Source organism: Passer domesticus, unplaced genomic scaffold (assembly GCF_036417665.1).
Source record: "Passer domesticus isolate bPasDom1 unplaced genomic scaffold, bPasDom1.hap1 HAP1_SCAFFOLD_182, whole genome shotgun sequence".
Classification (NCBI taxonomy): domain Eukaryota; kingdom Metazoa; phylum Chordata; class Aves; order Passeriformes; family Passeridae; genus Passer; species Passer domesticus.
This window is the reverse complement of record NW_026989964.1, coordinates 12,480-79,064: the sequence shown is the minus strand read 5'-3', so window position 1 is coordinate 79,064 and position 66,585 is coordinate 12,480. Positions and strand designations below refer to the sequence as shown.

The 66,585-nt window shown below is 46.4% G+C and overlaps 2 protein-coding genes across 2 annotated transcripts in view; both read left to right on the top strand.

The window, feature by feature from the left end:
- Nucleotides 1–8,188: 8,188 nt before the first annotated feature.
- Nucleotides 8,189–29,989, top strand: LOC135292028 (zinc finger TRAF-type-containing protein 1-A-like). Its single transcript, XM_064406276.1, is given in 5 exon segments — nt 8,189–8,275; nt 8,278–8,333; nt 11,085–11,179; nt 15,270–15,481; nt 25,597–29,989. Coding segments are annotated over 5 exon segments (822 nt in total). The 5' UTR covers nt 8,189–8,208; the 3' UTR covers nt 25,989–29,989.
- A 22,292-nt stretch (nt 29,990–52,281) lies between these two features.
- Nucleotides 52,282–66,585, top strand: part of LOC135292029 (collagen alpha-1(X) chain-like) — a 23,301-nt gene continuing 8,997 nt past the window's right edge. Inside the window, exons 1-2 of the mRNA XM_064406277.1 lie at nt 52,282–52,348; nt 58,208–58,303. Of these exons, the coding sequence (XP_064262347.1) occupies nt 52,306–52,348; nt 58,208–58,303 (139 nt within the window). The 5' untranslated portion in view covers nt 52,282–52,305. The remainder of the gene's footprint in view (nt 52,349–58,207; nt 58,304–66,585) is intronic.

The window sequence follows — 66,585 nt, the reverse complement described above, 5'->3', positions numbered from 1 at the left end:
AGAAATTAAGGAAAATTGAATAAAAATGTGAAAAAGTGAGAATTAAGGGAACTTGGAATTAAATGGGGAAAATTGGAATTAAAAATGGGGGAAAAATGAGAAATAAAGGGAAACTTGAATTAAAAATGGGGGAAAATTGAATTAAAAATGGTGTGAAAAATGAGAAATTAAAGGGAAAATTGGAATTAAAAATGGGGGAAAATAGGAATTAAAAAGAGTGGAAAAAATGAGAAATTAAAGGGAAAATTGGAATTAAAATGGGGGAAAATTGGATTAAAAGGTGGAAAAAATGAGAAATTAAAGGGAAAAATTGAATTAAAAATGGGGGAAAAATGAGAATTTAAATGGAAAATTAAGAATAAAAAATGGGGAAAATTGGAATTAAAAATGTGGAAAAATGAGATTTTAAATGGGATAATAACAATAAAAAATAGGGAAAAATTGTAATTAAAAAGGTGGGAAAATTGAGATTTGAAATGGAAAAATAAGAATAAAAACCGGGAAAAATTGAATTAAAAATGTTTAAAAATGGGAAATTAATAGGAAAAATTGGAATTAAAAATGGGGGAAAATGAGATTTTAAATGGAAAAATTGGAATAGAAAATGGGGAAAAATTGGAATTAAAAAGGTGAAAAAAGAGAAATTAAATGGAAAAATAGCAATAAAAATTGGAAAAATTTGGAATTAAGAGGTGAAAAATGAGAAATTAAATGGAAAAATAAGAATAAAAAATGGGGAAATTTGGAATTTAAAATGTGGAAAAAATGAAAATTTAAATGGAAAAAATAAGAATTAAAAAGGGGGAAAAATTGGAATTAAAGAGGTGAAAAATTGAGATTTTAATGGAAAAATAAGAATTAAAAATGTGGAAAAATTGACATAAAAAGGTGGAAAAATAAGAATAAAAATGGGGAAAATTGTAATTAAAAATGTGGGGAAAATGAGATTTTAAATGGAAAATTAAAAATAAAATGGGGGAAAAATTTGAATTAAAAATGTTTAAAAATGGGAAATTAAAGGGAAAAATAGGAATAAAAAATGGGGAAAAATTGGAATTAAAAGGTGAAAAAATGAGAAATTAAATGGAAAAATAAGAATAAAAAATGGGAAAAAATTGAAAATAAAAAGGTGGAAAAATGAGGATTTAAATGGAAAAATGAGAATTAAAAAGGAGGAAAAATTGGAATTAAAATGTTTAAAAAGGAGAAATTAAATGGAAAAATAAGAGATGAAAAATGGGGAAAAATTGGAATTAAAAATGGGGAAAATTGGAGATTTTAAATGGAAAATTCAGAATAGAAAATGGGGGAAAATGGGAATATTTGGGATGAATAATGGGGAAAATAGAGAGAAATAAGGGAGAAAAATGAAGAAAAATGGGAATATTTAGATAAAAAATAGGAGAAAATATTGAGAAATAAATGGAAAAAAGGTGGAAAAATGGGAATAAATACAGAGGGAAAAATCCCCAAAATTAGGAAAAACTTCACATAAAAACCAGTAAAAAATATTAACAAATAAAAGGAGAAAAATGCGGAAAAATTGGAATATTTTGGGTAAATAATGGGAGAAAATATTGAGAAATAAATGGGGAAAAAAGTGGAAAAATGAGAATAAATAAGAGGAAAAATTGGGAAAAATTGGGATTGTTTTAGATAAAAAATAGGAGAAAATATTAATAAATAAAAGGAGAAAATGAGGGAAAAATAGGAATATTTGGGATAAATAATAGGAGAAAATATTGAGAAATAAAGGGGAAAAATGAGGAAAAATTGGGAATATTTTGGGTAAATAATAGGGGAAAATATTGAGAAATAAAGACGAAAAATGAGGGAAAAATTGGGAATATTTTGGGTAAATAATGGGAGAAAATATTGAGAAATAAAGGGGATAATGGGGAAAAAGGGTGAAAAATGAGGAAAAATCCCAGAAATTTGAAAATACTTTATATAAAAAACAAGCAGAAAATATTAACAAATAAAGGAAGAAAATGAGGGAAATTGGGAATATTTGTGATAAATAATATGAGAAAAGATGAGAAATAAAGGGGAAAATGAGGGAAAATGAGGAAAAATTTGGAATATTTGGGAAAAATAATAGGGGAAAATATGAGAACTAAGGGAGAAAAAAGGTGGAAAAATGGGAATAAATAAGGGAAGAAAATGAGAAAAAAATTGGAATATGTGGGATAAATAATAGGAGAAAATATTGATAAATAAAGGGAAAAATGAGGAAAATTGGGAATATTTTGGGGAAATAATGGGAGAAAATATAGAGAAATAAATGGGAAAAAAAGGTGGAAAATGGGGAATAAATAGGAGGAAAAATGAGGAAAAATTGGGAAAAAATTTGATTGTTTTAGATAAAAAATAGGATAAAATATTAATAAATAAAAGAGAAAATGGGGGAAAAATTGGGAATATTTGGGATAAATAATAGGAGAAAATATTGATAAATAATGGGGGCCGAAATGAGGAAATTTGGAATATTTTGGGATAAATAATAGGGGCAAATCATTGAGAAATAAATGGGGAAAAATGGGGAAAAAATTGGAAAATGGGAATAAATAAGGGAAAAAATGAAGAAAAATTGGAATATTTTAGATAAAAATAGGAGAAAATATTGAGAAATAAAGAAGGAAAAGGGAGATAAATTAGGAATATTTTGGATAAATAATAGGGACAAATATTGAGAATAAATGGGGAAAATGAGGAAAATGAGGAAAAATTTGGAATATTTGGGATAAACAATAGGGGAAAATATTGAGAAATAAAGGGAGAAAATGGGAATAAATAAGGGAAGAAAATGAGGAAAACTTGGGAATATTTGGGTAAATACAGGAGAAAATATTGAGAAATAAATGGAAAAAAATGGGGCAAAAGTTGGAAAACCGGGAATAAATAAGAGGAAAATTCCCCAAAATTTGGAAATATTATAGATAAAATAGGAGAAAATATTGACAAATAAAGGGAGAAAAATGAGGAGAAATTGGGAATATTTAGGCTAAATAATAGGAGAAAATATTGAGAAATAAAGGGAAAAAAGGTGGAAAAATGGGAATAAATAAGAGGAAAAATTCCCCAAAATTTGGAAATATTTTTAATATTAAAATCGTAGAAAATATTAAAAAATATAGGGAGAAAAATGCGGAAAAATTGGGAAATTTGGGGTAAATATTAGCAGAAAATATTGAGAAATAAAGGGGAAAATGAGGAAAATTTGGGAATATTGGGATAAATAACAGGAGAAAATATTGAGAAATAAAGGGGAAAAATGAGGAAATTTGGGAATATTTGGTAAATAATAAGGAGAAAATATTAAGAAATAAATGGGAAAAAAAGGTGGAAAATGGGAATAAATAAGAGGAAAAATTCCCAAAATTTGGAAACATTTTATAAAAAATCAGTAGAAAATATTAACAAATAAAAGGAGAAAAATGGGGGAAAATTTGGAATTTGGAATAACTAATAGGGGAAAATATTGAGAAATAAATGGGGAAATGGGAATAAATAAGGAAGAAATGAGGAAAACTTGGGACTATTTTACATAAAACAATAGACAAAAATATTGAGAAATAAAGGAGGGAAAATGGGGAAAAGGGTGGAAAAATGGGAATAAATAAGAGAAAAAATTCCCCAAAATTTGAAAATATTCTATATAAAAATAGGCGAAAATATTGATAAATAAAGGGGAAAATGGGAATAAATATGGGAAGAAAATGAGGAAAAATTGGGAATATTTGGGGTAAATAACAGCAGAAAATATTATAAATAAAAGGAGGAAAAATGGGGAAAAAAGGTGGAAAATGGGAATAAATGAAACCAAAAATTTTGAATACTTCACATAAAAACCAGTAAAAAATATTAACAAATAAAAGGAGAAAAATGTGGAAAAATTTGGAATATTTTGGGTAAATAATAGGGGAAAATACTGAGAAACAAATTGAGAAAAATGGGGGAAAAGGGTGAAAAATGGGAATAAATAAGAGGAAAAATGAGGAAAAATTCCCAAAACTTTGAAAATATTCTCTATAAAAACCAGTAAAAAATATTAACAAATAAAGGAAGAAAATGAGGGGAAATTGGGAATATTTGGGATAAATAATAGGGGAAAATATTGATAAATAATGGGGGGAAATGTGTGAAAAATGAGGAAAATTTGGAATATTGGGATAAATAATAGGGGAAAATATTGAGAAATAAATGGGGAAAATGGGAATAAATAAGGGAAGAAAATGAGGAAAACTTGGAATATTTTACATAAAAAATAGACAAAATATTGAGAAATAAAGGAGGGAAAATGGGGAAAAGGGTGGAAAAATGGGAATAAATAAGAGAAAAAATTCCCCAAAATTGAAAATATTGTATATAAAAAGAGAGAAAATATTAATGAATAAAAGGAGAAAAGTGTGGAAAAATTTGGAATATTTTCTATAAAAATAGGAGAAAATATTGAGAAATATTGGGGGAAATAAGGTGGAAAAATGGAATAAATAAGAGGAAAAATTCCCAAAATTTGGAAATATTTTATATTAAAAATTGTAGAAAATATTAATAAATAAAGGGAGAAAAATGAGGAAAAATTGGGAATATTTGGGATAAATAATGGGAGAAAATATTGAGAAATAAAGGGGAAAATGAGGGAAAATTTGGATATTTTGGGGTAAATAATAGGGGAAACTATTGAGAAATAAAGACAAAAAAATGAGGAAAAATTGGGAATATTTGGGTAAATAATGGGAGAAAATATAGAGAATTAAATGGAGAAAAAAGGTGGAAAATGAGAATAAATAAGAGGAAAATGAGGAAAAATTGGGAAAAATTGGATTGTTTTAGATTAAAAAATAGGAGAAAATATTAATAAATAAAAGGAGAAAAATGGGGGGAAAATTGGGAATATTTGGGATAAATAATAGGGGAAAATATTGAGAAATAAAGGGAGAAAAATGAGGGAAATTTGGAATATTTTGGGATAAATAATAGGGGAAAATATTGAGAAATAAAGGGGAAAAATGAGGAAAAAATGGGAATATTTGGGTAAATAATGGGAGAAAATATTGAGAAATAAATGGAGAAAAAATGGGGAAAAAAGGTGGAAAAATGGGAATAAATAAGAGGAAAAATGAGGGAAAAATTTGGAAATATTTTATATAAAAAATAGAGAAGATATTAAAAAAAGGGAGAAAAAATGCGGAAAAATTGGGAATATTTGGGGTAAATAATGGGAGAAAATATAGAGAAATAAATGGGGGAAAAAAGGTGGAAAAATGGAATAAATAAGAGGAAAAATGAGGAAAAATTCCCAAACTTTGAAAATATTCTCTATAAAAACCAGTAAAAAATATTAACAAATAAAGGAAGAAAATGAGGAAAACTTGGGAATATTTTGGATAAAAAATAGGAGAAAATATTGATAAATAAAGGGAGAAAAATGAGAATAAAGAAGGGAAGAAAATGAAGAAAACTTGGAATATTTTAGATAAAAAATAGGAGAAAATATTACTAAATAAAAGGAGAAAATGAGGAAAAATTGGGAATATTTGGGATAAATAATAGGGGAAAATATTGATAAATAAAGGGGAAAAATGAGGAAAATTTGGGAATATTTGGGTAAATAATAGGAGAAAATATTAAGAAATAAATGGGAAAAAAAGGTGGAAAAATGGGAATAAATAAGAGGGAAAATGAGGAAAAATTGGGAAAAATTGGGAATTGTTTTAGATAAAAAGTAGGAGAAAATATGAATAAATAAAGGGGAAAAGGAGGAAAAATTTGGAATATTTTGGGTAAATAATAGGGGAAAATATTGAGAAATAAAGACGAAAAATGAGGAAAAATTGGGAATATTTGGGGTAAATAATGGGAGAAAATATAGAGAAATAAATGGAAAAAAAGGTGAAAAATGGGATAAATAAGAGGAAAAATTCCCAAAAATTTGGAAATATTTTATATAAAAATAGTAGAAAATATTAATAAATAAAAGGAGAAAAATGTGGGAAAATTGGAATATTTGGGGTAAATAATGGGAGAAATATGAGAAATAAAGGGGAAAAAAGGTGGAAAAATGGGAATAAATAAGAGGAAAATGAGGAAAAAATTGGAATATTTGGGGTAAATAACAGGAGAAAATATTGAGAAATAAGTGGGAAAAAAAAGTGGAAAAATGGGAATAAATAAGAGGGAAAAATGAGGAAAAATTCCCAAAACTTTGAAAATATTCTCTATAAAAACCAGTAAAAAAATATTAACAAATAAAGGAAGAAAATGAGGGGAAATTGGGAATATTTGGGATAAATAATAGGAGAAATATTGATAAATAAAGGGAGAAAAATGAGAATAAAGAAGGGAAGAAAATGAAGAAAACTTGGGAATATTTTAGATAAAAAATAGGAGAAAATATTACTAAATAAAAGGAGGAAAATGAGGAAAAATTAGGAATATTTGGGATAAATAATAGGGGAAAATATTGAGAAATAAAGGGGAAAAATGAGGAAAATTTGGGAATATTTGGGTAAATAATGGGAGAAAATATTAAGAAATAAATGGGAAAAAAAGGTGGAAAATGGGAATAAATAAGAGGAAAAATTCACAAAAATTTGGAAATATTTTATATAAAAAATAGGAGAAGATATTTAAAAAAAAAGGGAGAAAAATGCGGGAAAATTGGAATATTTGGGGTAAATAATGGAGAAAATATTGAGAAATAAAGGGGAAAAAAGGTGGAAAAAATGGGAATAAATAAGAGGAAAAATTCCCAAAATTTGGAAATATTTTATATTAAAAATTGTAGAAAATATTAAAAAATAAAGGGAGAAAAATGAGGAAAAATTGGGAATATTTGGGGATAAATATTAGCAGAAAATATTGAGAAATAAAGGGGAAAATGAGGAAAATTTGGGAATATTTGGGATAAATAACAGGAGAAAATATTGAGAAATAAAGGGGAAAAATGAGGAAAATTTGGGATATTTGGTAAATAATAGGAGAAAATATTAAGAAATAAATGGGAAAAAAGGTGGAAAATGGGAATAAATAAGAGGAAAAATTCCCAAAAATTTGGAAACATTTTATATAAAAAATCAGTTAGAAAATATTAACAAATAAAAGGGGAGAAAAATGGGGGAAAATTGGGATATTTGGAATAAATAATAGGAGAAAAGATTGATAAATACATGGAGAAAATGGGGAAAAAAGGTGGAAAATGGGAATAAATGAGAGGAAAAATTCCCAAAAATTTGGAAATATTTTATATAAAAATAGTAGAAAATATTAATAAATAAAAGGAGAAAAATGTGGGAAAATTGGGAATATTTGGGGTAAATAGTGGGAGAAAATATTGAGAAATAAAGGGGAAAAAAGGTTGAAAAATGGAATAAATAGAGGAAAATGAGGAAAAAATTGGAATATTTGGGGTAAATAACAGGAGAAAATATTGAGGAATAAGTGGGAAAAAAAGGTGGAAAAATGGGAATAAATAAGAGGAAAAATGAGGAAAATTCCCAAAACGTTGAAATATTCTCTATAAAAACCAGTAAAAAATATTAACAAATAAAGGAAGAAAATGAGGGAAATTGGGAATATTTTGGATAAAAAATAGGAGAAAATATTACTAAATAAAAGGAGAAAAATGAGAATAAAGAAGGGAAGAAAATGAAGAAAACTTGGGAATATTTTAGATAAAAAAATAGGCGAAAATATTATTAAATAAAAGGACAAAAATGAGGAAAAATTGGGAAATTTGGGCTAAATAATAGGAGAAAATATTGATAAATAAAGGGGAAAAATGAGGAAAAATTGGGAATATTTGGGTAAATAACAGGGGAAAATATTGAGAATTAAAGGGAAAAAATGGGGAAAAAAGGTGGAAAAATGGGAATAAATAAGAGGAAAAATTCACAAAAATTTGGAAATATTTTATATAAAAAATAGGAGAAGATATTAAAAAAAAGGGAGAAAAATGCGGAAAAATTGGGAATATTTGGGGTAAATAATGGGAGAAAATATAGAGAAATAAATGGGAAAAAAGTGGAAAAATGGGAATAAATAAGAGGAAAAATGAGGAAAAATTCCCAAAACTTTGAAAATATTCTCTATAAAAACCAGTAAAAAATATTAACAAATAAAGGAAGAAAAACCCCACCCAAAATCCCCAAAAACCCCCTAAATCCCCCAATTTTTTGTGTCCCGCAGTGCACCAACGGGCACCTGATGTGCGCGGGGTGCTTCATCCACCTGCTGGCGGACTCGCGGCTCAAGGAGGAGCAGGCCACGTGCCCAACTGCCGCTGCGAGATCTCCAAGAGCCTCTGCTGCCGCAACCTGGCCGTGGAGAAGGCGGTCAGCGAGCTGCCGGCCGAGTGCGGCTTCTGCGCCCGCCAGTTCCCCGCTCGCTGCTCGAGCGCCACCAGAAGGAGGAGTGCCAGGACAGGTCGGGCTTTGGGACGTGTTTTGGGGTCTCCAGGTGGTTTAGGGTGGATTTCGATGGTTTTTTTGTGGTTTTATGGTGATTTTTAGGGGTTTTGGGGTGGTGGGACACCTCAAAGTTCTTGAGATCTTTCTTAAAGAATGGTGAGAAGGAGTGCCCAGGACAGGTCGGAGGTTTTGGAGGTGTTTTGGGGTCTCCAGGTGGTTTTGGGTGGATTTGCAGGGTTTTTTTGGCAATTCCGAGGTGGTTTTGGGTGGTTTTGAGGTGGTGGGACACCTCAAAGTTCTTGAGATCTTTCTTAAAGAAAGGTGAGAAGGAGTGCCAGGACAGGTCGGGAATTTTTGGAGGTGTTTTGGGGTCTCCAAATGGTTTTTGGTGGATTTTGGTGGTTTTGAGGTGGTTCTGAGGTGGTTTTTGTGGTTTTAGGGTGGTGGGACACCTCAAAGTCTTGAGATCTTTCTTAGAGGACGATGAGAAGGAGTGCCAGGACAGGTCGGCGGTTTTGGAGGTGTTTTGGGGTCTCCAGGTGGTTTTGGGTGGTTCTCGGGTGGTTTTGGGTGGTTCTGAGGTGGTTTTGGGGTGGTGGGACAGCTCAAAGTTCTTGAAATCTTTCTTAGAGGACGATGAGAAGGAGTGCCAGGACAGGTCGGGGATTTTGGAGGTGTTTTGGGGTCTCCAGGTGGTTTTGGGTGGTTCTGGGGTCTTTTTTGCTAATTTCGAGGTGGTTTTGGGTGGTTTTGGGGTGGTGGGACACCTCAAAGTTCATGAGATCTTCGGAGCGACACCAGAAGGAGGAGTGCCAGGACAGGTCGGGCTTTGGGACGTGTTTTGGGGTCTCCAGGTGATTTTTGGTTGATTTTGATGGTTTTGAGGTGGTTTTGAGGTGTTTTTTGGTGGTTTCCGTGTGGTGGGACACCTCAAAGCTCTTGAGATCTTTGGAACATCACCACAACGAGGAGTGCCAGGACAGGTCGGGGGTTTGGGACGTGTTTTGGGGTCTCCAGGTGGTTTTTGGTTGATTTTGGTGGTTTTGAGGTGGTTCTGAGGTGGTTTTTGTGGTTTTTGGGGTGGTGGGACAGCTCAAAGTTCTTGAGGTCTTTCTTAGAGGACGATGAGAAGGAGTGCCAGGACAGGTCGGGGGTTTTGGACGTGTTTTGGGGTCTCCAGGTGGTTTTTAGTGGATTTTGGTGGTTTTGAGGTGGTTTTGAGGAGGTTTTTGGTGGTTTTGGGGTGGTGGGACAGCAAAAAGTTCTTGAGACCTTTCTCAGAGCAGCACCAGAAGGAAGTGCCAGGATGGCTGATGGATGGCAGTGGTCCTGGATGTGACTTTTGGGATTTTTTGGGGGACTTTTGGGAGGTTTTGGGCTGGTTTGGAGCTGTCCGGGCCGTGGAGAAGGCGGTCAGCGAGCTGCCGGCCGAGTGCGGCTTCTGCGCCCGCCAGTTCCCCGCCGCTCGCTGCTCGAGCGCCACCAGAAGGAGGTCAGTGCCCAGGACAGGTCGGGCTTTGGACGTGTTTTGGGGTCTCCAGGTGGTTTTGGGTGGATTTCGATGGTTTTTTTGTGGTTTTATGGTGATTTTTAGGGGTTTTGGGGTGGTGGGACACCTCAAAGTTCTTGAGATCTTTCTTAAAGAATGGTGAGAAGGAGTGCCAGGACAGGTCGGAGGTTTGGACGTGTTTTGGGGTCTCCAGGTGGTTTTCGGTGGTTCTGGGGTCTTTTTTGCTAATTTCGAGGTGGTTTTGGGTGGTTTTGGGGTGGTGGGACACCTCAAAGTTCTTGAGATCTTTCTTAAAGAACGGTGAGAAGGAGTGCCAGGACAGGTCGGGAATTTTTGGAGGTGTTTTGGGTCTCCAGGTGGTTTTGGGTGGTTCTCGGGTGTTTTGGGTGGTTCTGAGGTGGTTTTGAGGTGGTGGGACACCTCAAAGTTCTTGAAATCTTTCTTAGAGGACGATGAGAAGGAGTGCCAGGACAGGTCGGGGATTTTTGGAGGTTGTTTTGGGGTCTCCAGGTGGTTTTGGGTGGTTCTGGGGTCTTTTTTGCTAATTTCGAGGTGGTTTTTGGTGTTTTTGGGGTGGTGGGACACCGGAAAGTTCATGAGATCTTTGGCGCACCACCACAATGAGGAGTGCCAGGACAGGTCGGTGGTTTTGGACGTGTTTTGGGTCTCCAGGTGGTTTTTGGTGGATTTTGGTGGTTTTGCGGTGGTTCTGAGGTGGTTTTTGGTGGTTTCCGTGTGGTGGGACAGCAAAAAGTTCTTGAGATCTTTCTTAGAGGACGATGAGAAGGAGTGCCAGGACAGGTCGTGGATTTTTGGAGGTGTTTTGGGGTCTTGAGGTGGTTTTTGGTGGTCTCCAGGTGTTTTTTGGCGGTTCTTAGGTGGTTTCTGGTGTTTTTGGGGTGGTGGGACACCTCAAAGTTCTTGAGATCTTTGGAGTGCCACCACAATGAGGAGTGCCAGGACAGGTCGGGGAAATTTTCAGGTTCTGAGGTGGTTTTTGGTGGTTTTGGGGTGGTGGGACAGCAAAAAGTTCTTGAGACCTTTCTCAGAGCAGCACCAGAAGGAGCGCCAGGATGGCTGATGGATGGCAGTGGTGCTGGACGTGACTTTTGGGATTTTTGGGAGGTTTTGGGCTGGTTTGGAGCTGCCGGGCCGTGGAGAAGGCGGTCAGCGAGCTGCCGGCCGAGTGCGGCTTCTGCGCCCGCCAGTTCCCCCGCTCGCTGCTCGAGCGCCACCAGAAGGAGGAGTGCCAGGACAGGTCGGGCTTTGGGACGTGTTTTGGGGTCTCCCAGGTGGTTTTGGGTGGATTTCGATGTTTTTTTTGTGGTTTTATGGTGATTTTTGGTGGTTTTGGGGTGGTGGGACACCTCAAAGTTCTTGAGATCTTTCTTAAAGAATGGTGAGAAGGAGTGCCAGGACAGGTCGGCGGTTTTGGAGGTGTTTTGGGGTCTCCAGGTGGTTTTGGGTGGTTCTGGGGTGGTTTTGGGTGGTTCTGAGGTGGTTTTGGGTGGTTTTGGGGTGGTGGGACACCTCAAAGTTCTTGAGATCTTTCTTAAAGAATGGTGAGAAGGAGTGCCAGGACAGGTCGGGGGTTTTGGAGGTGTTTTGGGGTCTCCAGGTGGTTTTGGGTGGATTTGCAGGGTTTTTTGGCAACTCCGAGGTGGTTTTGGGTGGTTTTTGAGGTGGTGGGACAGCTCAAAGTTCTTGAGATCTTTCTTAAAGAAAGGTGAGAAGGAGTGCCAGGACAGTCGGGAATTTTTTGAGGTGTTTTGGGGTCTCCAGGTGGTTTTGGGTGGTTCTGGGGTCTTTTTTGCTAATTTTGAGGTGGTTTTGGGTGGTTTTGAGGGTGGTGGGACAGCTCAAAGTTCTTGAGATCTTTCTTAAAGAACGGTGAGAAGGAGTGCCAGGACAGGTCGGAGATTTTTGGACGTGTTTTGGGGTCTCCAGGTGCTTTTTGGTGGATTTGCAGAGTTTTTTGTGGTTTTGTGGTGGTTTTTGGTGGTTTTTGGGGTGGTGGGACAGCTCAAAGTTCTTGAGATGTTTGGCGCACCACCACAATGAGGAGTGCCAGGACAGGTCGGGTGGTTTTGGACGTGTTTTGGGGTCTCCAGGTGGTTTTTGGTGGATTTTGGTGGTTTTGCGGTGGTTCTGAGGTGGTTTTTGGTGGTTTTGGGGTGGTGGGACAGCAAAAAGTTCTTGAGATCTTTCTTAGAGGACGATGAGAAGGAGTGCCAGGACAGGTCGTGGATTTTTGGAGGTGTTTTGGGGTCTTGAGGTGGTTTTTGGTGGTCTCCAGGTGTTTTTTGGCGGTTCTGAGGTGTTTTTTGGTGGTTTTGGGGTGGTGGGACAGCTCAAAGTTCTTGAGATGTTTGGAGCGCCACCACAATGAGGAGTGCCAGGACAGGTCGGGGGTTTGGGACGTGTTTTGGGGTCTCCGGGTGGTTTTGGGTGGTTCTGAGGTGGTTTTGGGTGGTTTTGGGGTGGTGGGACACCAAAAAGTTCTTGAGATCTTTGGAGTGCCATCACAATGAGGAGTGCCAGGGACAGGTCGGTGTTTGGGATGTGTTTTGGGTCTCCAGGTGGTTTTTGGTGGATTTGCAGGGTTTTTTTGTGGTTTTGAGTTGTTTTTTGGTGGTTTCCGTGTGGTGGGGCAGCTCAAAGTTCTTGAGATCTTTCTTAGAGGACGATGAGAAGGAGTGCCAGGACAGGTTGGGGATTTTTTGAGATGTTTTGGGGTCTCCAGGTGGTTTTGGGTGGATTTGCAGGGTTTTTTGATGGTTTTGAGTTGTTTTTTGGTGGTTTTGGGGTGGTGGGACACCAAAAGTTCTTGAGATGTTTCTTAGAGGACGATGAGAAGGAGTGCCAGGACAGGTTGGCGGTTTGGGACGTGTTTTGGGGTCTCCAGGTGGTTTTTGGTTGATTTTGGTGGTTTTGCGGTGGTTCTGAGGTGGTTTTTGGTGGTTTTGGGGTGGTGGGACAGCTCAAAGTTCTTGAGATCTTTCTTAGAGGACGATGAGAAGGAGTGCCAGGACAGGTCGGCGGTTTTGGACATTGTTTTGGCGTCTCCAGGTGGTTTTTGGTGGATTTTGGTGTTTTTTTTGGCAATTCTGAGGTGGTTTTTGGTGGTTTTGGGGTGGTGGGACACCTCAAAGTTCTTGAGATGTTTCTTGGAGCAGCACCAGAAGAACGGTCAGCACAGGTGATGGGTGGGCGTGGTCTGGCTGGGATTTTCCGTGTTTCTCTCTCCCAGATTTTCCATTTCCATCCCGAATTTCCCTTCAGATTTTTCATTTTCATCCCAAATTCCCCACTGAAATTTTCCGTTTTTATCCCAAATTTTCCACTCAGATTTTTATCCCAAATTTTCCCCTTTTTTCCCAAATTCCCCACTCAGCTTTTCCATTTTTCTCCCAAATTTTCCACTTGCATTTTCCATATTTTTCCCAAATTTTCCAGCCTGTTTTTTCCCTTTTCATCCCAAATTTCCCCTCAGATTTTCCATTTTCATCCAAACTTCCCACTTTTTATTTTCCATTTTTATCTCAAATTTCCCACTCTTTATTTTCCATTTTTATCTCAAATTTTCCATTTCCATCCCAAATTTCCCACTCAGATTTTCCATTTCATCCCAAGTTTTCTACTCTTTTTTTTTCCACTTGGATTTTCCATTTCTGCCCCAAATTTCCACTCTTTGTTTTCCCTTTTATCCCAAATTTTCCAATCTTGTTTTTCCATTTCATCCCAAATTTCCCCTCAGATTTTCCATTTTTCTCCCAAATTTCCCATTTCTGCCCCAAATTTCCCCTCAGATTTTCCATTTCTCTCCAAATTTCCCATTTTTATCTCAAAATTCCCCCTCAGATTTTCCATTTCATCCCAGATTTTCCAGCTTGGTTTTTCCATTTTTCTCCCAAATTCCCCCTCAGCTTTTCCCTTTTCATCCCAAATTTCCCCTCAAATTTCCCATTTTCACCCCAAATTTCCCACTCATCCCTCCCACATTGCCCCCAAAACTCCCCCAAACCCCCCAAAATATCCCAAATCCCCAAAATTCCGGAATTTTCCCGTTTCCCCCCAGCAGGGTGCGAATTCCACTCAAGTTTTCCATTTCCATCCCAAATTTCCCCCTCAGCTTTTCCCTTTCCATCCCAAATTTCCCCTCTGATTTTCATTTCTCTCCAAATTTTCCATCCTTGTTTCCATTTTCATCCCAAATTCCCCACTCTCAGATTTTCCATTTCCATCCCAAATTTCCCGCTCTGATTTTCCACTTTTATCCCAAATTTCCCGCTCTGATTTTCCACTTTTATCCCAAATTTCCCGCTCTGATTTTCCACTTTATCCAAATTTCCCACTCAGATTTTTATCCCAAATTTCCCCCTCAGCTTTTCCATTTTCATCCCAAATTTCCCCCTCAGATTTTCCATTTTTATCCCAAATTTCCCCCTCAGATTTTCCATTTTTATCCCAAATTTCCCACTCAGATTTTCCATTTCTCTCCCAAATTCGCCACTCAGATTTTCCATTTTCACCCCAAATTTCCCCCTCACCCCTCCCACATTTTCCCCCAAAACCCCCCAAACCCCCCAAAATTCCCCAAAAATTCCGAAAAAATCCCCAAAACCCCCCAAAACACCCCAAAAATCCCCAAATTTTCCCATTTCCCCCCGGCAGGGTGACGCAGTGCAAGTACAAGCGCATCGGGTGCCCGTGGCAGGGCCCCTTCCAAATTTCCCCCCTCAGATTTCCATTTTCATCCCAATTTCCCCCTCAGATTTTCCAGGTTTTCTCCCAAATTTCCCCCTCAGATTTTCCATTTTTCTCCCAAATTTCCCCCTCAGATTTTCCATTTTCATCCCAAATTTCCCCCCTCAGATTTTCCATTTTCATCCCAAATTTCCCCCTCAGATTTTCCATTTTATCCCAAATTTCCCACTCAGATTTCCCATTTTTATCCCAAATTCCCACTCAAATTTCCCATTTCTCTCCCAAATTTCCCCCTCAGATTTTCCATTTTCATCCCAAATTTCCCCCTCACCCCTCCCACATTTTCCCCCAAAACCCCCCCAAACCCCCCAAAATTCCCCAAAAATTCCGAAAAAATCCCCAAAACCCCCCAAAACACCCCAAAAATCCCCAAATTTTCCCGTTTCTCCCCCGGCAGGGTGACGCAGTGCAAGTACAAGCGCATCGGGTGCCGTGGCAGGGCCCCTTCCAAATTTCCCCCTCAGATTTTCCATTTTTATCCCAAATTTCCCCCTCATCCCTCCCAGATTCCCCCCAAAATCCCCCAAAACACCCCAAAACACCCCAAAAATCCCCAAATTTTCCCGTTTCTCCCCCGGCAGGGTGACGCAGTGCAAGTACAAGCGCATCGGGTGCCCGTGGCAGGGCCCCTTCCACGAGCTCTCGGTGCACGAGGCCGAGTGCTCGCACCCCACCAAGACGGGCAACGAGCTCATGGACATCCTGGACGAGATGGACCAGACGCGCAAGAAGGAGATGCAGCTCTACAACAGCATCTTCAGCCTGCTCAGCTTCGAGAAGATCGGGTACACCGGTACGGAAAACCACCAAAATTTCCACAAATTCTACAAAAATCCCGCAAAAATCCATGAAAATCCCAAAATTTCCGGGGTTTTACAAAGTTTTTTGAGGTTTTATGGGGATTTCATGAGGTTTTACGAAGATTTTCCATGGTTTTCTGGAGGTTTCTTGAGGTTTTCTGAAGGTTTTATGAGGTCCTTCAAAGGTTTTATGGGGTTCTGCGAGGGTTTTCCATGGTTTTCTGAAGGTTTTCTGAAGTTCTCCAAAGGTTTTCCATGGTTTTCAGAAGGTTTTATGGGGTTCTGCAAGGGTTTTCCATGGTTTTCAGAAGGTTTTCCAAAGTTTTTTGGGGTTCTCCAAAAGTTTTCAGTGGTTTTCAGAAGGTTTTCCAAAGTTTTTATGGGTCTCTTCAAGGGTTTTCCATGGTTTTCAGAAGGTTTTTTTGGGTTCTCCAAGGATTTGCCAAGGATTTCCAGAGGTTTTTTGGGGTTTTTCTAAGGTTTTCCATTGTTTTCAGAGGTTTTTTGGGGTTCTTCAAGGGTTTTCCATGGTTTTCAGAAGGTTTTCCAAAGTTTTATGGGGTTTTCCAGGGTTTTCCTAAGGTCTTATGGGGTTCTCCGAGGTTTTCTGATGGTTTTCCAAAGGTTTTCTGTGGGTTTTCCAAAGAAGGAGATGCAGCTCTACAACAGCATCTTCAGCCTGCTCAGCTTCGAGAAGATCGGATACACCGGTACGGAAATCACCAAATTCCCAAAATTCCGTAAAATTCCCATGAAAATTCCGCAATAATCCCAAAATTTCTGTGGTTTTAGAATGGTTTTTTTGGGGTTTAATGGAGGTTTCTTGAGGTTTTCTGGAGGTTTCTTGAGGTTTTCAGAAGGTTTTATGAGGTCCTCGAAAGGTTTTTCATGGTTTTTCAGAAGGTTTTTTTTGGGTTCTTCAAAGGTTTTCCATGGTTTTCAGAAGGTTTTCCAGAGATTTTTGGGGTTCTTCAAGGTTTTTCCATGGTTTTCAGAAGGTTTTATGGTGTCCTCCAAGGCGTTTTCTGTGGGTTTTCCAAAGAAGGAGATGCAGCTCTACAACAGCATCTTCAGCCTGCTCAGCTTCGAGAAGATCGGGTACACCGGTACGGGAAATCACCAAATTCCCAAAAATCCCGTAAAATTCCATGAAAATTCCGCAAAAATCCCAAAATTTCTGTGGTTTTAGAATGGTTTTTTGGGGTTTAATGGAGGTTTCTTGAGGTTTTCTGGAGGTTTTCTTGAGGTTTTCAGAAGGTTTTATGAGGTCCTCGAAAGGTTTTTCATGGTTTTCAGAAGGTTTTTTTGGGTTCTTCAAAGGTTTTCCATGGTTTTCAGAAGGTTTTCCAGAGATTTTTGGGGTTCTTCAAGGTTTTCCATGGTTTTCAGAAGGTTTTATGGTGTCCTCCAAGGCGTTTTCTGTGGGTTTTCCAAAGAAGGAGATGCAGCTCTACAACAGCATCTTCAGCCTGCTCAGCTTCGAGAAGATCGGGTACACCGGTACGGGAAATCACCAAAATTCCCAAAAATCCCGTAAAATTCCCATGAAAATTCCGCAATAATCCCAAAATTTCTGTGGTTTTAGAATGGTTTTTTGGGGTTTCATGGAGGTTTCTTGAGGTTTTCTGGAGGTTTCTTGAGGTTTTCAGAAGGTTTTATGAGGTCCTCGAAAGGTTTTTCATGGTTTTCAGAAGGTTTTTTTGGGTTCTTCAAAGGTTTTCCATGGTTTTCAGAAGGTTTTCCAGAGATTTTTGGGTTCTTCAAGGTTTTTCCATGGTTTTCAGAAGGGTTTATGGTGTCCTCCAAGGCGTTTTCTGTGGGTTTTCAAAGAAGGAGATGCAGCTCTACATACAGCATCTTCAGCCTGCTCAGCTTCGAGAAGATCGGGTACACCGGTACGGGAAATCACCAAATTCCCAAAAATCCCGTAAAATTCCCATGAAAATTCCGCAAAAATCCCAAAATTTCTGTGGTTTTAGAATGGTTTTTTGGGGTTTAATGGAGGTTTCTTGAGGTTTTCTGGAGGTTTCTTGAGGTTTTCAGAAGGTTTTATGAGGTCCTCGAAAGGTTTTTCATGGTTTTCAGAAGGTTTTTTTGGGTTCTTCAAAGGTTTTCCATGGTTTTCAGAAGGTTTTCCAGAGATTTTTGGGGTTCTTCAAGGTTTTTCCATGGTTTTCAGAAGGTTTTATGGTGTCCTCCAAGGCGTTTTCTGTGGGTTTTCCAAAGAAGGAGATGCAGCTCTACAACAGCATCTTCAGCCTGCTCAGCTTCGAGAAGATCGGGTACACCGGTACGGGAAATCACCAAATTCCCAAAAATCCCGTAAAATTCCCATGAAAATTCCGCAATAATCCCAAAATTTCTGTGGTTTTAGAATGGTTTTTTGGGGTTTCATGGAGGTTTCTTGAGGTTTTTCTGGAGGTTTCTTGAGGTTTTCAGAAGGTTTTATGAGGTCCTCGAAAGGTTTTTCATGGTTTTCAGAAGGTTTTTTTGGGTTCTTCAAAGGTTTTCCATGGTTTTCAGAAGGTTTTCCAGAGATTTTTGGGGTTCTTCAAGGTTTTTTCCATGGTTTTCAGAAGGTTTTATGGTGTCCTCCAAGGCGTTTTCTGTGGGTTTTCCAAAGAAGGAGATGCAGCTCTACAACAGCATCTTCAGCCTGCTCAGCTTCGAGAAGATCGGGTACACCGGTACGGGAAATCACCAAATTCCCAAAAATCCCGTAAAATTCCCATGAAAATTCCGCAATAATCCCAAAATTTCTGTGGTTTTAGAATGGTTTTTTGGGGTTTCATGGAGGTTTCTTGAGGTTTTCTGGAGGTTTCTTGAGGTTTTCAGAAGGTTTTATGAGGTCCTCGAAAGGTTTTTCATGGTTTTCAGAAGGTTTTTTTGGGTTCTTCAAAGGTTTTCCATGGTTTTCAGAAGGTTTTCCAGAGATTTTTGGGGTTCTTCAAGGTTTTTCCATGGTTTTCAGAAGGTTTATGGTGTCCTCCAAGGCGTTTTTCTGTGGGTTTTCCAAAGAAGGAGATGCAGCTCTACAACAGCATCTTCAGCCTGCTCAGCTTCGAGAAGATCGGGTACACCGGTACGAGAATTCCCCAAAATTCCCAAAATTCCACAAAAATCCCCGAATTTCTGGTGTTCTCTGAAGGCTTTATGGAGGTTTCTTGAGTTTTTCCAAGGTTTTATGGGGTTTTCTGGAGGTTTCTTGAGGTTTTCTGGAGGTTTTATGGGGTTCTCCAGAGGTATTCCATGGTTTTCCAAAGGTTTTATGGGTTCTCCAAAGGTTTTCCATGGCTTTCAGAAGGTTTTCCAGAGTTTTTATGGGTTTCTTCAAGGTTTTTCCATGGTTTTCAGAAGGTTTTATGAGGTCCTCCAAGGGTTTTCTGTGGTTTTCTGAAGGTTTTTTGGGGTTCTCCAAGGGTTTCTGAAGGTTTCCCAAAGGTTTGCCAAAAATTCCCATGAAAATTCCACAAAAATCCCAACATTTCCGCGGTTCTATGAAGGTTTCTCGAGGTTTTACGAAGGTTTTTTCGGGGTTTTCTGGAGGTTCCTTGAGGTTTTACGAAGGTTTTTTTGGGTTTTCTGGAGGTTTCTTTGAGGTTTTCAGAAGCTTTTATGAGGTCCTCCAAAGGTTTTCCAAAGGTTTTCCAAAGTTTTTTTTGGGTTCTCCAAAGGTTTTCTGTGGTTTTCAGAAGGTTTTTTGGGGTTCTTCAAGGGTTTTCTGTGAGTTTTTCCAAAGAAGGAGATGCAGCTCTACAACAGCATCTTCAGCCTGCTCAGCTTCGAGAAGATCGGATACACCAATACGGGAACCCCCAAAATTTCCACAAAATTCCCAAAATTCTGCAAAAATCCCAACATTTCTGGGGTTTTATGAAGGTTTTATGGAGGTTTCTTGAGGTTTTATGAAGGTTTTTTTGGGTTTTATGGAGGTTTCTTGAGATTTTTCAAAGGTTTTATAGGTTTCTCCAAGGGTTTTCCATGGTTTTCAGAAGGTTTTCCAGAGTTTTTATGGGTTTCTTCAAGGGTTTTCCATGGTTTTCGGAAGGTTTTTTGGGTTCTCCAAGGATTTGCCAAGGATTTCCAGAGGTTTTATGGGGTTTTCCGAAGGTTTTCCATGGTTTTCAGAAGGTTTTTTGGGGTTCTCCAAGGGTTTTCCATGGTTTTCAGGAGGTTTTTATGGGGTCCTCAAAAGGTTTTCTGAGGTTTTCCAAAGGTTTGCCAAGGTTTTTCAAGGTTTTTTGGGGTTTTCCAAAGAAGGAGATGCAGCTCTACAACATCATCTTCAGCCTGCTCAGCTTCGAGAAGATCGGATACACCGGTACGGCAATCCCCAAAAATTCCACAAAAACCCACAAAAAACCTGAAATTTCCGGGGATTTATGGATTATTTTTTTGGGTTTTATGGAGGTTTTTTGGCGTTTTCCAAAGGTTTTATCTGGAGATTTCTTGAGGTTTTCCGAAGGTTTTTTGGGGTTTTCTGGAGGTTTCTTGAGGTTTTCTGAAGGTTTTACGGGGTCCTCCAAGGATTTCTGAAGGTTTCCCAAAGGTTTGTCAAAAATTCCACAAAATTCCCATGAGAATTCCACAAAAATCCCAAAATTTCTGGGGTTTTACGAAGGTTTTTTGGGGTTTTACAAAGGTTTCTTGGGGTTCTATGGAGGTTTCTTGAGGTTTTCTGAAGGTTTTTTGGGGTTCTCCAAGGATTTCCAAAGGTTTGTCAAAATTTCCACAAAATTCCCATGAAAATTCCACAAAAATCCCAAAATTCCCAAAATTTCTGGGGTTTTACGAAGGTTTTCTGGGGTTTCCTGGAGGTTTCTTGAGGTTTTCGAAGGTTTTATGGGGTTCTCCAAGGGTTTTCCATGGTTTTCAGAAGGTTTTCTGGGGTTTACCAAGGTTTTCTGAAGGCTTTTTGGGGTTCTTCAAGGTTTTCTATGGTTTTGAGAAGTTTTTTTTGGGTTTTCCAAAGGTTTTCCAGAGTTTTTTGAAGGTTTTCCATGGTTTCAGAAGCTTTTTTGGCATTCTTCAAGGATTTCCAGGCTTTTCTGATGGTTTTCCAAAAGTTTCTTCAGCCTGCTCTGCTTTGAGAAGATCGGATACACCGGTACAGGAATTCCACCAAATTCCACAAAATTTCTGGAGGTGTTTTGAGGTTGTCCAGGTTTTTTGGGAAATTTGTAGGATGCAGATGTTGCCAGTTTGGGATCCAGTGATAATTCCCAGAATTTTGTAGGACAACGATGAATCCTTGTAGGATCCGTTGATAATTCCGGGAATTTTGTAGGACAACGATGAATCCTTGTAGGATCTGTTGATAATTCCGGGAATTTTGTAGGACAACGATGAATCCTTGTAGGATCTGTTGATAATTCTGGGAATTTTGTAGGACAACGATGAATCCTTGTAGGATCTGTTGATAATTCCCGGAATTTTGAAGGACAACGATGAATCCTTGTAGGATCCATTGATGATTCCGGGAATTTTGTAGGACAACGATGAATCCTTGTAGGATCTGTTGATAATTCCTGGAATTTTGAAGGACAACGATGAATCCTTATAGGATCCGTTGATAATTCCCAGAATTTTGTAGGACAACGATGAATCCTTGTAGGATCTGTTGATAATTCCCGGAATTTTGAAGGACAGCAATGAATCCTTATAGGATCTGTTGATAATTCCCAGAATTTTGTAGGACAACGATGAATCCTCGTAGGATCCGTTGATAATTTGGGAATTTTGTAGGACAACGATGAATCCTTGTAGGATCCGTTGATAATTCCCAGAATTTTGTAGGACAACGATGAATCCTTGTAGGATCTGTTGATAATTCCCGGAATTTTGCAAGATAACAGGGAATGAATGAATCCTTGTAGGATCTGATGACGGTTCCTGGAACGTTCTGCGACCCCGATGAATCCGTTAGGAATTCCGTGACAATTCCTGCCCTCTCCCAACGTTATTCCCATCTCTCATCCCAAATTTTCCCCCCTTTTTCCCAGAGGTGCAGTTCCACCCGTACTGCAGCGACAACCTCATCCCTGACCTGGGGGCTTGGGGTGGGACTGGGATGGACTGGGATGCACTGGGATGGACTGGGATGGACTGGGATGGGACTGGGATGGACTGGGACCCAACTGGGATGGACTGGGATGCACTGGGATGGACTGGGAGTGACTGGGAGTGACTGGGATGGACTGGGATCCTGGCTTTGGAGCATCCTGTTGAATTGATTTTAGGATCTGATGATGATCCTGGGAATTCTGTAGGATCCTGGTGAACCCCATTAGGATCTAATGAGAATTCTGGGAATTTTGTAGGACAACGATGAATCCTTGTAGGATCCAATGATAATTTCAGGAATTTTGTAGGACAACGATGAATCCTTGTAGGATCCAATGATAATTTCAGGAATTTTGTAGGACAACGATGAATCCTTGTAGGATCTGCTGATAATTTGGGGAATTTTGTAGGACAACGATGAATCCTTGTAGGATCTGCTGATAATTTGGGGAATTTTGCAAGATAACAGGGAATGAATGAATCCTTGTAGGATCTGGTGACGGTTCCTGGAACGTTCTGCGACCCCAATGAATCCGTAGGAGTTCAGTGACAATTCCTGCCCTCTCCCAACGTTATTCCCATCTGTCATCCCAAATTTTCCCCCCTTTTTCCCAGAGGTGCCGTTCCGCCCGTACCGCAGCGACAACCTCATCCCTGACCTGGGGGCTTGGGGTGGGACTGGGAGGGACTGGGATGGACTGGGATGGGACTGGGATGGACTGGGATGGGACTGGGATGGACTGGGATGGGACTGGGATGGACTGGGATGGACTGGGATGGGACTGGGATGGGACTGGGATGGACTGGGATGGGACTGGGATGGACTGGGATGGGACTGGGATGGACTGGGATGGACTGGGAGGGACTGGGATGGACTGGGATGGACTAGGATGGACTGGGATGGACTGGGATGGGACTGGGATGGGCTGGGATGGACTGGGACCCAACTGGGATGGACTGGGATGGACTGGGACCAAACTGGGATGGACTGGGATCCTGGCTTTGGAGCATCCTGTTGAATTGATTTTAGGATCTTATGATGATCCTGGGAATTTTGTAGGATCCTGGTGAGCCCTGTTTGGATCTAATGAGAATTCTGGGAATTTTGTAGGACAACGATGAATCCTTGTAGGATCTGTTGATAATTCCGGGAATTTTGTAGGACAACGATGAATCCTTGTAGGATCTGTTGATAATTCTGGGAATTTTGAATCCTTGTAGGATCTGGTGACGGTTCCTGGGACGTTCTGCGACCCCGATGAATCCGTAGGAATTCCGTGACAATTCCTGCCCTCTCCCAACGTTATTCCCATCTCTCATCCCAAATTTTCCCCCGTTTTTCCCAGAGGTGCAGTTCCGCCCGTACCGCAGCGACAACCTCATCCCTGACCTGGGGGCTTGGGGTGGGACTGGGATGGGACTGGGATGGACTGGGATGGACTGGGATGGACTGGGATGGGACTGGGATGGGCTGGGATGGACTGGGATGGGACTGGGATGGACTGGGATGGACTGGGATGGACTGGGATGGGCTGGGATGGACTGGGACCAAACTGGGATGGACTGGGATGGACTGGGACCAAACTGGGATGGACTGGGATGGGCTGGGATGGACTGGGACCCAACTGGGATGGACTGGGACCAAACTGGGATGGACTGGGATCCTGGCTTTGGAGCATCCTGTTGAATTGATTTTAGGATCTGATGATGATCCTGGGAATTTTGTAGGATCCTGGTGAGCCCTGTTTGGATCTAATGAGAATTCTGGGAATTTTGGAGGACAACGCTGAATCCTTGTAGGATCCGTTGATAATTTGGGAATTTTGTAGGACAACGATGAATCCTTGTAGGATCTGTTGATAATTTGGAAAATTTTGCAAGATAACAGGGAATGAATGAATCCTTGTAGGATCTGGTGACGGTTCCTGGGACGTTCTGCGACCCCGATGAATCCGTAGGAATTCCGTGACAATTCCTGCCCTCTCCCAACGTTATTCCCATCTCTCATCCCAAATTTTCCCCCCTTTTTCCCAGAGGTGCAGTTCCGCCCGTACTGCAGCGACAACCTCATCCCTGACCTGGGGGCATGGGATGGGACTGGGATGGGACTGGGATGGACTGGGATGGGACTGGGATGGGACTGGGATGGACTGGGATGGACTGGGATGGGACTGGGATGGACTGGGATGGACTGGGATGGACTGGGATGGACTGGGATCCTGGCTTTGGAGCATCCTGTTGAATTGATTTTAGGATCTGATGATGATCCTGGGAATTTTGTAGGATCCATGGTGACTCCATTTTGGGATCTGTTGATGATCCTGGGAATTCTGTAGGATCCTGGTGAACCCCATTAGGATCTAATGAGAATTCTGGGAATTTTGTAGGACAACGATGAATCCTTGTAGGATCCAATGATAATTTCAGGAATTTTGTAGGACAACGATGAATCCTTGTAGGATCTGCTGATAATTTGGGGAATTTTGCAAGATAACAGGGAATGAATGAATCCTTGTAGGATCTGATGACGGTTCCTGGGACGTTCTGCGACCCCGATGAATCCGTAGGAGTTCAGTGACAATTCCTGCCCTCTCCCAACGTTATTCCCATCTGTCATCCCAAATTTTCCCCCGTTTTTCCCAGAGGTGCAGTTCCGCCCGTACCGCAGCGACAACCTCATCCCTGACCTGGGGGCTTGGGGTGGGACTGGGATGGGACTGGGATGGACTGGGATGGACTGGGATGGGACTGGGATGGACTGGGATGGGACTGGGATGGACTGGGATGGGACTGGGATGGACTGGGATGGGACTGGGATGGACTGGGATGGACTGGGATGGACTGGGAGGGACTGGGATGGACTGGGATGGACTGGGATGGACTGGGATGGGACTGGGATGGGCTGGGATGGACTGGGACCCAACTGGGATGGACTGGGATGGACTGGGACCAAACTGGGATGGACTGGGATCCTGGCTTTGGAGCATCCTGTTGAATTGATTTTAGGATCTGATGATGATCCTGGGAATTTTGTAGGATCCTGGTGAGCCCTGTTTGGATCTAATGAGAATTCTGGGAATTTTGGAGGACAACGATGAATCCTTGTAGGATCTGTTGATAATTTGGGGAATTTTGTAGGACAACACTGAATCCTTGTAGGATCTGCTGATAATTTGGGGAATTTTGCAAGATAACAGGGAATTAATGAATCCTTGTAGGATCTGATGACGGTTCCTGGGACGTTCTGCGACCCCGATGAATCCGTAGGAATTCCGTGACAATTCCTGCCCTCTCCCAACGTTATTCCCATCTGTCATCCCAAATTTTCCCCCGTTTTTCCCAGAGGTGCAGTTCCACCCGTACCGCAGCGACAACCTCATCCCTGACCTGGGGGCTTGGGGTGGGACTGGGAGGGACTGGGATGGACTGGGATGGGACTGGGATGGGACTGGGATGGGACTGGGATGGACTGGGATGGGACTGGGATGGACTGGGATGGGACTGGGATGGACTGGGATGGACTGGGATGGACTGGGATGGGACTGGGATGGGCTGGGATGGACTGGGACCCAACTGGGATGGACTGAGATGGCACTGGGACCAAACTGGGATGGACTGGGATCCTGGCTTTGGAGCATCCTGTTGAATTGATTTTAGGATCTGATGATGATCCTGGGAATTTTGTAGGATCCATGGTGACTCCATTTTGGGATCTGTTGATGATCCTGGGAATTCTGTAGGATCCTGGTGAACCCCATTAGGATCTAATGAGAATTCTGGGAATTTTGTAGGACAACGATGAATCCTTGTAGGATCTGTTGATAATTTGGGGAATTTTGTAGGACAACGCTGAATCCTTGTAGGATCTGCTGATAATTTGGGGAATTTTGCAAGATAACAGGGGAATTAATGAATCCTTGTAGGATCTGGTGACGGTTCCCGGACGTTCTGCGACCCCGATGAATCCATAGGAGTTCAGTAACAATTCCTGCCCTCTCCCAACGTTATTCCCATCTCTCATCCCGAATTTTTCCCTTTTTCCCAGAGGTGCAGTTCCGCCCGTACCGCACCGACGACTTCATCACGCGCCTGTACTACGAGACGCCGCGCCTCACCGTGCTCAACCAGACGTGGGTGCTGAAGGCGCGCGTCAACGACTCCGAGCGCAACCCCAACCTGTCCTGCAAGCGCACGCTGAGCTTCCAGCTGATCCTCAAGAGCAAGGTCAACTCGCCCATGGAATGCTCCTTCCTGCTCCTCGAGGGGCCCTACGACGACGTCAAGATCAACCCGGTCATCTACCACTTCGTCTTCAGCAACGAGAGCAACGAGACCGACTACATGGCGCTGCCCATCGTCGACTCGGTGGAGTGCAACAAACTGCTGGCGGCCAAGAACATCAACCTGCGGCTTTTTATATTCCAGATCCAAAAATAAAACATGACTTTTGCGGGGTTTTTTTTGTTTGGGGGCGGGCGGGCGGGTGGGGAGAGGAGGAGGAGTTTTAGCGGCGGCGTTGTTGGCGTTGTTGGCGTTGTTGGCGGGGACGCTGGACGTGGTGGCAGGTGGTGGAAGCATTAAAAACGGAGTTGAAGTGGTGAAAATGGGTTGGAAGAGACGAAAAATGGGGTGGAAACACCAAAAAATGGGGTGGAAGTGACAAGAAATGGGTTGGAAGCGACAAAAAAATGGGTTGGAAGAGACAAAAAATGGATTGGACGTGACAAGAAATGGGTTGGAAGCGACAAGAAATGGGTTGGAAGTGACAAAAGTTGGTGGTGAGAGATCGGAATTGGCTTGGAACCATCAAAAAATGTGTTGGAAGTGATAAAATTGGTTGGGAGAGAGAAAAAATGGGTTGGAAGAGTCGAACGTTGGTGGTGAGCAAATGGAATTGGCTTGGAACCATCAAAAATGGGTTGGAAGAGACAAAAGATGGGGTGGAAGCACCAAAAAATGGGTTGGAAGAGACAAAAAATGGGTTGGAACCAACAAGAAATGGGTTGGAAGAGACAAAAAATGGATTGGATGCGACAAGAAATGGGTTGGAAGCACCAAAAAAATGGGTTGAAAGTGACAAAAATGGGTTGGAAGAGACAAAAAATGGGTTGGAAGAGACAAAAATGTGTTGGAAGGGGCAAAAGTTGGTGGTGAGTGAATGAAATTGGCTTGGAACCATCAAAAAATGGTTGAAAGTGACAAAAATAGGTTGGAAGAGACAAAAATGGGTTGGAAGAGACAAGAAATGGGTTGGAAGAGTCGAAAGTTGGTGGTGAGAGAACAGAATTGGCTTGGAACCATCAAAAATGGGTTGAAAGTGACAAAAATGGGTTGGAAGAGACAGAAAATGGGTTGGAAGAGACAAAAAATGGGTTGGAAGAGACAAAAAATGGGTTGGAAGAGACAAAAGTTGGTGATGAGTGAATGAAATTGGCTTGGAACCATCAAAAAATGGTTGAAAGTGACAAAAAATGAGTTGGAAGAGACAAAAAATGGGTTGGAAGAGACAAAAGTTGGTGGTGAGCAAATGGACTTGGCTTGGAACCATCAAAAATTGGTTGAAAGTGACAAAAATCGGTTGGAAGAGACAAAAAATCGGTTGGAAGAGATGAAAAATGGGTTGGAAGAGACAAAAAATGGGTTGGGAGAGTCAAAAGTTGGTGGTGAGAGAACAGAATTGGCTTGGAACCATCAAAAATTGTTTGAAAGTGACGAAAATGGGTTGGAAGAGACAAAAGTTGGTGGGAAAGTGACAAAAGTTGATGGTGAGCAAATGGAATTGGCTCGGAACCATCAAAAATTGTTTGAAAGTGACAAAAATTCATGGAAAGCAACAAAAATTGGTGGTGAGCAAATGGAATTGGCTTGGAGCCATCAAAAATGGGTTGAAAGTGACAAAATTGGCTCGAAACCATCAAAAATTGGTAAAAAACCAATCAAAAGGGTTTGAAACCACCAAAAATGGTTTGAAACTGCCAAAACTTGGTCGAAACTCAACGGAAAAGTTTTGAAGTGATCCAAAAATGGGTGAAACCATCAAAAATCGGTCAGAACCCAAGAGAAAGGTCTTGAAATCATAAAAAAATGGGTGAAACCACCAGGAATTGGTCAAAACACTACAGAAAGGGTTTGAAGCCAGCAAAGCTTGGCTTGAAGCCATCAAAAATAGGTTGAAAGGGTCAAAAATTGGTGGTGGACAAATGGAATTGGCTTGGAACCATCAAAAATGGCTTTGAAGTGGTAAAAATGGGTTGAAAGTGGAAAAAAAGTGGCTTGAAACCATCAGAAATTGGTCTAAACCTAAAAGAATGGTCTTGAAACCACCAAAATTGGTTTGAAACCGTCCAAAATGGGTAAAAAAACAATTGAAGAGGTTTGAAACCACCAAAAATGGTGTAAAACAGTCAAAAAAAATGGATGAAATGATCAGAAATAGCTTGAAACCACCAAAATCTGTTTGAAACCACCAAAACTTGGTTGAAAGTCCAAAGAAAAGTCTTGAAATCATCAAAAAATGGATGAAACCATCAAGAATGGGTCAAAACACTGCAGAAAGGTCTTGAAACCATCAAAAATTGCCCTAAAACCAGAAAAATTCTCATGAAACGCCAAAATTTCTTCCACACTCAACACAAAGGTCTTGAACCCACCAAAACCAGTTTGAAACCACCAAAAATTGGTGTTAAGCCAATGACAAGGTCTTGAAACCATCAAAAATTGGTTGAAGCCCACCAAAAATTGTTTGAAACCACCAAAATTTGGTCCAAACCCAACAGAACGGTCTTGAAACATCAAAAATTGACCTAAACCCACCAAAATTGGCTTGAAACCACCAAAACTTGGTTGAAACTCAACAGAAAGGTCTTGAAGTCATCAAAACCAGGTTGAAAGTGGCAAAAAAAAGTCTGAAAGTGACAAAAATTGGTGAGGAACCGAGGGGAAGGTCTTGAAGTCATCCAGAATTTGTTTGAAAATCATAAAAAATTATTGGAAACCAATGGAAAGGTCTTGAGTGGGTTGAAAAGTGAAAAAATTGGCCAAAAATGGTCCAAAAAAAGTGAAACCACCAAAACTGGTTTGAAACCACCAAAATTGGTTTGAAATGACCAAAACTTGGTCAAAACCCGACACAAAGGTCTTGAAATCATCAAAAAAAGGTGAAAACATTGGTTCAAACTAAACAGAAAGTCTGGAACTCATCAAAACTGGCTTGAGAGCACCAAAAAATGGAGAAAAATCCACAGAAAGGTCTGAAAACCATCAAAAGTTGGTTCGAACCCGACAGAAAGGGCTCGAAACCTTCAAAAATTGGTCGAAACCCACCAAAATTGGCTTGAATTCACCAAAAGTTGGCTTGAAAGGGACAAAAATTATGGGAAACCAATGAGATTGTCTTGGAATCATCAAAAATGGTTTGAGGATGGCAGATATTGGTGTGAAAGCATCAAAAGTGGTTGGAGACCATCAGAAGATGGCTTGAAAGACGCAAAAATTGGTGGGAAAGCAGCAAAAATTGATGAGGAACCAAGAGAAGATCTCGAAACCATGAAAAGTCGTCTTGAAAGTGGCAAAAATTGGTTGAAAGGGGAAAAAAAAATTGTCTGAAAATGACAAAAATTGGTGAGGAACCAAGAGAGAAGTCTTGAAGTCATCAAGAATTGGTTAGGAAGTGGCAAAAATGGGTTGGAAGTGAAAAAAATGGACTTGAAGTCATCAAAAATGGCTTGAAAGTCATAAAATGGTGGGAAATGAACAGAAAAATTTGGAAACGATTGAAGGTCGGTTTAAACCATCCAAAAGTGGTCAAAACTCAACTGAAAGGTCTTGAATCCATCAAAAATTGTCCTAAAATCACAAAACTTGGCTTGAAACCCCCAAAATTTCTTCCAAACCCAATGGACAGGTCTTGAAACCATCAAAAATTGGTGTTACACCAACAAAAAGGTCTTGAAACCATCAAAAATTGGTCCAAACCCACCCAAAATGGTTCAAAACCATCAAAATGTGGTCCAACCTCAACAGAAATTTCATGAAACCACCAAAAAGTGGCCAAAACCCACCAAAATTAGCTTGAAACCACCAAAAATTGGTGTAAACCCAACAGAAAGGTCTTGAAACCATCAAAGCTTGGTCTAAACCCAACAGAAAAGTCTTAAAAGTGTCAAAAATTACTTTGAAGCCACCAAAAATGGCTTGAAAATGCCAAAAATTGGTGTAAACCCAGCGGAAAGTCTTGAAACCATCAAAAATTGTCCTAAATGCATAAAATTTGCCTGAAACCACCAAAATTTGGTCCAAACCCAATAGAAAGGTCTTCAATCCATCAAAAATTGACTTGAAAATGCCAAAAATTGGGTTAAACCAAACAGAAAGGTCTTGAAACCCCAAAAAATTGGTTTTAAACCATCAAAAAATGGTCAAAACTCAACAGAAAGGTCTTGAAACCATCAAAAAATCGTTTGAAACCATCAAAAACTGGTCAAAACTCAACTGAAACGTCAAAAATTGACCTAAACCCACCAAAACTTGTTTGAAACCACCAAAATTTGGTCCAAACCCAAAGGACGGGTCTTGAAACCATCAAAAATTGGTTTGAAACCCAAAATTTCATCCAAACTCAACAGAAATGTCTTGAAAGTATCAAAAATTGACCTAAAATCATAAAAAATGGCTTAAAACCACCAAAATTTCTTCCATGCCCAATGGAAAGGTCTTGAACCCCACCAAAACCAGGTTGAAACCACCAAAAATTGGTGTTTAGCCAACAAAAAGGTCTTGAAACCACCAAAAAGGTCTTGAAACCCCCAAAATTTCTTCTGAACCAAATGGACAGGTCTTGAAACCATCAAAAAAATTGACCTAAACCCACCAAAAATGGCTTGAAAGCACCAAAATTTGGTCCAAGCCCAAGGGACAGGTCTTGAATCCATCAAAAATTGGTTTGAAGCTGCCAAAATTGGCCTAAACCCACAAAATTGGCTTGAAAGTGCCAAAAATCGGTGTAAACCAAACAGAAAGGTCTTGAAACCATCAAAAATTGGTTGAAACCATCAAAAATTGGGTTGAACTCAACAAAATTTCATTTAAACCCAACAGAACTGTCTTGAAACCACCAAAAATTGGTTGAAACCACCAAAAATTCTTCCAAACCCAACAGAAAGGTCTTGAAACCACCAAAAATTGATCCAAACCCTACAGAAAGGTCTTGAAACCATCGAAAGTTGGTTGAAACCACAAAAAATTGGGTTGAACCCAACAAAATTTCATCTAAACCCAAGAGAAAGGTCTTGAAACCGTCAAAATTTGGTCTAAACTCAGCAGAAAAGGCTTTGAAACCACCAAAAATTGATATAAACCAAACAGAAAAGTCTTGAAACCATCGAAAATTTGGTTGAAACCACCAAAAATTGGGTTGAACCCAACAAAATTTCATCTAAACGCAACAGAAAGGTCTTGAAACCACCAAAAATTGGTACAAACACAATAGAGAAGTCTTGAAACCACCAAAATTGGGTCTAAACTCAACAGAAAAGTCTTTGAAGCCACCAAAAATTGCTCGAAAATACGCAAAAATTGGTGTGAACCCAACGGAAAGGTCTTGAAACCATCGAAAATGGGTTGAAACCACCAAAAATTGGGTTGAAACCATCAAAATTTCTTCCAAACCCAACAGAAAGGTCTTGAAACCACCAAAAATTGGTCCAAACCCAACGGAAAGGTCTTGAAACCATCGGAAATTGGTTGAAACCACCAAAAATTGATCCAAACTCAACAGAAAAGTGTTGAAGGCACCAAAAATTGATCCAAACCCAACAGAAATGTCATGAAACCATCAAAAATTGACCGGGACCTACCAAAAATGGATGAAACCCATCAAAATTTGGTTTGGAACCACCAAAATTGAACGGAACTCACCCAAAATGGCTCCAAAGTGACCCGAAAGGTCCCGACCCCGCCCAAAACCGCCTCGGCCCCGCCCCGGCCCAACCCCAAATCCCCAAAAATCAGCGGAAAAGCGACGGCAAAACCTCGGAAACGCCCGGAAAAGACGGAAAAAATCCCGGAAATGGCGAAATTCGGCAAAATCAGCGGCGCCGAGAGGATTTTGGGGGATTTTGGGGATTTTTGGGGTGGATTTTGGGGGGAGGAGCGTCGGCGGAGCGGGGGAGGGGCGACGCTGCCGCTGCTGCTTTTATTAGAGAATAAAAATTTGGGGAATTTTCCAATTCTTTGGGGTCTTTTGGGGAGGTTTCACCAAAATCGGAGAGGGTTGGGTGGGTTCGATGGGTTGGACCCAAAATTGGAGAGGTTTGGGGTGGTTTTGGTGAAAATTTGGGGTGGTTTTGGTGAAAATTTGGGGTTCTTGAGGTGATTTTGAGCAAAATTTGAGGATTGGGGGAAGTTTTGACCAAAATGAGAAGTTTTGGGGTGGTTTTGATGAAATTCTGGGGTTCTTGGGGTGGTTTTGATGGGACTTTGAAGTTTTGGGGTGAATTTGACCAAAGTTTAGGAGTTTAGGGTTGGTTGTTGTAAAAATTGGAGGTTCTTGGGGTGGTTTTGACCAAAACTTGCTGGGTTTGGCCAAAATTTGGGGGTTTTGGGGTGGTTTTGACTAAAATTTGAAATTCCTGGGGTGGTTTTGGTGAAGATTTGAGGTTCTTGGGGTGGCGTGGACCAAAATGAGAAGTTTTGGGGAGACTTTGATGAAATTCCGGGGTTCTTGGGGTGGTTTTGATGGAACTTTGAAGGTTTGGGGTGGTTTTCACCAAAATTTAGGAGTTTAGGTTTTATTTTGGTAAAAAATTTGAGGTTCTTGGGGTGGTTTTGACCAAAATTTCAAATTCCTGGGTTGGTTTTGGTGATGATTTGAGGTTCTTGGGGTGGTTTGGAGCAGAGTTGGAAGTTTTGGGGTGGTTTTGATGAAAATTTGAATTTCTTGGTGTGATTTTGACCAAAATTTAGGAGTTTTGGGGCGGTTTTGATGAAAATTTGAGGTTCTTGAGGTGATTTTGAGCAAAATTTGCTGATTTTGACCCAAATTTGAGGATTGGGGGAAGTTCTGACCAAAATTTGAGAAGTCTGGGGTGGTTTTGGTGAACATTTGAGGTTCTTGCGGTGGTTTTGACCAAAATTTGAGAAGTTTTGGGGTGGTTTTGATGGAACTTTGAAGTTTTGGGGTGGTTTTGATGGAAATTTGAACAGTTTGGGTTGGTTTGGATGAAACTTGGAGGTTCTTGGGGTGAATTTGACCAAAACTTGCTGATTTTGACCCAAATTTGCTGCATTTGGCTAAAATCTGAGGGATTCGGGGAGGTTTTGACCAAAATTTCAAATTTTTGGGGTGGTTTTGGTGGAAGTTTGAGGTTCTTGGGGTGGTGTAGATCAAAATTGGAATTTTTGGGGTTGTTTTTGATGAAAATTTGAGGTTCTTGGGTTGGTTTTGCCCAAAATTTGCAGATTTTGACCCAAATCTGCTGCATTTGGCCAAATTTTGAGGGATTTGGGGAGGTTTTGACCAAAATCTCAAATTCTTGGGGTTGCTTGAGGTGGTTTGGGTAAAGATTTTTAGGGTTTTTGGGGTGGTTTTGGTGAAAATTTGAGGGGTTTGAGGTGGTTTTGACCAAAATTTGCTGATTTTGACCCCAAATTTGAAGATTTGGGGTGGTTTAGGTCCAAATTTGAGGATTTGGGGTCATTTTAATGGAAATTCGAGGGGTTTTGACCAAAAATTTCAAAATCTTTGAGTGGTTTTGACCAAAATTTGAGGGTTCTGAGAAGGTTTTGGCCAAAATTGGAATTTTTTGGGGTGGTTTTGACCAAAATTTGAGGATTTTGGGGTTGTTTTGACGAAAATTTGGGATATTTTGGGTAGTTTAAACCAAAATTTGAGGAATTTGTGGTATTTTGAACCAAAATTTGATATTTTAAAACCCAAAAAATTGGGTTCTTGGATGTTTCTAATCAAAAATTTGAAGCAAAATTTGTGAATTTTTAATCAAAATTGGATTTTTTTGAACCCAAAATTGATTTTTTGTGGTTTTCTTTAACTGAAAATTTTAGGGTTTGAGTGTTTTTCCTGAAATTTGATGTTTTAACGCCAAAATTTGATTATTTTGGGAATTTTTTGATGTGAAATTTCAGGGTTTTGGTTTTAAAACCAAAATTAGGGGTTTTTTAACCTCAAATTTGAGTTTGTTCATTAAAATTTGACTTTTTTAGGTAAAAATTTGACAATTTGAACCCAAAATTTGAATTTGTGGCTGTTTTTTAACCAAAATGGAAAGATTTTGGATGGATTTTAAACCAAAATTTGTTGGTTTTTACCCAAAATTTCAATTTATTGCTTTGGGTTTTATATCAGAATTTAAGATATTTGGAGTTTACTAAAAATCTCATTTTTAAACACAAATTTTAAGTTTTTGATGAATTTTAAGCAAAAATTGGAGGTTTTAAACACAAAATTTACAATTTTTTAAACCAAAATCAGGTTTTTGACCTCAAAATTTGAGGAATTTTATTTTTTTAAACCAAATTCAAAGTATTTTATGGATTTTAAACCAAAATTTGATTGTTTTAACCCAAAATTTACGATTTTTACAGCCAAAATGAGGGGGGTTTAACCCAAAATTTGAGGGATTTTAAATTTTTTAAACCAAATTGAATGTTTTTAATCCAAAATTTGCAAATTTTTAAACCAAACTGAGGGAGTTTTAACCCAAAATTTACAGTTTTTTAAACGAAAATCAGGGGGTATTTAACCCAAAATTTGATGGATTTTGGGTTACTTCGAAAATTGTATGGTTTTAACCCAAAAATTGCAATTTGTTTTAACCAAAATGAGGGGGTTTTAACCCAAAATTTGAGATTTTGGGGTTTTGAACCAAAATTTGGAATTTTTGAAGTGAAAAATGGAGATTTGCGGGGTTTTTGTTCAAAATGGGAAGAATTTGAGGGGTTTGAACCCAAATTTTGGTGGGTTTGGGTCAGAGGGATACTGGGAGTGACTGGGAGTGACTGGGAGGGACTGGGAGTGAACTGGGAGTGACTGGGAGGGACTGGGAGTGACTGGGAGTGACTGGGATGAACTGGGAGTGACTGGGAGTGACTGGGATGAACTGGGAGTGACTGGGAGTGACTGGGAGTGACTGGGAGTGACTGGGAGTGACTGGGAGTGACTGGGATGAACTGGGAGTGACTGGGATGAACTGGGATGAACTGGGAGTGACTGGGAGTGACTGGGAGTGACTGGGAGTGACTGGGATGAACTGGGAGTGACTGGGATGAACTGGGAGTGACTGGGAGTGACTGGGAGTGACTGGGAGTGACTGGGAGTGACTGGGAGTGACTGGGATGAACTGGGAGTGACTGGGAGTGACTGGGAGTGAACTGGGAGTGACTGGGATGAACTGGGAGTGAACTGGGAGTGACTGGGATGAACTGGGAGTGACTGGGATGAACTGGGAGTGACTGGGAGTGACTGGGATGAACTGGGAGTGACTGGGAGTGACTGGGAGTGACTGGGAGTGAACTGGGAGTGACTGGAATGAACTGGGAGTGACTGGGAGTGACTGGGAGTGACTGGGAGTGAACTGGGAGTGACTGGGATGAACTGGGAGTGAACTGGGAGTGACTGGGATGAACTGGGAGTGACTGGGATGAACTGGGAGTGACTGGGAGTGACTGGGATGAACTGGGAGTGACTGGGAGTGACTGGGAGTGACTGGGAGTGACTGGGAGTGAACTGGGAGTGACTGGGAGTGACTGGGAGTGACTGGGAGTGACTGGGAGTGACTGGGATGAACTGGGAGTGACTGGGAGTGACTGGGAGTGACTGGGATGAACTGGGAGTGACTGGGAGTGACTGGGATGAACTGGGAGTGACTGGGATGAACTGGGAGTGACTGGGAGTGACTGGGAGTGACTGGGATGAACTGGGAGTGACTGGGAGTGACTGGGAGTGACTGGGATGAACTGGGAGTGACTGGGATGAACTGGGAGTGACTGGGAGTGACTGGGATGAACTGGGAGTGACTGGGATGAACTGGGAGTGAACTGGGAGTGACTGGGATGAACTGGGAGTGACTGGGAGTGACTGGGAGTGACTGGGAGTGAACTGGGAGTGACTGGGAGTGACTGGGATGAACTGGGAGTGAACTGGGAGTGACTGGGAGTGACTGGGATGAACTGGGAGTGACTGGGAGTGACTGGGATGAACTGGGAGTGACTGGGAGTGACTGGGAGTGAACTGGGAGTGACTGGGAGTGACTGGGAGTGACTGGGATGAACTGGGAGTGACTGGGATGAACTGGGAGTGACTGGGAGTGACTGGGAGTGACTGGGAGTTACTGGGATGAACTGGGAGTGACTGGGAGTGACTGGGAGTGACTGGGAGTGACTGGGATGAACTGGGAGTGACTGGGAGTGACTGGGAGTGACTGGGAGTGAACTGGGAGTGACTGGGATGAACTGGGAGTGACTGGGATGAACTGGGAGTGACTGGGAGTGACTGGGATGAACTGGGAGTGACTGGGAGTGACTGGGAGTGACTGGGATGAACTGGGATGAACTGGGATGAACTGGGAGTGACTGGGAGTGACTGGGAGTGACTGGGAGTGACTGGGATGAACTGGGATGAACTGGGATGAACTGGGAGTGACTGGGAGTGACTGGGATGAACTGGGAGTGACTGGGAGTGACTGGGAGTGACTGGGATGAACTGGGATGAACTGGGATGAACTGGGAGTGACTGGGAGTGACTGGGAGTGACTGGGAGTGACTGGGAGTGACTGGGATGAACTGGGAGTGACTGGGAGTGACTGGGAGTGACTGGGAGTGACTGGGAGTGACTGGGATGAACTGGGATGAACTGGGATGAACTGGGAGTGACTGGGAGTGACTGGGATGAACTGGGAGTGACTGGGAGTGACTGGGAGTGACTGGGAGTGACTGGGATGAACTGGGAGTGACTGGGAGTGAACTGGGAGTGACTGGGATGAACTGGGAGTGAACTGGGAGTGACTGGGAGTGACTGGGAGTGACTGGGATGAACTGGGAGTGACTGGGATGAACTGGGAGTGACTGGGAGTGACTGGGATGAACTGGGAGTGACTGGGAGTGACTGGGAGTGACTGGGATGAACTGGGAGTGACTGGGATGAACTGGGAGTGACTGGGAGTGACTGGGATGAACTGGGAGTGACTGGGAGTGAACTGGGACCAAACTGGGAGTGACTGGGACTGAACTGGGAGGGAAGTGGGATTGACTGGGAGTTACTGGGATATACTGGGAATGCACTGGGAGCACTGGGAGTCACTGGGATGGGGATACTGGGAGTGAACTGGGAGTCACTGGGATTTACTGTGTGCGAACTGGGAGCAAACTGGGATCCACTGGGGGCAAACTGGGATTTACTGGGAGGGAACTGGGAGCCGCTGGGGCTTACTGGGAGTGACTGGGACTGAACTGGGAGTGACTGGGATGAACTGGGAGTGACTGGGAGTGACTGGGATGAACTGGGATGAACTGGGAGTGACTGGGAGTGACTGGGAGTGACTGGGAGTGACTGGGATGAACTGGGAGTGACTGGGAGTGACTGGGATGAACTGGGAGTGACTGGGAGTGACTGGGAGTGACTGGGAGTGACTGGGAGTGACTGGGATGAACTGGGAGTGACTGGGATGAACTGGGAGTGACTGGGATGAACTGGGAGTGACTGGGAGTGACTGGGATGAACTGGGAGTGACTGGGATGAACTGGGAGTGACTGGGATGAACTGGGAGTGAACTGGGAGTGACTGGGATGAACTGGGAGTGACTGGGAGTGACTGGGATGAACTGGGATGAACTGGGATGAACTGGGAGTGACTGGGAGTGACTGGGATGAACTGGGAGTGAACTGGGAGTGACTGGGAGTGACTGGGATGAACTGGGAGTGACTGGGATGAACTGGGAGTGACTGGGAGTAACTGGGATGAACTGGGAGTGACTGGGAGTGACTGGGAGTGACTGGGATGAACTGGGATGAACTGGGAGTGACTGGGAGTGACTGGGAGTGACTGGGAGTGACTGGGAGTGACTGGGAGTGACTGGGAGTGACTGGGATGAACTGGGATGAACTGGGAGTGACTGGGAGTGACTGGGAGTGACTGGGAGTGACTGGGAGTGACTGGGATGAACTGGGAGTGACTGGGATGAACTGGGAGTGACTGGGAGTGACTGGGATGAACTGGGAGTGACTGGGATGAACTGGGAGTGACTGGGAGTGACTGGGAGTGACTGGGAGTGAACTGGGAGTGACTGGGAGTGACTGGGAGTGACTGGGAGTGAACTGGGAGTGACTGGGAGTGACTGGGAGTGACTGGGAGTGACTGGGATGAACTGGGATGAACTGGGAGTGACTGGGAGTGACTGGGAGTGACTGGGAGTGACTGGGAGTGACTGGGATGAACTGGGATGAACTGGGAGTGACTGGGAGTGACTGGGAGTGACTGGGAGTGACTGGGAGTGACTGGGATGAACTGGGAGTGACTGGGATGAACTGGGAGTGACTGGGAGTGACTGGGATGAACTGGGAGTGACTGGGATGAACTGGGAGTGACTGGGAGTGACTGGGAGTGACTGGGAGTGAACTGGGAGTGACTGGGAGTGACTGGGAGTGACTGGGAGTGAACTGGGAGTGACTGGGAGTGACTGGGAGTGACTGGGATGAACTGGGAGTGACTGGGATGAACTGGGAGTGAACTGGGAGTGACTGGGAGTGACTGGGATGAACTGGGAGTGACTGGGATGAACTGGGAGTGACTGGGATGAACTGGGAGTGAACTGGGAGTGACTGGGAGTGACTGGGAGTGACTGGGAGTGACTGGGATGAACTGGGAGTGACTGGGATGAACTGGGAGTGACTGGGAGTGACTGGGAGTGACTGGGAGTGAACTGGGAGTGACTGGGATGAACTGGGAGTGAACTGGGAGTGACTGGGATGAACTGGGAGTGAACTGGGAGTGACTGGGAGTGAACTGGGAGTGACTGGGAGTGACTGGGAGTGACTGGGAGTGACTGGGAGTGACTGGGAGTGACTGGGAGTGACTGGGAGTGAACTGGGAGTGACTGGGATGAACTGGGAGTGACTGGGAGTGACTGGGAGTGACTGGGAGTGAACTGGGAGTGACTGGGATGAACTGGGAGTGAACTGGGAGTGACTGGGATGAACTGGGAGTGACTGGGATGAACTGGGAGTGACTGGGAGTGACTGGGATGAACTGGGAGTGACTGGGAGTGACTGGGATGAACTGGGAGTGACTGGGATGAACTGGGAGTGACTGGGATGAACTGGGAGTGAACTGGGAGTGACTGGGATGAACTGGGAGTGACTGGGAGTGACTGGGAGTGACTGGGAGTGACTGGGAGTGAACTGGGAGTGACTGGGATGAACTGGGAGTGACTGGGATGAACTGGGAGTGACTGGGAGTGACTGGGATGAACTGGGAGTGACTGGGAGTGACTGGGAGTGACTGGGACTGACTGGGATGAACTGGGAGTGACTGGGAGTGACTGGGAGTGACTGGGAGTGACTGGGATGAACTGGGAGTGACTGGGAGTGACTGGGAGTGACTGGGAGTGACTGGGATGAACTGGGAGTGACTGGGAGTGACTGGGAGTGACTGGGATGAACTGGGAGTGACTGGGAGTGACTGGGATGAACTGGGAGTGACTGGGAGTGACTGGGAGTGACTGGGATGAACTGGGAGTGACTGGGAGTGACTGGGAGTGACTGGGAGTGACTGGGAGTGACTGGGATGAACTGGGAGTGAACTGGGAGTGACTGGGATGAACTGGGAGTGACTGGGAGTGACTGGGAGTGACTGGGAGTGAACTGGGAGTGACTGGGATGAACTGGGAGTGACTGGGATGAACTGGGAGTGACTGGGAGTGACTGGGAGTGACTGGGATGAACTGGGAGTGACTGGGAGTGACTGGGATGAACTGGGAGTGACTGGGATGAACTGGGAGTGACTGGGAGTGACTGGGATGAACTGGGAGTGACTGGGATGAACTGGGAGTGACTGGGAGTGACTGGGATGAACTGGGAGTGACTGGGATGAACTGGGAGTGACTGGGAGTGACTGGGATGAACTGGGAGTGACTGGGAGTGACTGGGAGTGACTGGGATGAACTGGGAGTGACTGGGAGTGACTGGGATGAACTGGGAGTGACTGGGATGAACTGGGATGAACTGGGAGTGACTGGGAGTGACTGGGATGAACTGGGAGTAACTGGGATGAACTGGGAGTGACTGGGATGGACTGGGAGTGACTGGGAGTGACTGGGATGAACTGGGAGTAACTGGGATGAACTGGGAGTGACTGGGAGTGACTGGGAGTGAACTGGGAGTGACTGGGATGAACTGGGAGTGACTGGGAGTGACTGGGATGAACTGGGAGTGACTGGGATGAACTGGGAGTGACTGGGATGAACTGGGAGTGACTGGGAGTGACTGGGATGAACTGGGAGTGACTGGGATGAACTGGGAGTGACTGGGAGTGACTGGGAGTGACTGGGAGTGACTGGGAGTGACTGGGATGAACTGGGAGTGACTGGGAGTGACTGGGAGTGACTGGGATGAACTGGGAGTGACTGGGAGTGAACTGGGAGTGACTGGGAGTGACTGGGAGTGACTGGGAGTGACTGGGATGAACTGGGAGTGAGTGGGATGAACTGGGAGTGACTGGGATGAACTGGGAGTGAACTGGGAGTGACTGGGAGTGACTGGGAGTGAACTGGGAGTGACTGGGATGAACTGGGAGTGACTGGGAGTGACTGGGATGAACTGGGAGTGACTGGGATGAACTGGGAGTGACTGGGATGAACTGGGAGTGAACTGGGAGTGACTGGGATAAACTGGGAGTGACTGGGAGTGACTGGGATGAACTGGGAGTGACTGGGATGAACTGGGAGTGACTGGGATGAACTGGGAGTGACTGGGAGTGACTGGGAGTGACTGGGAGTGAACTGGGAGTGACTGGGAGTGACTGGGAGTGAACTGGGAGTGACTGGGAGTGACTGGGAGTGAACTGGGAGTGACTGGGAGTGACTGGGAGTGAACTGGGAGTGACTGGGATGAACTGGGAGTGACTGGGATGAACTGGGAGTGAACTGGGATGAACTGGGAGTGACTGGGAGTGACTGGGAGTGACTGGGATGAACTGGGATGAACTGGGAGTGACTGGGATGAACTGGGAGTGACTGGGAGTGAACTGGGAGTGACTGGGATGAACTGGGAGTGACTGGGATGAACTGGGAGTGACTGGGATGAACTGGGAGTGAACTGGGATGAACTGGGAGTGACTGGGAGTGACTGGGATGAACTGGGAGTGACTGGGATGAACTGGGAGTGACTGGGAGTGACTGGGATGAACTGGGAGTGACTGGGATGAACTGGGAGTGACTGGGAGTGACTGGGATGAACTGGGAGTGACTGGGAGTGAACTGGGAGTGACTGGGATGAACTGGGAGTGACTGGGAGTGACTGGGATGAACTGGGAGTGACTGGGAGTGACTGGGAGTGACTGGGATGAACTGGGAGTGACTGGGAGTGACTGGGATGAACTGGGAGTGACTGGGATGAACTGGGAGTGACTGGGAGTGACTGGGAGTGACTGGGAGTGACTGGGAGTGACTGGGAGTGACTGGGATGAACTGGGAGTGACTGGGAGTGACTGGGATGAACTGGGAGTGACTGGGAGTGACTGGGATGAACTGGGAGTGACTGGGATGAACTGGGATGAACTGGGAGTGACTGGGAGTGAACTGGGAGTGACTGGGATGAACTGGGAGTGACTGGGAGTGACTGGGAGTGACTGGGATGAACTGGGAGTGACTGGGAGTGACTGGGAGTGACTGGGAGTGACTGGGATGAACTGGGAGTGAACTGGGAGTGACTGGGAGTGACTGGGATGAACTGGGAGTAACTGGGATGAACTGGGAGTGACTGGGAGTGACTGGGAGTGACTGGGAGTGACTGGGATGAACTGGGAGTGACTGGGATGAACTGGGAGTGACTGGGAGTGACTGGGAGTGACTGGGATGAACTGGGAGTGAACTGGGAGTGACTGGGAGTGACTGGGATGAACTGGGAGTAACTGGGATGAACTGGGAGTGACTGGGATGAACTGGGAGTGACTGGGAGTGACTGGGATGAACTGGGAGTGACTGGGAGTGACTGGGAGTGACTGGGAGTGACTGGGATGAACTGGGAGTGACTGGGAGTGAACTGGGAGTGACTGGGAGTGACTGGGAGTGAACTGGGAGTGACTGGGAGTGACTGGGAGTGAACTGGGAGTGACTGGGAGTGACTGGGAGTGAACTGGGAGTGACTGGGAGTGACTGGGAGTGACTGGGATGAACTGGGAGTGAACTGGGATGAACTGGGAGTGACTGGGAGTGACTGGGAGTGAACTGGGAGTGACTGGGAGTGACTGGGATGAACTGGGAGTGACTGGGATGAACTGGGAGTGACTGGGAGTGACTGGGAGTGACTGGGATGAACTGGGATGAACTGGGAGTGACTGGGAGTGACTGGGAGTGACTGGGAGTGACTGGGAGTGACTGGGAGTGACTGGGATGAACTGGGAGTGACTGGGAGTGACTGGGAGTGAACTGGGATGAACTGGGAGTGACTGGGATGAACTGGGAGTGACTGGGATGAACTGGGAGTGACTGGGAGTGACTGGGATGAACTGGGATGAACTGGGATGAACTGGGAGTGACTGGGAGTGACTGGGAGTGACTGGGATGAACTGGGAGTGACTGGGAGTGAACTGGGAGTGACTGGGATGAACTGGGAGTGACTGGGAGTGACTGGGATGAACTGGGAGTGACTGGGAGTGACTGGGAGTGAACTGGGATGAACTGGGAGTGACTGGGATGAACTGGGAGTGACTGGGATGAACTGGGAGTGACTGGGAGTGACTGGGATGAACTGGGATGAACTGGGAGTGACTGGGATGAACTGGGAGTGACTGGGAGTGAACTGGGAGTGACTGGGAGTGAACTGGGAGTGACTGGGATGAACTGGGAGTGACTGGGAGTGAACTGGGAGTGACTGGGAGTGACTGGGAGTGACTGGGATGAACTGGGAGTGACTGGGAGTGACTGGGAGTGACTGGGATGAACTGGGAGTGACTGGGATGAACTGGGAGTGACTGGGAGTGACTGGGAGTGACTGGGAGAGAACTGGGATGAACTGGGAGTGACTGGGATGAACTGGGAGTGACTGGGATGAACTGGGAGTGACTGGGAGTGACTGGGATGAACTGGGATGAACTGGGAGTGAACTGGGAGTGACTGGGAGTGACTGGGATGAACTGGGAGTGACTGGGAGTGACTGGGAGTGAACTGGGATGAACTGGGAGTGACTGGGATGAACTGGGAGTGACTGGGATGAACTGGGAGTGACTGGGAGTGACTGGGATGAACTGGGATGAACTGGGAGTGACTGGGATGAACTGGGAGTGACTGGGAGTGAACTGGGAGTGACTGGGAGTGACTGGGAGTGACTGGGAGTGACTGGGATGAACTGGGAGTGACTGGGATGAACTGGGAGTGACTGGGAGTGACTGGGAGTGACTGGGATGAACTGGGAGTGACTGGGATGAACTGGGAGTGACTGGGAGTGACTGGGAGTGACTGGGAGTGACTGGGAGTGACTGGGAGAGAACTGGGATGAACTGGGAGTGACTGGGATGAACTGGGAGTGACTGGGATGAACTGGGAGTGACTGGGAGTGACTGGGAGTGACTGGGAGTGACTGGGATGAACTGGGAGTGACTGGGAGTGACTGGGAGTGACTGGGATGAACTGGGAGTGACTGGGATGAACTGGGAGTGACTGGGAGTGACTGGGAGTGACTGGGATGAACTGGGAGTGACTGGGATGAACTGGGAGTGACTGGGAGTGACTGGGATGAACTGGGAGTGACTGGGAGTGAACTGGGAGTGACTGGGAGTGACTGGGAGTGACTGGGATGAACTGGGAGTGACTGGGAGTGACTGGGATGAACTGGGAGTGACTGGGAGTGAACTGGGATGAACTGGGAGTGACTGGGAGTGACTGGGAGTGACTGGGAGTGACTGGGATGAACTGGGAGTGACCGGGAGTGACTGGGAGTGACTGGGAGTGACTGGGATGAACTGGGAGTGTCTGGGAGTGAACTGGGAGTGACTGGGAGTGACTGGGAGTGACTGGGATGAACTGGGAGTGACTGGGAGTGTCTGGGAGTGAACTGGGAGTGACTGGGAGTGACTGGGATGAACTGGGAGTGACTGGGAGTGACTGGGAGTGAACTGGGAGTGAACTGGGATGAACTGGGAGTGACTGGGAGTGACTGGGAGTGAACTGGGAGTGACTGGGATGAACTGGGAGTGACTGGGAGTGAACTGGGAGTGACTGGGAGTGACTGGGATGAACTGGGAGTGACTGGGATGAACTGGGAGTGAGTGGGAGTGACTGGGATGAACTGGGAGTGACTGGGATGAACTGGGAGTGACTGGGAGTGACTGGGAGTGACTGGGAGTGACTGGGAGTGACTGGGAGTGACTGGGAGTGACTGGGATGAACTGGGAGTGACTGGGAGTGACTGGGAGTGACTGGGAGTGACTGGGAGTGACTGGGATGAACTGGGAGTGAACTGGGAGTGAACTGGGTGTGACTGGGATGAACTGGGAGTGACTGGGAGTGACTGGGAGTGACTGGGATGAACTGGGAGTGACTGGGAGTGACTGGGAGTGACTGGGAGTGACTGGGAGTGACTGGGAGTGACTGGGAGTGACTGGGATGAACTGGGAGTGAGTGGGAGTGACTGGGATGAACTGGGAGTGACTGGGATGAACTGGGAGTGAGTGGGAGTGACTGGGAGTGACTGGGAGTGACTGGGAGTGACTGGGATGAACTGGGAGTGACTGGGATGAACTGGGAGTGAGTGGGAGTGACTGGGAGTGACTGGGAGTGACTGGGAGTGACTGGGAGTGACTGGGAGTGACTGGGATGAACTGGGAGTGACTGGGAGTGACTGGGAGTGAACTGGGAGTGACTGGGATGAACTGGGAGTGACTGGGATGAACTGGGAGTGACTGGGAGTGACTGGGAGTGACTGGGAGTGACTGGGAGTGACTGGGATGAACTGGGAGTAACTGGGATGAACTGGGAGTGACTGGGAGTGAACTGGGAGTGACTGGGAGTGACTGGGAGTGACTGGGATGAACTGGGAGTGACTGGGAGTGACTGGGAGTGACTGGGATGAACTGGGAGTAACTGGGATGAACTGGGAGTGAACTGGGAGTGACTGGGATGAACTGGGAGTGACTGGGAGTGACTGGGAGTGACTGGGATGAACTGGGAGTGACTGGGAGTGAACTGGGATGAACTGGGAGTGACTGGGAGTGACTGGGAGTGACTGGGATGAACTGGGAGTGACTGGGAGTGAACTGGGATGAACTGGGAGTGACTGGGAGTGACTGGGAGTGACTGGGATGAACTGGGAGTGACTGGGATGAACTGGGAGTGACTGGGATGGACTGGGAGTGACTGGGATGAACTGGGAGTGACTGGGAGTGACTGGGAGTGACTGGGAGTGACTGGGATGAACTGGGAGTAACTGGGATGAACTGGGAGTGACTGGGAGTGACTGGGAGTGACTGGGATGAACTGGGAGTGACTGGGATGAACTGGGAGTGACTGGGAGTGACTGGGATGAACTGGGAGTGACTGGGAGGGACTGGGATGAACTGGGAGTGACTGGGATGAACTGGGAGTGACTGGGAGTGAACTGGGAGTGACTGGGAGTGACTGGGAGTGAACTGGGAGTGACTGGGAGTGAACTGGGAGTGACTGGGAGTGACTGGGATGAACTGGGAGTGACTGGGAGTGACTGGGATGAACTGGGAGTGACTGGGAGTGACTGGGAGTGACTGGGAGTGACTGGGATGAACTGGGAGTGACTGGGAGTGAACTGGGAGTGACTGGGATGAACTGGGAGTGACTGGGAGTGACTGGGAGTGACTGGGAGTGACTGGGACGAACTGGGAGTGACTGGGAGTGAACTGCGATGAACTGGGAGTGACTGGGAGTGACTGGGAGTGAACTGGGAGTGACTGGGATGAACTGGGAGTGACTGGGAGTGAACTGGGAGTGACTGGGAGTGACTGGGAGTGACTGGGACGAACTGGGAGTGACTGGGAGTGAACTGGGATGAACTGGGAGTGACTGGGAGTGACTGGGAGTGAACTGGGAGTGACTGGGATGAACTGGGAGTGACTGGGAGTGAACTGGGAGTGACTGGGAGTGACTGGGAGTGAACTGGGAGTGACTGGGAGTGACTGGGATGAACTGGGAGTGACTGGGACGAACTGGGAGTGACTGGGAGTGACTGGGAGTGACTGGGAGTGACTGGGACGAACTGGGAGTGACTGGGAGTGACTGGGAGTGACTGGGAGTGACTGGGATGAACTGGGAGTGACTGGGAGTGAACTGGGAGTGACTGGGATGAACTGGGAGTGACTGGGAGTGACTGGGAGTGACTGGGAGTGACTGGGATGAACTGGGAGTGACTGGGAGTGAACTGGGAGTGACTGGGATGAACTGGGAGTGACTGGGAGTGACTGGGAGTGACTGGGAGTGACTGGGAGTGAACTGGGAGTGACTGGGAGTGACTGGGAGTGACTGGGATGAACTGGGAGTGACTGGGAGTGAACTGGGAGTGACTGGGAGTGACTGGGAGTGACTGGGAGGGAACTGGGAGTGACTGGGAGTGAACTGGGAGTGACTGGGAGTGACTGGGAGTGACTGGGAGGGAACTGGGAGTGACTGGGAGTGACTGGGAGTGACTGGGATGAACTGGGAGTGACTGGGAGTGAACTGGGATGAACTGGGAGTGACTGGGAGTGACTGGGAGTGACTGGGAGTGACTGGGATGAACTGGGAGTGACCGGGAGTGACTGGGAGTGACTGGGAGTGACTGGGATGAACTGGGAGTGTCTGGGAGTGAACTGGGAGTGACTGGGAGTGACTGGGAGTGACTGGGATGAACTGGGAGTGTCTGGGAGTGAACTGGGAGTGACTGGGAGTGACTGGGATGAACTGGGAGTGACTGGGAGTGACTGGGAGTGAACTGGGAGTGAACTGGGATGAACTGGGAGTGACTGGGATGGACTGGGAGTGAACTGGGAGTGACTGGGATGAACTGGGAGTGACTGGGAGTGAACTGGGAGTGACTGGGAGTGACTGGGATGAACTGGGAGTGAGTGGGAGTGACTGGGAGTGACTGGGAGTGACTGGGAGTGACTGGGATGAACTGGGAGTGACTGGGATGAACTGGGAGTGACTGGGAGTGACTGGGATGAACTGGGAGTGACTGGGATGAACTGGGAGTGACTGGGAGTGAACTGGGAGTGACTGGGAGTGACTGGGAGTGACTGGGAGTGACTGGGAGTGACTGGGAGTGACTGGGATGAACTGGGAGTGACTGGGAGTGACTGGGAGTGACTGGGAGTGACTGGGATGAACTGGGAGTGACTGGGAGTGAACTGGGAGTGACTGGGATGAACTGGGAGTGACTGGGAGTGACTGGGAGTGACTGGGAGTGACTGGGATGAACTGGGAGTGACTGGGATGAACTGGGAGTGACTGGGAGTGACTGGGAGTGACTGGGATGAACTGGGAGTGACTGGGATGAACTGGGAGTGACTGGGAGTGAACTGGGAGTGACTGGGATGAACTGGGAGTGACTGGGAGTGACTGGGAGTGACTGGGAGTGACTGGGAGTGACTGGGAGTGACTGGGAGTGACTGGGATGAACTGGGAGTGACTGGGAGTGACTGGGAGTGACTGGGAGTGACTGGGATGAACTGGGAGTGAGTGGGAGTGACTGGGAGTGACTGGGAGTGACTGGGAGTGACTGGGATGAACTGGGAGTGACTGGGATGAACTGGGAGTGACTGGGAGTGAACTGGGAGTGACTGGGAGTGACTGGGAGTGACTGGGATGAACTGGGAGTGACTGGGAGTGACTGGGAGTGACTGGGAGTGACTGGGAGTGACTGGGATGAACTGGGAGTGACTGGGAGTGACTGGGAGTGACTGGGAGTGACTGGGATGAACTGGGAGTGACTGGGAGTGAACTGGGAGTGACTGGGATGAACTGGGAGTGAACTGGGAGTGACTGGGATGAACTGGGAGTGACTGGGATGAACTGGGAGTGACTGGGAGTGACTGGGAGTGACTGGGATGAACTGGGAGTAACTGGGATGAACTGGGAGTGAACTGGGAGTGACTGGGATGAACTGGGAGTGACTGGGATGAACTGGGAGTGACTGGGAGTGACTGGGAGTGACTGGGATGAACTGGGAGTAACTGGGATGAACTGGGAGTGAACTGGGAGTGACTGGGATGAACTGGGAGTGACTGGGAGTGACTGGGAGTGACTGGGATGAACTGGGAGTGACTGGGAGTGAACTGGGATGAACTGGGAGTGACTGGGAGTGACTGGGAGTGACTGGGATGAACTGGGAGTGACTGGGAGTGAACTGGGATGAACTGGGAGTGACTGGGAGTGACTGGGAGTGACTGGGATGAACTGGGAGTGACTGGGATGAACTGGGAGTGACTGGGATGAACTGGGAGTGACTGGGAGTGACTGGGAGTGACTGGGAGTGACTGGGATGAACTGGGAGTAACTGGGATGAACTGGGAGTGACTGGGAGTGACTGGGAGTGACTGGGATGAACTGGGAGTGACTGGGATGAACTGGGAGTGACTGGGAGTGACTGGGATGAACTGGGAGTGACTGGGAGGGACTGGGATGAACTGGGAGTGACTGGGATGAACTGGGAGTGACTGGGAGTGAACTGGGAGTGACTGGGAGTGACTGGGAGTGAACTGGGAGTGACTGGGAGTGAACTGGGAGTGACTGGGAGTGACTGGGATGAACTGGGAGTGACTGGGAGTGACTGGGATGAACTGGGAGTGACTGGGAGTGACTGGGAGTGACTGGGAGTGACTGGGATGAACTGGGAGTGACTGGGAGTGACTGGGAGTGACTGGGATGAACTGGGAGTGACTGGGAGTGACTGGGAGTGACTGGGAGTGACTGGGATGAACTGGGAGTGACTGGGAGTGAACTGGGAGTGACTGGGATGAACTGGGAGTGACTGGGAGTGACTGGGAGTGACTGGGAGTGACTGGGACGAACTGGGAGTGACTGGGAGTGAACTGCGATGAACTGGGAGTGACTGGGAGTGACTGGGAGTGAACTGGGAGTGACTGGGATGAACTGGGAGTGACTGGGAGTGAACTGGGAGTGACTGGGACGAACTGGGAGTGACTGGGAGTGAACTGGGATGAACTGGGAGTGACTGGGAGTGACTGGGAGTGAACTGGGAGTGACTGGGATGAACTGGGAGTGACTGGGAGTGAACTGGGAGTGACTGGGAGTGACTGGGAGTGAACTGGGAGTGACTGGGAGTGACTGGGATGAACTGGGAGTGACTGGGACGAACTGGGAGTGACTGGGAGTGACTGGGAGTGACTGGGAGTGACTGGGACGAACTGGGAGTGACTGGGAGTGACTGGGAGTGACTGGGAGTGACTGGGATGAACTGGGAGTGACTGGGAGTGAACTGGGAGTGACTGGGATGAACTGGGAGTGACTGGGAGTGACTGGGAGTGACTGGGAGTGACTGGGATGAACTGGGAGTGACTGGGAGTGAACTGGGAGTGACTGGGATGAACTGGGAGTGACTGGGAGTGACTGGGAGTGACTGGGAGTGACTGGGAGTGAACTGGGAGTGACTGGGAGTGAACTGGGAGTGACTGGGAGTGAACTGGGAGTGACTGGGAGTGACTGGGAGTGACTGGGATGAACTGGGAGTGACTGGGAGTGAACTGGGAGTGACTGGGAGTGACTGGGAGTGACTGGGAGTGACTGGGATGAACTGGGAGTGACTGGGAGTGAACTGGGAGTGACTGGGATGAACTGGGAGTGACTGGGATGAACTGGGAGTGAGTGGGAGTGAACTGGGAGTGACTGGGAGTGACTGGGAGTGAACTGGGAGTGACTGGGAGTGAACTGGGAGTGACTGGGAGTGAACTGGGAGTGACTGGGAGTGACTGGGAGTGACTGGGATGAACTGGGAGTGAACTGGGAGTGACTGGGATGAACTGGGAGTGACTGGGATGAACTGGGAGTGACTGGGAGTGACTGGGAGTGACTGGGAGTGACTGGGAGTGACTGGGATGAACTGGGAGTGAACTGGGAGTGACTGGGAGTGACTGGGAGTGACTGGGAGTGACTGGGAGTGACTGGGATGAACTGGGAGTGACTGGGATGAACTGGGATGAACTGGGAGTGACTGGGATGAACTGGGAGTGACTGGGAGTGACTGGGAGTGACTGGGAGTGACTGGGATGAACTGGGAGTGACTGGGAGTGACTGGGAGTGACTGGGAGTGACTGGGATGAACTGGGAGTAACTGGGATGAACTGGGAGTGAACTGGGAGTGACTGGGATGAACTGGGAGTGACTGGGAGTGACTGGGAGTGACTGGGATGAACTGGGAGTGACTGGGAGTGACTGGGAGTGACTGGGAGTGACTGGGATGAACTGGGAGTAACTGGGATGAACTGGGAGTGAACTGGGAGTGACTGGGATGAACTGGGAGTGACTGGGATGAACTGGGAGTGACTGGGAGTGACTGGGAGTGACTGGGATGAACTGGGAGTGACTGGGAGTGACTGGGAGTGACTGGGATGAACTGGGAGTGACTGGGAGTGAACTGGGATGAACTGGGAGTGACTGGGAGTGACTGGGAGTGACTGGGATGAACTGGGAGTGACTGGGATGAACTGGGAGTGACTGGGATGGACTGGGAGTGAACTGGGAGTGACTGGGAGTGACTGGGAGTGACTGGGAGTGACTGGGATGAACTGGGAGTAACTGGGATGAACTGGGAGTGACTGGGAGTGACTGGGAGTGACTGGGATGAACTGGGAGTGACTGGGATGAACTGGGAGTGACTGGGAGTGACTGGGATGAACTGGGAGTGACTGGGAGGGACTGGGATGAACTGGGAGTGACTGGGATGAACTGGGAGTGACTGGGAGTGAACTGGGAGTGACTGGGAGTGACTGGGAGTGAACTGGGAGTGACTGGGAGTGAACTGGGAGTGACTGGGAGTGACTGGGATGAACTGGGAGTGACTGGGAGTGACTGGGATGAACTGGGAGTGACTGGGAGTGACTGGGATGAACTGGGAGTGACTGGGAGTGACTGGGAGTGACTGGGAGTGACTGGGATGAACTGGGAGTGACTGGGAGTGACTGGGAGTGACTGGGATGAACTGGGAGTGACTGGGAGTGAACTGGGAGTGACTGGGATGAACTGGGAGTGACTGGGAGTGACTGGGAGTGACTGGGAGTGACTGGGATGAACTGGGAGTGACTGGGATGAACTGGGAGTGACTGGGAGTGACTGGGAGTGACTGGGAGTGACTGGGAGTGACTGGGATGAACTGGGAGTGACTGGGAGTGAACTGGGAGTGACTGGGATGAACTGGGAGTGACTGGGATGGACTGGGAGTGACTGGGAGTGACTGGGAGTGAACTGGGAGTGACTGGGATGAACTGGGAGTGACTGGGAGTGAACTGGGAGTGACTGGGATGAACTGGGAGTGACTGGGAGTGACTGGGATGAACTGGGATGAACTGGGAGTGACTGGGAGTGACTGGGAGTGACTGGGATGAACTGGGAGTGACTGGGATGAACTGGGATGAACTGGGAGTGACTGGGAGTGACTGGGAGTGACTGGGAGTGACTGGGATGAACTGGGAGTGACTGGGAGTGACTGGGAGTGACTGGGAGTGACTGGGAGTGACTGGGAGTGACTGGGATGAACTGGGATGAACTGGGAGTGACTGGGAGTGACTGGGAGTGACTGGGAGTGACTGGGAGTGACTGGGACTGACTGGGATGAACTGGGAGTGACTGGGATGAACTGGGAGTGACTGGGAGTGACTGGGAGTGAACTGGGAGTGACTGGGAGTGACTGGGAGTGACTGGGAGTGACTGGGATGAACTGGGAGTGACTGGGAGTGACTGGGACTGACTGGGATGAACTGGGAGTGACTGGGATGAACTGGGAGTGACTGGGAGTGACTGGGAGTGAACTGGGAGTGACTGGGAGTGACTGGGATGAACTGGGATGAACTGGGAGTGACTAGGAGTGACTGGGAGTGACTGGGATGAACTGGGAGTGAACTGGGATGGACTGGGAGTGACTGGGAGTGACTGGGAGTGACTGGGAGTGAACTGGGAGTGACTGGGAGTGACTGGGAGTGACTGGGAGTGACTGGGATGAACTGGGAGTGACTGGGAGTGACTGGGAGTGACTGGGAGTGACTGGGAGTGACAGGGATGAACTGGGAGTGACTGGGAGTGACTGGGAGTGACTGGGATTGAACTGGGAGTGACTGGGATGAACTGGGAGTGACTGGGAGTGACTGGGAGCCACTAGGGGGCGCCACGCCTCCCCAGGGCTCCGCCGCGGGCCGGGCGGAAGCGCCATTTCCCGCCTCACCAAAGGGGAGGGACTTTGTCTCGGCTGACCAATAGGAGCGTCCTTTACCGCCTTTCCGCGTGTTGATTGGTCAAAGCCTCTGCGCTCAGCCAATCAGATCGTGGGGGAGGCGTGGTCTCGGCGAGCGGCGGGAATGGCGGGCGAGCTGAGCGCTGAGGCGGCGCGGGAGATCCGCCGTGAGTCGGGGCTGTAATGGCGCTGAGCGCGGTTTAAACGGCGCCGAACGGGCTTTAATGAGGGCTGGAAGGGGGCACGGGCACCCTCAGGGCTCCAGGGGTCCCTCCCGACACGGAGCCTGCTCAGGCGGCCCCGCGGTCCCCTCAGGATTTCCCTCTCAGGCTGTTGTGAGCTCCAGTTCCCCTCACCGGGGTGAAATCTTCACCCGGGGGCTTTTCAATCCCTCCCACCCCTCCCAGGGGTTCAAATTCCCCTCACGATTTTTTAAATGTTCACCTCGGAGCTTTTCAGTCCCTCAGACCCCTCACAGGAGCTCAGATCCCCTCACGAGTGTTTACAACTTTTACTTCTGGGCTTTTCAGTCCCTCAGACCCCTCACAGAAGCTCCAAATACTCTCGTGTGGGTTAAATTTTTACCCCGGGGCTTTTCAATCCCTCAAACCCCTGACAGGAGCTCAAATCCCCTCACGAATGTTTCAATTTTATTTTGGGGCTTTTCAGTCCCTCGAACCCCTCACAGGAGCTCAAATTTCCCTCACAATTTTTTAAATTATTATTTTGGGACTTTTCAATCCCTCAAACCCCTCACAGAAGCTCAGATCCCCTGACGAGTATTTATAACTTTTACTTCTGGGATTTTCAATCCCTCATACCCCTCGCAGGGGCTCAAATACCCTCACAAGTGTTTCAGTTTTTATTTCGGGACTTTTTAATCCCTCAGACCCCTCGCAGGAGCTCAGATTTTCCTCATAATTTTTAAAATTTTTATTTTGGGACTTTTCAATCCCTCAGACCCCTCGCAGGAGCTGCAAATCCCCTCACGAGTGTTTAAAATTTTATTTCTGAACTCTTCAAACCTTCAAACCCCTCACAGGAGCTCAAATCCCCTCAGGAGTGTTTAAATTTTTATTTTGGGGCTTTTCAGTCTTTCAAACCCCTCACAGGAGCTCCAGATCCACTCATGAGTGTTTAAAATTTTATTTCGGGACTTTTCAATCCCTCAGACCCCTCACAGGAGCTCAGATTTTCCTCATAATTTTTAAAATTTTTATTTTGGGACTTTTCAGTCCCTCAGACCCCTCGCAGGAGCTCAAATCCCCTCATGAGTGTTTAAATTTTTATTTTTGGGCTTTTCAATCCCTCAGACCCCTCACAGGAGCTCAAATACCCTCACGAGAGTTTAAAATTTTATTTCTGAACTCTTCAAACCTTCAAACCCCTCACAGGAGCTCAAATCCCCTCAGGAGAGTTTACATTTTTATTTTGTGACTTTTCAATCCCTCAGACCCCTCCCAGGAGCTCAAATTTCCCTCACAATTTTTTAAATTATTATTTTGGGACTTTTCAGTCCCTCAAACCCCTCACAGGAGCTCAAATCCCCTCACGAGTGTTGAAATTTTTGTTTTGGGGCTTTTCAATCTTTCAAACCCCTCACAGGAGCTCCAGATCCACTCATGAGTGTTTAAATTTTTATTTCGGGACTTTTCAATCCCTCAGACCCCTCACAGGAGCTCAGATCCCCTCACGAGTGTTGAAATTTTTATTTTTGGGCTTTTCAATCCCTCAGACCCCTCACAGGAGCTCAAATACCCTCAGGAGTGTTTAAAATTTTATTTCTGAACTCTTCAAACCTTCAAACCCCTCACAGGAGCTCAAATCCCCTCACGAGAGTTTAAAATTTTATTTTGGGACTTTTGAATCCCTCAAACCCCTCCCAGGAGCTCAAATTTCCCTCACAATTTTTTAAATTATTATTTTGGGACTTTTCAGTCCCTCAAACCCCTCACAGGAGCTCAAATCCCCTCAGGAGTGTTTAAATTTTTGTTTTGGGGCTTTTCAATCTTTCAAACCCCTCCCAGGAGGTCCAGATCCACTCATGAGTGTTTAAAATTTTATTTTGGGACTCTTCAATCCCTCAGACCCCTCACAGGAGCTCAGATTTTCCTCACAATTTTTAAAATTATTGTTTTGGGACTTTTCAATCCCTCAAACCCCTCACAGGAGCTCAAGTCCCCTCATGAGTGTTTAAATTTTTTATTTTGTGACTTTTCAATCCCTCAGACCCCTCACAGGAACTCAAATTTTCCTCACAATTTTTTAAATTTTGGACTTTTCAATCCCTCAAACCCCTCACAGGAACTCAAATCCCCTCACGAGTGTTGAAATTTTTATTTTTGGGCTTTTCAATCCCTCAGACCCCTCACAGGAGCTCAAATACCCTCAGGAGTGTTTAATATTTTGTTTCTGAACTCTTCAAACCTTCAAACCCCTCACAGGAGCTCAAATCCCCTCACGAGAATTTACATTTTTATTTTGTGACTTTTGAATCCCTCAAACCCCTCCCAGGAGCTCAAATTTTCCTCACAATTTGTAAAATTATTGTTTTGGGACTTTTCAATCCCTCAAACCCCTCACAGGAGTTCCAAATTCCCTCACGAACGTTTCAATTTTTATTTTGAGTTTTTTCAGTCCCTCAGACCCCTCACAGGAGCTCAAATCCCCTCATGAGTGTTTAAATTTTTTATTTTGTGACTTTTCAATCCCTCAGACCCCTCACAGGAACTCAGATCCCCTCACGAGTGTTTAAATTTTTATTTTTGAGCTTTTCAATCCCTCAGACCCCTCGCAGGAGCTCAGATCCCCTCACGAGTGTTTACAACTTTTACTTCTGGGCTTTTCAGTCCCTCAGACCCCTCACAGGAGCTCCAAATACTCTCGTGTGGGTTAAATTTTTACCCCGGGGCTTTTCAATCCCTCAAACCCCTGACAGGAGCTCAAATCCCCTCACGAATGTTTCAGTTTTATTTTGGGGCTTTTCAGTCCCTCGAACCCCTCACAGGAGCTCAAATTTTCCTCACAAGTTTTTGAATTATTATTTTGGGACTTTTCAATCCCTCAAACCCCTCACAGGAGTTCCAAATCCCCTCACGAGTGTTTAAAACTTTTACTTCTGGGATTTTCAATCCCTCATACCCCTCGCAGGGGCTCAAATACCCTCACGAGTGTTTCAGTTTTTATTTCGGGACTTTTTAATCCCTCAAACCCCTCCTAGGAGCTCAGATTTTCCTCATAATTTTAAAAATTTTTATTTTGGGACTTTTCAATCCCTCAGACCCCTCGCAGGAGCTCAGATCCCCTCACGAGTGTTGAAATTTTTATTTTTGGGCTTTTCAATCCCTCAGACCCCTCGCAGGAGCTGCAAATCCCCTCACGAGTGTTTAAAATCTTATTTCTGAACTCTTCAAACCTTCAAACCCCTCACAGGAGCTCAAATCCCCTCACGAGAGTTTAAAATTTTATTTTGTGACTTTTGAATCCCTCAAACCCCTCCCAGGAGCTCAAATTTCCCTCACAATTTTTTAAATTATTATTTTGGGACTTTTCAGTCCCTCAAACCCCTCACAGGAGCTCAAATCCCCTCACGAGTGTTGAAATTTTTGTTTTGGGGCTTTTCAATCTTTCAAACCCCTCACAGGAGCTCCAGATCCACTCATGAGTGGTTAAAATTTTATTTCGGGACTTTTCAATCCCTCAGACCCCTCACAGGAGCTCAGATTTTCCTCATAATTTTAAAAATTTTTATTTTGGGACTTTTCAGTCCCTCAGACCCCTCGCAGGAGCTCAGATCCCCTCAGGAGTGTTTAAAACTTTTACTTCTGGGATTTTCAGTCCCTCAAACCCCTCACAGGAGCTCAAATCCCCTCACGAGTGTTAAAAATCTTATTTCTGAGCTTTTCAAACCTTCAAACCCCTCACAGGAGCTCAAATCCCCTCACGAGAGTTTAAAATTTTATTTTGGGACTTTTGAATCCCTCAAACCCCTCCCAGGAGCTCAAATTTCCCTCACAATTTTTAAAATTATTATTTTGGGACTTTTCAATTTCTCAAACCCCTCACAGGAGCTCAAATCCCTTCACGAGTGTTAAAATTTTTATTTTGTGAGTTTTCAATCCCTCAAACCCCTCACAGGAGCTCAAATCCCCTCATGAGTGTTTAAATTTTTGTTTTGGGGCTTTTCAATCTTTCAAACCCCTCACAGGAGCTCCAGATCCACTCATGAGTGTTTAAAATTTTATTTCGGGACTTTTCAATCCCTCAGACCCCTCACAGGAGCTCAAACCCCCTCAGGAGTGTTTAAATTTTTGTTTTGGGGCTTTTCAATCTTTCAAACCCCTCACAGGAGCTCCAGATCCACTCAGGAGTGTTTAAAATTTTATTTTGGGACTTTTCAATCCCTCAGACCCCTCACAGGAACTCAAATTTCCCTCACAATTTTTTAAATTATTATTTTGGGACTTTTCAATCCCTCAAACCCCTCACAGGAGTTCCAAATCCCCTCACGAACGTTTCAATTTTTATTTTGAGTTTTTTCAATCCCTCAAACCCCTCACAGGAGCTCAAATCCCCTCACAGGGAATTTTTTGGGAATTCACTGGATTTTTTTATTTAATTTCTTGGATTCTTTAGGGAATTTCCGGGATTTTTTTGGGAATTTCTTGGATTTTTTTTTGGAATTTCTGGATTTTTGTGGGAATTCCCTGGATCGTTTGGAAATTTCCTGGATTTTATTTTTAATTGTCTGGATTTTTTAGGTAGTTTCTTGGATTTTTGTGGGAATTTTCTGGATTTTTTGTGGAAATTCCCTGGAATTTTTTTTTTCTTGGAATTACCCAGATTTTTCTGGGAATTTCCTGGATCCTTTTGGGAATTCCCTGGATTTTAATGGAATTTTCTTTAATTTTTTAGAAGTTCCTTGGATTTTTGTGGCAATTCCCTGAATCCTTTCAGGAATTCCTTGGATCCTTTTGGGAATTTCCTGGATTTTTAAAGGCATTTCTTGGATATTTTTGGAGAATTTTCTGGATTTTTGTAAGAATTCCTTGGATTTTTTTGGAGATTCCCTGGATTTTTTGTGGGAATTTTCAGGATTTTTGTGGAAAAGTTCTGGATTCTTTTTTTGGGTGGGAATTTTCTGGATTTTCTTTGGAATTTCTTGGATTTTTGTGGGAATTCTCTGGATCCTTTTGGGAATTTTCTGGAATTTTTAAAATTTATTTGTAATTGTTTTGGATTTTTTAAACATTTTTGGGGGGGCAATTTTGTGGATTTTTGGAAAATTTTCTGGATTATCTTTGAAAATTCCCTGGATTTTTGTGGGAATTCTCTGGATCCTTTTGGGAATTTTCTGGAATGAAAAAAAAAAATCATTGTTTTGGGAATTTTCCTTTTTATTTTGGCGGGAATTTCTTGGATTTTTTTAAAACTTTTCAGATTTTCTTTGAAAATTCCTGGATTTTTTTGCGACAATTCCCTGGATTTTTGTGGGAATTTTCTGGATGTTCTTTGGAATTTTCTAGATTTTTGGGAATTTCTTGGATTTTTGTGGGAATTCTCTGGATCCTTTTGGGAATTTTCTGGAAATTAAAAAAAAAATTACATTGTTTTGGGAATTTTCCTTTTTAATTTTGGGGGAATTTCTTGGATTTTTTGGAAAATTTTCTGTATTTTCTTTGAAAATTCCCTGGATTTTTGTGGGAATTCTCTGGATCCTTTTGGGAATTTTTCTGAATTTAAATTTTTTTTTTACATTGTTTTGGGGATTTGCCTTTTTATTTTGGGATATTTTTACTTTTTTTTTGGGGGGGGGAGGAATTTATTGGATTTTTGGGAAAAATTTCTGGATTTTCTTTGCAGATTCCCTGGATTTTGGTAGGAAATTCCTGGATTTTTTTGTGACACTTCCCTAAATCCCCCCCAAAAATCCCCTCCAGTAAAAAACCAATCCCACCCATTTTCCCACCCCAAATTCCCATTTTTTTTAATTCCAAATGTAATTTTTTTGGAATTCTGGGTGGCAGAGCTGCAGAAATCCAAGGAGAAGTCGCGGCGGGTCGGGAACGCCGCCGAGGAAGCGGCCGCCTGCAACCGCCTGGGAGAGATCCTGGCTGCCCATGGTGAGGGGGAATGCCGGGAAAAACTGGGAATGCTGGGCTGGGGAACTGGGAATTCTGAACTGGGAAACTGGGAATGGGGCTGGGAATGGGGCTGGGAATGGGGCTGGAGAGATCCTGGCTGCCCATGGTGAGGGGGAATTCCGGGAAAAATGGGAATGCTGGGAAACTGGGAATGGGGAACTGGGAATGGGGAACTGGGAATGGGGAACTGGGAATGTGAATAGGAAATCGGGAATGGAACTGGTAATGGAACTGGGATTGGGGAACTGGGAATGGAATTGGGAATGGGGAACTGGGAATGGAACTGGGAATGGAATTGGGAATGGGGAACTGGGAATGGAATTGGGAATGGGAATGGGAAATTGGGAATGGAACTGGGAATGGGGCTGGAGAGATCCTGGCTGCCCATGGTGAGAGGGAATGCTGGGAAAAACTGGGAATGCTGGGCTGGGAAACTGGGAATGGGGAACTGGGAATGGGGAACTGGGGATGGGGAACTGGGAATGGGGAATGGGAATGGGGAACTGGGAATGGGGCTGGAGAGATCCTGGCTGCCCATGGTGAGAGGGAATGCCGGGAAAAACTGGGAATGCTGGGCTGGGAAACTGGGAATGGGGAACTGGGAGAACTGGGGATGGAACTGGGAATGGGGAACTGGGAATGGGGAACTGGGAATGGGGAACTGGGAATGGGAATGGGGAACTGGGAATGGGGAATGGGGAACTGGGAATGGGGAACTGGGAATGGGAATGGGGAACTGGGAATGGGGAATGGGGAACTGGGGATGGGGAACTGGGAATGGGGAACTGGGAATGGGAATGGGGAACTGGGAATGGGGAACTGGGAATGGGAATGGGAATGGGAATGGGAATGGGGAACTGGGAATGGGAATGGGGCTGGAGAGATCCTGGCTGCCCATGGTGAGAGGGAATGCCGGGAAAAATGGGAATGCTGGGCTGGGGAACTGGGAATGGGGCCGGGAAACTGGGGATGGAACTGAGAAAGGGGAACTGGGAATGTGAATGGGAAATCGGGAATGGAACTGGGATTGGGGAACTGGGAATGGAATTGGGAATGGGGCTGGAGAGATCCCGGCTGCCCATGGTGAGGGGGAATGCCGGGAAAAATGGGAATGCTGGGCTGGGAAACTGGGAATGGGGAACTGGGAATGGGGCTGGGAATGGGGAACCGGGAATGGGGCTGGAGAGATCCTGCCCATGGTGAGAGGGAATTCTGGGCTGAGAAACTGGGAATTCTGGGCTGAGAAACTGGGAATAGGGAACTGGGAATGGGGAACTGGGAATGGAACTGGGAATGGAATTGGGAATGGGGAACTGGGGATGGAACTGGGAATGGGGAACTGGGAATGGAACTGGGAATGGGAATGGGGCTGGAGAGATCCTGGCTGCTCATGGTGAGAGGGAATTCCGGGAAAAATGGGAATGCTGGACTAGGGGAATGGGAATGGGGAACTGGGGAAACTGGGAATGGGAATGGCGAACTGGGAATGGAGAACTGGAAATGGGGAACTGGGAATGGGGAATGGGAATGGGGAACTGGGAATGGGGAACTGGGAATGGGGAACTGGGAATGGGAATGGGGAACTGGGAATGGGGAATGGGAATGGGGAATGGGAATGGGGAACTGGGAATGGGGAACTGGGAATGGGGAACTGGGAATGGGGAATGGGAATGGGGAACTGGGAATGGGGAACTGGGAATGGGGAACTGGAAATGGGGAACTGGGAATGGGGAACTGGGAATGGGGAACTGGGAATGGGGAAAAGGAATGGGGAACTGGAAATGGGGAACTGGGAATGGGGAACTGGAAATGGGGAACTGGGAATGGGGAATGGGAATGGGGAACTGGGAATGGGGAACTGGGAATGGGGAACTGGGAATGGGAATGGGGAACTGGGAATGGGGAATGGGAATGGGGAATGGGAATGGGGAACTGGGAATGGGGAACTGGGAATGGGGAACTGGGAATGGGGAACTGGGAATGGGGAATGGGAATGGGGAACTGGGAATGGGGAACTGGGAATGGGGAACTGGAAATGGGGAACTGGGAATGGGGAACTGGGAATGGGGAACTGGGAATGGGGAACTGGGAATGGGAATGGGGAACTGGGAATGGGGAACTGGGAATGGGGAACTGGGAATGGGGAACTGGGAATGGGGAACTGGAAATGGGGAACTGGGAATGGGGAACTGGGAATGGGGAACTGGGAATGGGGAAAAGGAATGGGGAACTGGAAATGGGGAACTGGGAATGGGGAACTGGAAATGGGGAACTGGGAATGGGGAACTGGGAATGGGGAATGGGAATGGGGAACTGGGAATGGGGAACTGGGAATGGAACTGGGAATGGGAATGGGGCTGGAGAGATCCTGGCTGCTCATGGTGAGAGGGAATTCCGGGAAAAATGGGAATGCTGGACTAGGGGAATGGGAATGGGGAACTGGGGAAACTGGGAATGGGAATGGCGAACTGGGAATGGAGAACTGGAAATGGGGAACTGGGAATGGGGAATGGGAATGGGGAACTGGGAATGGGGAACTGGGAATGGGAATGGGGAACTGGGAATGGGGAATGGGAATGGGGAATGGGAATGGGGAACTGGGAATGGGGAACTGGGAATGGGGAACTGGGAATGGGGAATGGGAATGGGGAACTGGGAATGGGAATGGGGAACTGGGAATGGGGAATGGGAATGGGGAATGGGAATGGGGAACTGGGAATGGGGAACTGGGAATGGGGAACTGGGAATGGGGAATGGGAATGGGGAACTGGGAATGGGGAATGGGAATGGGGAACTGGGAATGGGGAAAAGGAATGGGGAACTGGGAATGGGGAACTGGGAATGGGGAACTGGAAATGGGGAACTGGGAATGGGGAACTGGGAATGGGGAACTGGGAATGGGGAAAAGGAATGGGGAACTGGGAATGGGGAACTGGGAATGGGGAACTGGGAATGGGGAACTGGGAATGGGGAATGGGAATGGGGAACTGGGAATGGGGAACTGGGAATGGGAATGGGAATGGGGAATGGGAATGGGGAACTGGGAATGGGGAACTGGGAATGGGAATGGGAATGGGAATGGGGCTGGAGAGATCCTGGCTGCTCATGGTGAGAGGGAATTCCGGGAAAAATGGGAATGCTGGACTAGGGGAATGGGAATGGGGAACTGGGGAAACTGGGAATGGGAATGGCGAACTGGGAATGGAGAACTGGAAATGGGGAACTGGGAATGGGGAATGGGAATGGGGAACTGGGAATGGGGAACTGGGAATGGGGAACTGGGGATGGAACTGGGAATGGGGAACTGGGAATGGAACTGGGAATGGGAATGGGGCTGGAGAGATCCTGGCTGCTCATGGTGAGAGGGAATTCCGGGAAAAATGGGAATGCTGGACTAGGGGAATGGGAATGGGGAACTGGGGAAACTGGGAATGGGAATGGCGAACTGGGAATGGAGAACTGGAAATGGGGAACTGGGAATGGGGAATGGGAATGGGGAACTGGGAATGGGGAATGGGGAATGGGGAACTGGGAATGGGAATGGGGAACTGGGAATGGGGAATGGGAATGGGGAATGGGAATGGGGAACTGGGAATGGGGAACTGGGAATGGGGAACTGGGAATGGGGAACTGGGAATGGGAATGGGGAACTGGGAATGGGGAATGGGAATGGGGAATGGGAATGGGGAACTGGGAATGGGGAACTGGGAATGGGGAACTGGGAATGGGGAACTGGGAATGGGAATGGGGAACTGGGAATGGGGAACTGGGAATGGGGAACTGGGAATGGGGAATGGGAATGGGGAACTGGGAATGGGGAACTGGGAATGGGGAACTGGAAATGGGGAACTGGGAATGGGGAATGGGAATGGGGAACTGGGAATGGGGAACTGGGAATGGGGAATGGGAATGGGGAATGGGAATGGGGAACTGGGAATGGGGAACTGGGAATGGGGAACTGGGAATGGGGAATGGGAATGGGGAACTGGGAATGGGGAACTGGGAATGGGGAACTGGAAATGGGGAACTGGGAATGGGGAACTGGGAATGGGGAACTGGGAATGGGGAACTGGGAATGGGAATGGGGAACTGGGAATGGGGAACTGGGAATGGGGAACTGGGAATGGGGAACTGGGAATGGGGAACTGGGAATGGGGAACTGGGAATGGGGAAAAGGAATGGGGAACTGGAAATGGGGAACTGGGAATGGGGAACTGGAAATGGGGAACTGGGAATGGGGAACTGGGAATGGGGAATGGGAATGGGGAACTGGGAATGGGGAACTGGGAATGGGAATGGGAATGGGAATGGGGCTGGAGAGATCCTGGCTGCTCATGGTGAGAGGGAATTCCGGGAAAAATGGGAATGCTGGACTAGGGGAATGGGAATGGGGAACTGGGGAAACTGGGAATGGGAATGGCGAACTGGGAATGGAGAACTGGAAATGGGGAACTGGGAATGGGGAATGGGAATGGGGAACTGGGAATGGGGAACTGGGAATGGGGAACTGGGAATGGGAATGGGGAACTGGGAATGGGGAATGGGAATGGGGAATGGGAATGGGGAACTGGGAATGGGGAACTGGGAATGGGGAACTGGGAATGGGGAATGGGAATGGGGAACTGGGAATGGGGAATGGGAATGGGGAACTGGGAATGGGGAACTGGGAATGGGGAACTGGAAATGGGGAACTGGGAATGGGGAACTGGGAATGGGGAACTGGGAATGGGGAAAAGGAATGGGGAACTGGGAATGGGGAACTGGGAATGGGGAACTGGGAATGGGGAACTGGGAATGGGGAACTGGGAATGGGAATGGGAATGGGGAATGGGAATGGGGAACTGGGAATGGGAATGGGAATGGGGAATGGGAATGGGGAACTGGGAATGGGGAACTGGGAATGGGGAACTGGGAATGGGGAACTGGAAATGGGGAACTGGGAATGGGGAACTGGGAATGGGGAACTGGGAATGGGGAAAAGGAATGGGGAACTGGAAATGGGGAACTGGGAATGGGGAACTGGAAATGGGGAACTGGGAATGGGGAACTGGGAATGGGGAATGGGAATGGGGAACTGGGAATGGGGAACTGGGAATGGGAATGGGAATGGGAATGGGGCTGGAGAGATCCTGGCTGCTCATGGTGAGAGGGAATTCCGGGAAAAATGGGAATGCTGGACTAGGGGAATGGGAATGGGGAACTGGGGAAACTGGGAATGGGAATGGCGAACTGGGAATGGAGAACTGGAAATGGGGAACTGGGAATGGGGAATGGGAATGGGGAACTGGGAATGGGGAACTGGGAATGGGGAACTGGGAATGGGAATGGGGAACTGGGAATGGGGAATGGGAATGGGGAATGGGAATCTGGAACTGGGAATGGGGAACTGGGAATGGGGAACTGGGAATGGGGAATGGGAATGGGGAACTGGGAATGGGGAACTGGGAATGGGGAACTGGGAATGGGGAAAAGGAATGGGGAACTGGAAATGGGGAACTGGGAATGGGGAACTGGAAATGGGGAACTGGGAATGGGAATGGGAATGGGGAACTGGGAATGGGGAACTGGGAATGGGAATGGGAATGGGGAACTGGGAATGGGGAATGGGAATGGGGAACTGGGAATGGGGAACTGGGAATGGGAATGGGAATGGGGAACTGGGAATGGGGAACTGGGAATGGGAATGGGAATGGGGAATGGGAATGGGGAACTGGGAATGGGGAACTGGGAATGGGAATGGGAATGGGGAATGGGAATGGGGAACTGGGAATGGGGAACTGGGAATGGGAATGGGAATGGGGAACTGGGAATGGGGAACTGGGAATGGGAATGGGAATGGGGAACTGGGAATGGGGAACTGGGAATGGGAATGGGAAATCAGGGATTCTGAACTGGGATTTGGGAATGGGAATGGGAATGGGGCTGGAGAGATCCTGGCTGCCCATGGTGAGAGGGAATGCCGGGAAAAACTGGGAATGCTGGGCTGGGAAACTGGGAATGGGGAACTGGGAATGGGAATGGGGAACTGGGGATGGGGAACTGGGAATGGGGAACTGGGAATGGAACTGGGAATGGGGAACTGGGAATGGGAATGGGGAACTGGGGATGGGGAACTGGGAATGGGGAACTGGGAATGGAACTGGGAATGGGGAACTGGGAATGGAATTGGGAATGGGAAATTGGGAATGGAATTGGGAATGGGGCTGGAGAGATCCTGGCTGCCCATGGTGAGAGGGAATGCCGGGAAAAATGGGAATGCTGGGTTGGGAAACTGGGAATGGGGAACTGGGAAACTGGGGATGGGAATGGGGAACCGGGAATGGAACTGGGAATGGGGAACTGGGAATGGGGCTGGAGAGATCCTGCTCATGGTGAGAGGGAATTCTGGGAAAAACTGGGAATGCTGGGCTGGGGGAATGGGAATGGGGAACGGGAAACTGGGAATGGGGAACTGGGAATGGATCTGGGAATGGAACTGGGAATTCAAACTGGGAATTGGTTGGGAAACAGGGAATTTCAGAATGGGAATGCGTCTGGAAAAAACTGGGAATTCTAAACTGGGAATGGGCAGGGAAACTGGGAATGGAGCTGGGAAACTGGGAATGGGAAACTGGGAATGGGTGTGAGAATCTGAGATTGGATTTTGGGATCCAGGACTGGGATTTTTGGGATCAGGGCTTGGATTTTGGGATCAGAGCTGGAATTCTGGCAGTCAGGGCTGAGATTTTTGGGCTCAGGGCTGGAATTTTGGGAATCAGAGCCGGGATTTGTGGAATCTGGGCTGGGATGTTGGTCTCAGGGTCAGGTTTTATGGGCTCAGGGTCAGGTTTTATGGGATCAGGGTCAGGTTTTATGGGGTCAGATCCAGGATTTTGGTCTCAGGTCAGGTTTTATGGGCTCAGGTCAGGTTTTATGGGATCAGGGTCAGGTTTTATGGGATCAGGTCAGGTTTTATGGGATCAGGGTCAGGTTTTATGGGATAAGCTCTGTGATTTTGCTCTCAGGGTCAGGTTTTATGGTCTCAGATCCGGAATTTCAGGGCTCAGGGTCAGGTTTTGGGTCTCAGGGTCAGGTTTCAGGGCTCAGGGTCAGGTTTCAGGGCTCAGGGTCAGGTTTTGGGTCTCAGATCTGGAATTTCAGGGCTCAGGGTCAGGTTTTGGGTCTCAGGGTCAGGTTTTGGGGCTCAGGGTCAGGTTTCAGGGCTCAGGGTCAGGTTTTGGGTCTCAGGGTCAGGTTTTGGGTCTCAGGGTCAGGTTTTGGGGCTCCCGGTCAGGTTTTGGGTCTCAGGGTCAGGTTTTGGGGCTCAGGGTCAGGTTTCAGGGCTCAGGGTCAGGTTTTGGGGCTCAGGGTCAGGTTTTGGGTCTCAGGGTCAGGTTTCAGGGCTCAGGGTCAGGTTTTGGGTCTCAGGGTCAGGTTTCAGGGCTCAGGGTCAGGTTTTGGGTCTCAGGGTCAGGTTTTGGGTCTCAGATCTGGAATTTCAGGGCTCAGGGTCAGGTTTTGGGTCTCAGGGTCAGGTTTCAGGGCTCAGGGTCAGGTTTTAGGTCTCAGATCCGGAATTTCAGGGCTCAGGGTCAGGTTTTGGGTCTCAGGGTCAGGTTTTGGGTCTCAGGGTCAGGTTTTGGGTCTCAGGGTCAGGTTTTGGGTCTCAGGGTCAGGTTTCAGGGCTCAGGGTCAGGTTTTGGGGCTCAGGGTCAGGTTTTGGGTCTCAGGGTCAGGTTTTGGGTCTCAGGGTCAGGTTTCAGGGCTCAGGGTCAGGTTTTAGGTCTCAGGGTCAGGTTTTGGGTCTCAGGGTCAGGTTTTGGGTCTCAGGGTCAGGTTTTAGGTCTCAGGGTCAGGTTTTGGGTCTCAGGGTCAGGTTTTGGGTCTCAGGGTCAGGTTTCAGGGCTCAGGGTCAGGTTTTGGGTCTCAGGGTCAGGTTTTGGGTCTCAGGGTCAGGTTTTGGGTCTCAGATCTGGAATTTCAGGGCTCAGGGTCAGGTTTTGGGTCTCAGGGTCAGGTTTCAGGGCTCAGGGTCAGGTTTTGGGTCTCAGGGTCAGGTTTTAGGTCTCAGATCTGGAATTTCAGGGCTCAGGGTCAGGTTTCAGGGCTCAGGGTCAGGTTTTGGGGCTCAGATCTGGAATTTCAGGGCTCAGGGTCAGGTTTTGGGTCTCAGGGTCAGGTTTTGGGTCTCAGGGTCAGGTTTCAGGGCTCAGGGTCAGGTTTTGGGGCTCAGGGTCAGGTTTCAGGGCTCAGGGTCAGGCTTTGGGTCTCAGGGTCAGGTT